We start from the raw sequence: 69148 nt of genomic DNA, 5'->3' as shown, positions 1-69148 counted from the left end.
ATACTAAACACTGTCCTACTAGTTTCAGACTGTACAAGCTCTACATTTCTGTAAGGGGGAACCCCAGGTCTCTGTGAGGCATTTAGCCTCTTGCCTAGAGTCTGTTTCAGTATCCTGGTTATACTGTTTGTCAGAAGGCTTTAATCTGAAAGGCTGTATCAGTCAGTTGCCCTGGTAGACCGTAAGGAAACCATCCATATATGTAAGAAAAGACCTGCCTAAGAAAGACTCGAACAATGCCTGGGAGTCCTGCTCTACCATGCAGGATCGCTTCACTACTGGGCTGAAACTTGCCGGCTCGACTCATGGCCCCCTTTTAAACCCAGCAGACAGTGTACTTTTCCAAACAACTCACCTTAAAACTGTTCCAACCACAATCTCAGGAATAATGTTCTGTGGGATGTGTTGTTACACCGAACACACATCTATATTCAAAGCTGTGAACCTGAAATGACCTTTCTCACCATTACAGGTTTCTTTAATAAATGTTTCATTTATAATAAATTGGCATCTCGTGTGAGAAATTGGGAGATTGGGTCCCTGGAGCGATCAAACTGCCTTTTAATTAGAAACTGAAGTTATTTCTGAATTGAAGTGCAAATCAAGGTAAGCTTTATTTATGGTCCAAATCCATACAACCATTTAAGCAAATTCTACAGTCCTATGTGAGAGTCCCAGGTGGTGCCCCTTTATTCTGGTCATAACTAATTGAACCAGCAGTAAATCAGTAATAAATTAATAAAATCAATTACTCAACCATCTTATAATTAATAAGGGATGCTTGGTTTGTTATAGTGCTCCCACTTCTCCCAAATACTCCCGCTACAACACAGTATTTAGTACACAGGGGATCAAGCAGGGCCTACAGTGCACAGGCTGTTTAGTAAGGAGAGGGTCAGTTAAAGTCTATAGTACACGGGTGTTTAATAAGGAGAGAGTCAGTTAGGGTCTATAGTACACAAGATATTTAGTAAGGAGAGGGTCAGTTAGGGTCTATAGTACATAGGATATTTAGTAAGGAGAGGGTCAGTTAGGATCTATAGTACACAGGGTATTTCATAAGGAGAGGGTCAGTTAAAGTCTATAGTACACGGGTGTTTAATAAGGAGAGGGTCAGTTAGGGTCTATAGTACACAGGATATTTAGTAAGGAGAGGGTCAGTTAGGGTCTATAGTACATAGGATATTTAGTAAGGAGAGGGTCAGTTAGGGTCTATAGTACAAAGGATATTTAGTAAGGAGAGTGTCAGTTAGGGTCTATAGTACACGGGGTGTTTAATAAGGAGAGGGTCAGTTCGGGTATATAGTACACAGGATATTTAGTAAGGAGAGGGTCATTTAGGGTCTATAGTACACAGGGTATTTAAAAAGGAAAGGGTCAGTTAGGGTCTATAGTACAAAGGATATTTAGTAAGTAGAGGGTCAGCTAGGGTATATAGTACACACCCTTCACCCTCTCTGCTCCCTGGGTGCTGCAGCAATGGCTGCCTACTGCTCTGGGCACGTGTGCTCAAATGGGCATGGCTGAATTGCTTTACTCACTAGCTTTGCCTGTTCACCAGTGTGTGTGTGTGTGTGTGTGTGTGTGTGTGTGTGTACTACCACAGATGGGTCAAATGCAGAGGACACATTTGGCTTTATGTAGTACAGTGACAAATACTCACACCTTTATAGAACGCAGGGTCGCAGTTTTTTCTGTTTGAGTTTTTGATTCAGTTTGGTTTGATTTGCTCCAAACAATCAGCAGAACCCAGATTTGTGTCTGTATGTCTCACAATGTCTGTGATCTGGATGGAAAAATTAAACACTAGCGCCTCCATCTGGGTGATTAAATGAAATTTCATGTGCCTGAATAACAGGACCCTAGACAGCTAGATTGTGGATTTAGTGAGAGGGCTAGAGAGCACTGGGTCATGACAGCACTTACACTGTTCCCTTACCAGCCTGAAGAAGGTGGTCCAAATTTGGAGAAGAGCAGCTGAGAGATGGACCTCATTCCACAAAAGCAGAACTCTCAATCACCTTTTAAGATGAAGTAGTTTTACATAGACTTTTACATCACACACATAAAAGAAACTGAACAGTTCACAGAAGAACAATGTGCCAAACTGCAGAGACTGAAAATACCAAACAGAGAGAGTAAAGATGAAGACCTGACTGTTCTCAGAGCTCACTTTAATTCTGAACATGTTAATAGTAGAATTATGATATTTCCACTCATTCAGCTACTTTAGATTGACATACATCCTAAAACAAGTAAATCATCTCAACACTTAATTCACAAGATAGTAGATCACATGGCTGGCTGTTTCACTGAGAACAATACAGGGACATTAAAATCAAGGGACAATATGATCACTTAGAAATGAAACTCAATCAAATTATTAAGAGTAAGTTCATCAAATAGCTTGAGATCTTTTGGGGAGCTCTCTTTGATTGTCATGTGAGTCACATTATGTGTGAAAACCATAAAAAATGGAGATACAAGGTGACAAAATGCTAAGGGTTACTCTGAACATTTATACAAATTAAAATAAATAAATGAAGACAGAATGGAAAAAAGAAAAGAGCTGTCAGACTTGTGAGCCTCCATTTTTTGACCCACGACTTTATTAAGATATTAGTAATATATATTTTTTACTTAGACGGGTGCTTTTGCTTCACAGACACGTTTAAATCTAAATTTCTCTACATTACAGGCTGCATCTGATAAAACATAATCATTAATGACGGAGTGCATCACACCACAGTCCTCTCCTTCAAGATATTATTTTTTCCCCCTCTCCAGTTATCAGGCTGCTTTTCTCCCCAGTATCTGAAGAACAAGAGAACAGAAATAATAGATTACTCTTCACACAGTGATCCGTTCTCAGAAACACATTAAAACACTGGAGTGAGATTTCTAGAACTTTATATTAACGTTCAGACTAAACTCTAAGAGCAGATCAGTGGTGTGTTTTCAGTGGTGTCTGAAACCTACATTGATGTTGTACTGAGTTCTGTTCCGTCTAACCAGCGCCAGTCTCCTTTCTTTACAGCGTCAGTCAGACCGACCCAGTAGTAATTTAGGTGACTAGGAGACGTTGACCTTTTTATGAAGTCCTGTAACAGAAATATCCTGCTACTTTAAGACTGTATTCACGGTATAGAACTAGCATGCATGAGAATTTATCAATAATAATAATAATAATAACTATCATGCCAGTAGCAGCTATAGTAGTAGTATTACATTATATCTGACCATCATACCTTTTCCTCTGGGGTGGTGATGATCACCAAGTGTGCTCCTACAGCCACACAAGCATCTCTACTAGCAGTCCAGGTCTCCTCATCAGTAGAAAAGTAGTAGCACTTCCCCATGAAGTATTTCCAGTCTTTAGCACAACAGACTTCATCCACATTCTGAGCTGCAATTTTACAATGATGGGATACTTGATGATGATGATGATGATATTTAATAAACACTTTCAAACATTTTCACTTTTTTTCCTTGAGTGAAGATCTTTGCTGTGCAAATGCTAAAAAATAAGTCTCTCTTTTTTGTTGGGTTTAATGTTTGAACTTTTTAAGAATGATCTTACCTGTAGGATCACAGCTCTGTTTTCCTGTTATTAGTTCTTCTTTATCTGACATGTCTGAAAACCACATCAGAATGTTAATGCAGAAGAAGATCAGTTTAATGACAGTAAAGACTGTGGACAGGTATGAACTGATCAACAAGAACACTGAGAAAACTGAGTTCATATGTACAGACAGTACTGGCTAACTCTTACTGCATTTAATTTAAGATAAGCATCTGAGACTGAAGGACACCTAATGAAGGTAACTGTATTCATTATTTGTTGCAGGGAGTTTTTAAACCAGTTATATATTACATCCTTATAAATGATGTACGCTCAAAATAGTATCTTCTGGTCAAATCTAGTTGATTAGTCATGTGTAGGATTAGTGTAGCTTTTTGATCTAAAGTCAGGGTTTAAGTTTAGAAAACAGAATTCAACTTAAGGTTCAGGTGCTTTTAGTAGAAATGTAGTTGCATCACCATGAACAAGTTATCTACAAATCATCTAAAGGGGATCTTTAAAAAAGAGGTACCAATAGGCTTTGTGGGACACTCTTATATTATTATATTTTTTCCTCAATTTAGATTGCCAACCCCGTACGTATGCACCCCCCCCCATCACATGCAACGCTTCCGACACTAGTGAGGGCGAGACAACACACGCCCCCTCCAACATGTGCTCAGCCAGCTACACTTCCTTTTTCTAACTGCCGCCGATGCGACATCACCAGACCTGACCAACACGCCTGATCTGCTGGGATTTGAATCTCTGAATGTGCTCCTAAAGTTTTACTTCTCTTGTAAGATTGTTTTATAGCTTTTCTCTGTCTCATGCAGTTAGTTTTTTTGATAAATTACACATTTCATTACTCCTTCAGTTAGTCTGTTGTTTTTGTGTTACATGTTTAATGTAGTAAAAGTAAAGTTGTGTCTCATCTTTGATTAGTTTATTCATTTCTTCTTAAAGTTTCGTATAGTTGTAATTTTTCTCTGAAAAGTCAAATCAACACGTTACTTCAAATGAAGATTAGACTCACGGGCGCTGTCAGGGCTTTTGTTCCCAATGAAAACATATCAGACTGAGCCCCACACCTCTACGAATTCTACCAGAATACCCAACTAAAACATTTAGAAAATTAGAAAATGAATTTCTCAGACTGTCAGACTGTATTTTTTTTCTACTTCATGCAAGTATAAATCTACAAATCACTCATTACACGTCCACTTTTGATAAAATAGTAAAGTTAAGTCTCACCTTTAAGGTCTGCCTGGAGCAGCTTGATTGTTTCATATTTTTCTGGAAAGTCAGAAAGTCACATCAACATCTTACTGAGAGTGAAGATCAGATCAGTCACAGTAAACTGTGAGAACAGTGTAAGAAGACTGAAAACATTGTTAACCTGAATAAGGTCACAGAACTGGACAAATTAAGACCCTCAGTTCATTAAATCAAAAAGTCAGAAGTTGTCAGAAGTAGAGCTGTACAGCTTTACTTTTATATACTCTCCATATATTATCTTTTCACATCAACAGAAATGGTAAACTCAATTAAATAAGCAGTTGCCTCTCTACTCACCAACAAAGTGACATCAGATCTGTGTAAACTGATACTCATATGCAGTGAACAAATGTTAGATTTCCTACCAAATGCTCCCTCTGCTTAATACAGATGTGACGCCCTCATTGGGACACCTTTTATGTAGAGCTAGGTTTTCAGTCTGGACTTGAAGACTGAGAGTGTGTCTGAGACCTGAACAGTAATAAAAGATTATTCCAGAGTTGGGGAGCTTTGCGATAGAAAGCTCTTCCTCCTGCATAGTTTTTTTCTAATTACACCAAGTGTAGCACCTCTGCAAAACCCTGCTAGTACATTGAAAATATAGATTTTGTGTAAATATATACATTTCTTTATATATCATTTAAAAACCGAAGTGTGAAGCCTGCCATGAATGAGCTTGAAAATAAATATACCATTTGTCAAATATTTTTGTAAGACAACTCTGGTACACCTCCTTGTCCATTTCATCTGCTCTGCTTATCATCTAGGAGAACTTTGTAGTCCTTCAGTTTCTTTGTATATTACATAAAGTGTCCTATATAATCAGTGGAGCTGAAAAACTGATAATGTGTAATTAATAACATCTAGTGGCTGGTGAGTGTACGTGTGTGTATAAACATATAAAGTATGTGTTCTTGAGGGTGTACTTTATCACACAGAAGACTCACATTGTAGAGTTTTTCCTCTTTAAACAACCATATCAACACAACTATGATCACACTACGCTGGAGTTAGCCATTAGCCTAGCATGTACCCACTAGCTGTGTCTCTGCCTCCTCTCACACTGCTTTCATGTCCCCTTTTTGAGCCAGCAGGCTGAGGCAATGCTGTGACCCAGCCTAGGGCAAGCTTTTAATATCAACCTTTAAACAATTCAAAAAGTCCCAGGAATGTTTCTGTAATTTCAGAACATAATCTCATCTAAGATTATTAGCAGATTCCCTTTCTCAATAAGATTCATCATTTGAGTTTACTGTACTGCAATTGTCTTTACAATATTTGTGATTAACAATCTAAAGAGAAACTTACCGGAGAGGATCCAGGAGTAATTCTTCAAATCATCATTGTGCTCAGGCAGGAGGCAGTCATGCTTTTCCAAAGTTCTGGATATGAGCTTTAGGTTAAATCATAGCAAGAAATGTAAGATATAATTGTGAATTCTGAGAAATGGTGCTTTTGAGAAGTGTTTTCAGACACTTTACAGCAGAGACTCATAATGTAAAAAATATTTTGAACAGCTGATAATGAAGCATGTCTAAGAAGCAGAATAAAACTTTGAATGTTTAATAAAGCCTCTGGTGAAAGCAATTTAACCTTGAACCGCTACATTACATGATACATAGATGTGGTGAAAAAGTTATTGATGTTTGGGGTAATTTATCTGTTGAAACTTTAGTCAAGCTTGGAGGTGTCAGTTTTGGAGCAGGGGCTTTTTTCTTTCACCTCTCAGTCCATGCTAATAGACACAGAGCGCATCGTGTCAATGGAAATCCATGCCTCTTGTGGGGGAAACATATCACAGAGTTTAAATAGGGGGGAATGTGGAGTTGCAGGTCAATGTGTCTTGAAACCGCTTTAATATGAAATGTCAACACCAGCCTACTCCGATACCCTTATGTCTAAATAAAGGGACAGATTACTAAATTAAACATGATTGAACTCCCTCAGTGTCCCTTTTCTGTGGACCCAGATGGCACTAGGATCTACGCTTCAGCGAGGTATATGAATAATAATAAATAATAATTAGAATTGCTTCAACAGGAAGTCCTCAACAGGAAGTATGAGCTCAGCCTTCACATGGCCCTCTGGCTATGGGGAGCCCTCCTGTCTGTTCATAGTCTACTTTGATGTCTGTTTGGCTCAGTTTTGCATCTCAAATTAGGGCTATTGTCATGCCTGGTCAGGCGTGGCAGTGAAAAACTAGAAAACCCCTGCAGGGAATGGACGATGCAAGACTTTAAGCAAACTATGGGACAATACTAACAAACAATACAAACTGGGCTGCAAAAAAAAAAAAAAAAACAGCACTGAAGGATATTCCTTGTGTATGAGGTTAAGGAGAGGAAAGTGGCTGCAGTGTGCATGCATGGCTGCTCTCTGGAATCTCTGGACCGGACCCCTGGACGGGACCCCCAGGGGACACCAGGCGCTGGAAAAGGGGCCGGCCTGAGTGCTGGCGAGGCAGCTCGGCGCGGGGACAGGCCTTACTGGGATGCCCACGGGGCCTGGGACCCAGCTTGTCAGGGAAACGGGCATGAAACTCCTGGACCAGGGCTGGATTTAGGACATGGCTGGCCGGGATGCAGGAGCGTTCCTCAGGGCCATACCCCTCCCAATCATGGCATTCTACCCCCTAGTCTTCTGGAAAACAGCACCTCCCTGACGGTGTATGCTGGGGACCCCATGACGTCCAAGGGAGCAGGAGGCGCGCCTGGAGGCAATGCCTCGTCCAGGGGACCTTCAAAGGCTTGAACAGAGAAACATAGAACGAGTTGTGCACATGTGAATAAGGGGGGAGCTTAAGCTTGTAACAAACATTGTTAATCTAATGTGTGATGTGATGAAACGTATGGGCCTGTGTTCTTAGCATGGAGCTTGTGAAGAGGATCCCCAGCCTTCATGTCCCATGTGGAAAGCCATACACGGTCCCCAGGCTCGTAGGTTGGGGTCTTCCCCCTCGGCCTGCCTTTTCATTGTATCACGCAGGAAGGTTTGGATGTGCTGGTGTGTGGAGAACCAGGCTGAGGCGCATCCAGGCGTCGACTGCTAGTACCGGGGTCTCTGTGGCGGTCCAAGGGGCCAGGGCTGGTTGGTAGCCCAAGATTACCTGGTAGGGCATGAGGCCAGTGGTGGCTCATCTTAGGGAATTTTGGGCCATCTCGGCCCAGGCGAGATACTTGGACCAGTCACTGGGGTACTTAAAGCAGTAAGCCACCATGGAGTGCACATCCATGCACATGCGCTCCCACCAGTATTTCGGGAGAGGATCTGGAACGTCCGATCATAGGTCCGATCCGTTGGACATGAGGCAGGTACCGCTGTACTGGTGAGGGCCTGGGCAATGTTGTTGTCTATGTCCCTTAGTGTTTCTGGAACCTGGCCTGTAGGTGATGGTGAAATGAAACCACCTGGCCTGGCGAGGGTTGAGTATCTTGGTCTGATGTAGTTACTCTAAGTTCTTGTGGTCCATGATTACCAAAAAGGGGAAAGTTACCCCTTCTAACCAGTGACGCCACTCACTTATGACCATCTTGACCGCTAGGAGTTCTCCTACCGCGTAGTTGTGTTCGGTCGCCGTCGTTTTTTGTCATTGTCGTTTTTAGTTTGTCATTATTCCTGTGTCTTTGGGAGAGGACAGCTCCCACCCCAGCGTCAGAGGCATCCACCTCCACCGTGAACATCTCACGGGGTCAGGGTGCTTCAACAATGGGGGCAGAGGTGAAGATGCGTTTAAGTGCCAAGAAGGACTCCTCCATCTGTGGAGTCCAAGACACCCTCTTTGGGGCCCCTTTTAGGAAGGACGTGTAGAGTACTAGATGGCTAGCGTACTGACATCTCGTTTGCAGCAGCGGTAAAAGTTGGCAAAGCCCAGAAAAAGGTGGATTTCTTTAACCATGGAAGGAGTGGGCCAATCAAGAACAGCCTGGACCTTGGCTTGGTCCATAAGCACACCTTGTTCGCTAATGATTTACCCTAGGAAGCTGACCCTGCACAGCTGGAAAGCGCAGGTTCACATACATATGGTTAGCCCTGAGTTTGGTCAGGACCCGGCGGGCATGCTGTATGTGAGTGGGCAGATCAGGAGAGTACACCAAAATGTCATCCAAAAAGGCCACCACAAAGTGCACAGGACGTCATTGGTGAGTGACTGGAAGATGGTGGGGGCGTTGGTCAGGCCATAGGGCATGGCCTGGTACTGATAATGCTCCCTGGTGGTGAGAAAGGCTGTCTTCCACTCATCCCCCTCTCTGATGCACACTAAATTAAGTAGGGTAGTCAATACATGGACTAAGACCCCCCCCCCTTTCTTCTTGATGGAAAAAGAAACATAAGGCCACAGGGGACTCCATCGCCCATTCCTCACCAACCCCCAGTGGAAACACTTACTGTGTTCCAGGGGGTTGTGTGTGGGCTCTCTGTGTATGGACTGAGCACTCCACAGTAGAAACGGCGCCCCTCCTGTGCCCTCCGATGATGTTCTTCTGGCGTGATTCCGAAGCAGAGGGGGCTGTCAACGGGGGGTGGTCTTTGTGAATGGTGGGAGTTGAAACTGGGTCTTGGCTGAGGTCTGAGACCTGGATGAAGTGGTTTGACTCAGGAGGTGTTCGAGTCGGATGGCTAGAGAGGCCAGTTGGTTAAGGTTGAGCTCATCACGACACGCCAACTCCCTCTGCATCCGTGGGTTTAACCCATCGCGAAACATGGTTGAAAGAGCTGCCTGATTCCACCTGCTACTGAGTGCGGAAGTCGAGGGCATAGCAAGCGACTGAACAATCACCCTGAGTCAACCGCAGAAGTAGATCGCCTTTTGAGAGCCCTTCCCTTGGGTGCTGAAACATCCCCTTGATGCAAGCTCCTTTTTTACGTCTCTTCCCATGTAGCTGGACCAGGTGGCTAACAGTCTCAGACATGCCCACCAACGTTTGAATGTCGTCATGCCTGGTCAGGCGTGGCAGTGAAAAACTAGGAAACACTTGCAGGGAATGGATGATGCAAGACTTTAATAAATAAAGGCTGGATAACACAAGATGGGATAAATCAAGGCAGCAGCAAACTAAGAGACAAAACTTAGGAACAATACAAACCTGGGACTGGGATGAGCAGCTTGAGTTTTAACAGCCACTTTTCACCTCGCACCTGGAAATACATGAGCTGCCGGGACGTCTGACCTAAACACAAACACAAGAAGTGACTTTGACACTCAATATATATATTGAACAGATCATTTGAATCTGTTCTTTATTTAAAGTTGAAACCCCAACTCCCCATCTCTCTAACAGAGATGTGTTGACTTTGAAAATATGAAATGTAGACAAAATATGACTGTACTTAGAATACAGGACTGGGGAATGTGATTTCTATTGGTAGCCTTTTTCACAATATTGATTAGGTGATTTAAATATGTAACAAATAAGTAACAAAATTTTAAATAAATAAAAATACATTTATGCTAAAAACTTCATAACTTTCCATTATTTTCCACCAATCCACCTTTGCTGCCATGCAAAAACCAATGTATCTCTAAAATGATATTTGAAATGATACTCCATTTTTTAGCTTTCAATGGAAGTCAATTTAAAAAGATTTTATTCCAAGTCATGTTGGAACTTTTTGTATTGGTCTATGCATCATGCATTTTTACACTTAGTAGGTAGGAAATGTCATGTTACCATGTAAGCATCAAAAAAACATTTTATATTCTGTTGAACAAGTTCTAAAAAATGATGTTTGGGAGGAGGAACATGCCTTAAGCCCCTCCTCCTCATATTCAAACCATATATGAAATTCTGTCTTGCCCTGCCATGTCCATGATGAGGTTTTGTGCCCCACCATCAGCCTGTCACCTCCATTTAACTTTAGCTACTTATCAGAGAGGAGATCTGACCTACTAGCACAAGCAGAAGCCAACTGAACTCCAGTTATCCCCCTTCTTACAGTCTCCTCCAACATTATCATATTTTGATGGCATGATCCAAACTCACAATCTAATACACCCCCCCTCCCAACACACCCCACATACCAACACCACAGTTTCTTTTAGAAAAAGGGTTGAGTATAACTGGTCTGAGAGATACATATATAAGGTTAACAAGTACAGATTTAGAAGACGAAAAGCACCGTTATAATGCCTTCATACCCAAATGACATCACCCTGTCAAGAGACTCTTTGTACAAGAACAGCACTCCAAAATGCTATGGAGTCTATGTTAGTCTGGCTGTAAAACGCTGCAGGTTACAGTAAACTTACCTTTGCTGTTGACTTGTTCTCTGTCTGCCATGGAGCTGATTTGAAGTGGGTCGAATGTTTTATATTAAGAGGAGAGAGAAAACTGCTGCAGTTGTGCCTCAGTAAGATGGCTGTGAGACTACAGTGCTACTTCCTCATGTAGACGATGATGATTGTGGCCTTTACTGCACACTCCTTTAGGCTGACCATTGCACTTAATGAAAAGACATTACAGCACAATTGTAACTAAAATGCAGTGACAACTACTACCCTATAAGTCTCACCTGATAGCAAAAATGTCTAATAATCCAAAATATCTGAAATAATAATAATAATGATAATTATAATAATAATAATTTTGTAATTATAAGCAAATGTAGCAATAATAAGCAAAAATGTAGCAACAATAAGCAAATGTCTTACAAAACTTCCCATATTTGAGTCTATATATATTTATATTATAATATTAGTTTCTCAGATTATTAACCTGCAAAACGTGTGAAGTCGAGTCACATCACACATTTAAAAGTGTGAAGTTGTTTCACACTAATGAATGCACAAAACAATCCTTCAAGTACAACACCACCCAGGACGCCTGTAAGTAAATGCCAATGAAGAAGCTTTATTAATGACAAAAGGGGAAAATTTCTCTCCTGGAGCTCACAGAGCCTAACATCAACCTTATTCTGAAAAAATGAGTTTTCTTATCTGCCCACAAAAGTCTCAGATTGTGTTCACCCTGTCTCACTCCAGAGTTCACAACACAGCTCCGTCCCCAGCTCCAGTCTTTTCCGCCATACTGAATCCTCTTTATTTCAAATCATCCGTCACTTCCTGTTTTCCAGTTCCACAGCTGATCATCATGAACTGACATCATCCCATCACAAGCCCTGCATCCCAGTTCTGCTGATTAGCCTCCACAAACAAAGACAACATAGACTGAGTACAGTTCTTCAACCAACCCATCAGTTTGAAGATGGTAGGGAGATTCATTACTAGTGGGAGTTTAATAGTCTGCACAAGTCTTCAAACAGATGGGATTAAAAGTTTTTCCCCTGATCATTATCTACACTGTGAGCTGCACATACCTACAATCACACTCTTCTGCTAACACCTCTGAAACAGTTTTGTCTTCTTGGTTGAGTAAAGAAAATGCCTCTATCTTGCCTCTATAGTATATCTATATTCTGTGGAGTTGACTGTAAAGGGCCCAGGATATCTAAAGGCTCTTGTTGCATAGGTTCTAATCATTGGAAAAAGAGGGTCACATGGGACTGGACAAAACCAAACTTCTGAACCCCCAAATGCCCCCCAGTAAGATAATTGTGCAGCATAGTGGAATCATACACTTCAGAAGAACTGTCTGAACCACTGCAGGCTAAATGGGTCTGATGGTCACACTGGCACCAAACTTGCTCATCCTGTATCTGCAGTTGGCCACACCTGGGCATATTACTGTAGCAAGGGATATTTGTAAAGAACTATGGATGACTAAGGTGCTAAATTAATGGGTTTGACTTCTATTAATCTCATAAAGTGTTGAATGAGGTGGATTTTGGGAGAGCTCATTTTTACTAAATTCAGCTTTGTCATTATACTAATACAGGCTTGTACAGTACAACCAGGCACTGTTAGGCTAAGTCTCCGATGCAGAAGAGGTAGGAAATACAATAGTGCAAGGTCAATAGACAAAACATGAGACCGGCTGCACAGACAATAACTACAAAGACCATAAGTACAATAAATACAAAAATACACAAATACAAACATGTGCATGTGCAAATGTGTAAACACCAACCGATTATCCCTCAACAAATCCCTTATTGCTGACATTTGAGTTGGAAGTAAAGTAACCCTCTTCTCATGCAGTTATAACTGTTTAACCAGATCATCTATGGCCCAGTGTGTTGGTGTTTACTCCCTGTATTGGCTCTCTGTTCACTCACATCACAATATTTATTTTAGTACAGAGAGGGATTAGAGGGTTTATAGTACACATGGTATTTTAGTACAGAGCGGGATTAGAGGGTTTATAGTACACATGGTATTTTAGTACAGGGAGGGATTAGAGGGTTTATAGTACACATGGTATTTTAGTACAGAGAGGGATTAGAGGGTTTATAGTGCACAATGTATTTTAGTACAGAGAGGGATTAGAGGGTTTATAGTACACATGGTATTTTAGTACAGGGAAGGATTAGAGGGTTTATAGTACACATGGTATTTTAGTACAGGGAAGGATTAGAGGGTTTATAGTACACATGGTATTTTAGTACAGGGAGGGATTAGAGGGTTTATAGTACGCAGGAAATTTTAGTACAGGGAGGTATTAGCAGGGTTTATAGTACACAGCCACAATCTACAGTGTGCTGCGCAAGCCGCAGACTTCAACAGATAACAGCGCTGAGAACTTTGAGAAACTGGACCACATGGAGGTGCTGGTTGTAATGTCTCCCTCTGCTGGCCTCAGTGGGGAGCTCAGGCACAGGCAAATGTGCAAGGCCTAAGCCCTTCACCTGGGGCTCATTTCCAGCACACAGGTGCTGTTCATGCTTGAACTGATTAGGACTCACTTTAAGCACCTTTAATCACTCCTCACCACCCGTCTATCCTTGCTTTTTATTTATGCGGACCGGAGCAGAGGTGAGTGCTCGAGTTATTTGTCCCACTTTTCTGAATCTGAATTTTCTTTATACCGCCCTCAGGCCAGGCCATTCTCTTCAGGTGTCCTCATGTGGGTTCCTTCCACTAGCCTTGGTAACCACCATGCACTAGCTTAAGCTATACTCTCATGGTAATTGCTTCAAAGAGGAACAGTGAGGTTCAGCCATATGCTCTAACTACTCAGGCAGGACCCTAGACAGTGAGATTGTTGATTTAGTGAGAGTGCTAGGGAGCATGGAGTCATAGCACTTACCCTGTAGGTGAGCCAAGGTCAGAGAAGAGCAGATGAGATGGACCTCGTTCCACAAAACCAGAACTTCCAATCACTTTTCAAGATGTACTAATGACTCCTCAAAGCAACTCTACCTAACACACACCTGCCTTTACAGAGAATCAATAGACTTAAACCACAAAATCCATGAAATAATGTCATGGATACTAGGAAGGATACTGAGAATGCAAAACAGAGAGGAAAAAGCCAGACTGTACACAATGCTCCCTTTATTTCTGAACATTTTATTAATACAATAAAGATAATTTCAGTCTTTCAGTTATTTTAAGTCAACAAATGTCAGACAAACAACCAAACAAGCATTTTCACACTTATAGAGGATGACTGATCATGACTTGCTTTGGTTTACAACAATATAGAGCCATCAATATCAAAGCATGACATGACCTCTTACACATTAAAATGAAATGAAATGATTGAGAGTAAGACCTTCAAATAAATTGATCTTTTTAGAAGGTGTCTCTGCTGGGTGATCATGTAATTTGCTACAATACAGGGATGTTTATATAAATTGATGCTGTCAAAAAACCCTTAGCTTTTAAATAGACATCAGTGTAAAAAGCTTTTATTCCAAGTCATTTTGAAGCTTTTCTATTGGTCCAGTCATCATGAAATTTTAACACAATGTAAAGAACAACCAGATTCACATTGTTAGTGAAAAAGTGAAAAAACAAAAATGGAGATGCAAGGTTTTTGCATGAGAGCATCAAAATGGTAAGGGCTACTCTGATAATTTTAACAAATATAAATAATGAAAGGAAAACCCTTGACCCTCTACCTTGCTGTCATATTAGTCATTCAATTTTTTCCCCTTAAATTGAAGCTTTTGCTTCACAGACACGTTTGAATTTTCTATAATTTACATTATTACATAATGTATTCCTTAAATAATAAGTGTCAGTGGTTAATTGCATCAGACCACAGTTCCCTCTTTTCCAGGTATAATACTGGTGTCTGAAGAACAAGAGAACAGAAATAATAGATTACTCTTCACACAGTGATCCATTCTCAGAAACCCATTAAAACACTGGAGTGAGATTTCTAGAACTTTATATTAACGTTCAGACTAAACTCTAAGATCAGATCAGTGGTGTGTTTTCAGTGCTGTCTGAAACCTACATTGATGTTGTACTGAGTTTTGTTCCGTCTAACCAGCGCCAGTCTCCTTCCTTCACAGCGTCAGTCAGACCGATCCAGTAGTATTCATCATTATTCAACTTTTTTATGAAATTCTGTAACAGAATCATCCTGCTACTTTAAGACTGTATTCACTGTACAGAACTAGCACACATGAGAATTTATCAATAATAATAATAATAATAATAATAATAACTATTATGCCAGTAGCAGCTATAGTAGTAGTATTACATTATATCTGACCATCATACCTCTTCCTCTGGGGTGTTGATGATCACCAAGTCTCCTCCTACAGCAAGACAAGCATCTCTACTAGCAGTCCAGGTCTTCTCATCAGTAGAAAAGTAGTAGCACTTCCCCATGAAGTACTTCCAGCCTTCAGCACAACAGACTTCATCCACATTCTGAGCTGCATATTCACAATGATGGGAAACTTGATGATGATGATGATGATATTTAATAAACACTTTCAAGAATTATCTTAAAAACAAAAATATTATGTAAAAACAATTGAAGGTTTTTAATCTTCTCTTTAAAGGCTCTCATGGTTAAGACATGTTTCCCTCACTATAACAGTCCTTCCAAGGCTGAATCATAATGATTTTTAAAAAGTTATTTTCTCAGTGAAAATAAAGTTTTCAAAGTTTTTTTTCCTTGAGTGAGGATCTTAATGCTGCTCAAATACTTAAAAAATCTAAAACATCTAATCTATTTTATTTTATTTTATTATTAAATAATCCAAGATGGCGCTTTGTTTGTTTTAGTTGTCACGTGTGAACCTAACACGGTCACATACAGCGCTGAGGATCTTCTCAGCATCAGGCACTCCATGCCTAACGGAATCACTCCCGATTTCTCTTTATCGGACTGTTTTCTGGACGTTGTAGTGAGCGGAGTAGCTGCGCTCCTCAGCCGCAGACGCAGGCGGACGCGCAGACGTGGGAAACGCAGCGGAGCGCTCGTCAAACTCCGCCAGCGCGGACTGCGCACAGCGCTTCCCAGCTTACACCTGGCCAACCTCCGCTCACTAGGCAACACAATGGACGAACTTTCACTTCTGAACCGGACCAGCAACGACTTTTCTCTCTCTGCGGCGCTGTGCTTCACTGAGACCTGGCTCACCGAGGCCGGCCCGGACAGCGCGCTCCAGCTCGCCGGCTTTCACCTCCACAGAGCGGACCGCGGCGCGGAGACTTCGGGGAAGCTTAGAGGCGGAGGAATCTGCTCCTACATCAACCGCGGCTGGTGTTCAGACCTCACTGTGTTCATGAAAACATGCAGTCCTGATCTGGAGTCTGTGTTTATACTCTGTAAACCCTTTTACTGCGCGCGGGAATTCTCCTCCGTGGTGCTCGTCGGAGTTTATATCCCACCAAGCGCGTTCATGCGCGGGGCACTGCGCGCCCTCACAGACCAGATCACCAGCGCGGAGCACCAACACACAGAGTCTGTTTTCCTCATTCTTGGGGACTTCAACAGAGCGGAACTTACCAGTGAGCTGCCCAAATACAGACAGCATGTTACCTGCCCCACCAGGGAGAGTAATATACTAGACCACTGCTATACTGTACTAAAGGGTGCATATAGCTCCGTTCCCCGAGCTGCTCTGGGCCTATCTGACCACTCTATGGTCCATCTTCTCCCAACCTACAGACAGAAGCTCAAGTGGGCCAAGCCTGAGGTTAGTACTGTGAAGAAGTGGACCAGTGAGGCTAAAGAGAGGCTTCAGGACTGTATGGAGTTAACAGACTGGTGTGTGTTTGAGGACTCTACAAGCGGCCTGGATGAATATACTGATACAGTGACGTCCTACATCAGCTTCTGTGAGGACATCTGTGTTCCGACCAGGACTCGCATTAGATACAATAATGACAAGCCCTGGTTTAACGCCAAACTGAAGCACCTGCGACAGTCCAAGGAGAACGCATTTAGGAGTGGAGACCGTGCGCTCTACAACAGGGCTAGGAACACACTGAACAGAGAGATCAGAGCTGCAAAGAAGAGCTACTCCACCAAGCTGAGCAGACTGATGTCCACTAACGAGCCTTCAGCCGTCTGGAAGTGTCTACACAACCTCTCAGGTTACAAACGACCACTCCAGAAGACACCTTCTACTGTAGGTTTGAAAAGCCCAACTCCACTCAACAACACACCAGTTCACACCCTTCTGACTCCCAGCCATCCATACAGCCCCCCCTGAAGATCTGTGAAGCAGACTTGCACCGACTCTTCAAAAAACAAAGAGTGAAGAAGGCACCAGGCCCAGACGGAGTGTCACCCTCCTGCCTGAGGAATTGTGCAGACCAGCTTGCTCCTGTCTTCACCAAGATCTTCAATAAATCACTGGAGCAGTGTGTCGTACCGGCGTGCTTCAAGCGCTCCACAATAATTCCCATTCCCAAAAAGCCAACCACCTCTGGACTGAATGACTACAGACCTGTCGCACTGACCTCTGTGGTCATGAAATCCTTTGAGAGGCTGGTTCTCACCCACCTGAAGGAGATCACCAACTCCCAACTAGACCCCCTGCAGTTCGTGTGTCGGGCCAACAGGTCTGTGGACGATGCAGTGAACATGGGACTTCACCACATCCTCCAGCACCTCGACCAGCCAAGTACATATGCAAGAGTTTTGTTCTTGGACTTCAGCTCCGCCTTCAACACAATCATCCCCGGACATCTACACACCAAACTGACCCACCTCAGTGTGCCAGCCTCCACCTGCCAGTGGATCACAAACTTCCTCACTGGCAGAGAGCAGCAGGTGAGGCTGGGAAAGATCACCTCAGGAACCAGGACCATCAGCACAGGAGCTCCACAAGGCTGTTTTCTCTCCCCGCTGCTCTTCTCACTCTACACAAATGAGTGCACCTCCACGGACCCCTCAGTCAAAATCCTGAAGTTTGCAGATGATTTGACAGTCATTGGTCTCATCCGGGACAGTGACGAGTCTGCCTACAGACGGGTTGTGGAGCAGGTGGTCCTCTGGAGCTATCAGAACAACCTGGAGATGAACACAGCCAAGACAGTGGAGATGAGAGTGGACTTCAGGAGAAGTCCTCCAACCCTTCCAGCACTCACCATCCTCAACAGTACTGTAACGGCTGTGGACGCCTAAAAGTTCCTGGGCACAATAATCTCCAAGGACTTGAAATGGGACTGCAACATCAGCACCATCGTCAAGAGAGCTCAGCAGAGGCTGTACTTCCTGCCTCAGCTGAGGAAGTTCAACCTGCCCAAGGAGCTGATGGTGCAGTTCTACACCGCCACCATAGAATCTGTCCTCACTGCATCCATCACAGTGTGGGGCAGCTTAGCCACCAAACACGACACCCACCAACTGCAGCGCCTCATCAGGTCTGCAGAGAGAACCATCGGTGTGAAGTTGCCCTCCCTACCGGACCTGCACACGGCCAGAACCAGGAAGTGTGCAGAGAACATCGTCCGTGATCCATCACACCTTGACATCACCTGTTCCAGTATCTTCCCTCAGGTCGGCGTTTCAGCCAGTTGAAGATCAAGACCTCCAGGCTACAGAGAAGCTTCTTCCCACACGCCATCACACTCATGAACAGCTGAACATTACAACAATACTTTCTGGATACAGTCTACTACATACATACATCCTATCCAGATGCTCTCTCACTCTCCTTTCTCTGTACTGCACTTTATTTATCTGATAGTGTCTCAGAACAACCTGTACTACCGTCTCAACCAGTGACTCCTCTGTTCTCCATATTTATATCTATTTAATCCAGTCTGCACTGTTCTTTACTGCTGCACTTAGCACTTTACTTTAAATATACAACTCTGCACATGTCAAGTTTACAGGTGTGTCTGTGCGTGTATGTCACTGTGTGTGTGTGTGTGTGTGTGTGTGAAGGTTGGGTGTGTGTGTGAAGGTTGGGTGTGTTTGTTACTTCTGTAATGTCAGTTATCGTGCACTGTGAGCTACTGTAACCAAAAACAAATTCCTTGTATGTGTAAGCATACTTGGCCAATAAAGTCAGATTCTGATTCTATATTATGAATTATTATTATTTATATTATATACATTATTACAATGTTTTTGGTTTAACATTTTTTTTAAGATCTTACCTGTAGGATTACAGCTCTGTTTTCCTTCTTTTTCCTTAAGCTGCCTAATTAGCTCTTCTTTATCTGAAGTGTCAGAAAAGTACATCAGAATGTTAATGCAGAAGAAGATCAGTTTAATGACCGTAAAGACTGTGGACAGGTATGAACTGATCAACAAGAACACTGAGAAAACTGAGTTCATATGTACAGACAGTACTGGCTAACTCTTACTGCATTTAATTCAAGATAAGCATCTGAGACTGAAGGACACCTAATGAGGGTAACTGTATTCATTATTTCTCACAGGGAGTTTTTAAACCAGTTATATATTACATCCTTATAAATGATGTATGCTCAACATAGTACCCAATAGGCTTTTTTGACACTCTTATTATGATGGTTCTCTATAGATTATATACAGATGCTCAGAACAGTAACATACTAGTAGAATTGAGTGGATTGCTAAGAGACATGTTTAGGATAAAGTGTAGTTTCTGAGCTGAAATTGGGGTTTAGGTTCAGTGCTAATTTCCTTTACTGACAATAGGGGGAGCTCAGAAAGCAAGAAAGAGCAATTTTGCATAGTTCTGCTTTTAAGTAGTTCATCTACAAATAATCTACAGTGACCCAGCAAAATAAAGAGTTATCAACAGTATAAACAGACTGTTTTCACTCCTCCAGTCTGCCAGATAATCCTTCTCCAGCAGTCTGATTTCTGCACCTAGCAGTTCTGAACTGTCTCCGGTCCAGAAACACTGATCATACAGCTATGTGTAAAATAAAGCAGTCTAACTTCACTAATGCGTTTAATTACAGATTTTGGAGGAGAAGATGATACAACACGGGGAAAGGTGTAGCCGAGTAATTGGCAACCAACATAATCAACTGTTAAGGCATGTACACACTTATTGGGTGCAATTGATTCATTTACTAAAATTAGTTCATTAGTGGCCAAGTAATAGCAGTGTTTAGTTCAATTGGTGAGGTCATTCATTCAGTGTAGTAACTGGCCCTTATTTATAAGAAGGAGGGCAGCAATGTTGGACCTGCTGGTTTGAGCCCTTTCTCAGTGAGAAAAATGGATTATTTCAGACACTGGATTAGAGAGGAGGAAACATATCAAGAAGGGCTGAAAATTATTGGTTGCTCAGCTAAAATGTCAGATGTTAATTGAGTTCAGGCCACATGAATATAAAGCACTTATCATAAAGATTCACTGCTGTTATTTTTGCACATAACTGTACATACACTCCCTTCTCCCTCCATGATCTTATGTATACTCTCCTAAAAGACCAATGCTGTCTGGCTGACGTTTGCTTAAGACAACATGTATAGGCCAGAATTCTACTGGAAGGATGTTCTGTGGACAGATGGATTCAAATTCAGAAGGATGTCAAGGCTTAATCATAAGTGTAGCAAGACAATGTTAGCACAGCATGTTATGTTAGCACAGCAGGCTAATAACTAAAAGCTTACAGATTAATACTGGAAAGCATGAAACCTCCTCTACTTTGGCTCTTTATCATTTAAACCTGCATCCTCTGAGCACTTTGCCAGTATCAGGCTTGTGATGTGCTTTTAGCTTTAGAAGCAACATCTGTAGTTGGCTTTATGTAAACCTTAAACATCTGCAGCTGCATTGTTGAAGGGCTGGTGTGGCTCAGCGGTTAGAGCTCTGAGCTGTTGATGACAGGGCTGTGGGTTCAATACTCGGGTTCGGCAAGCTACCACTCTTCACCCTTTCTGCTTCCTGTCAACTTCAAATTTCTTCTGATCTGCTGGTATTTATACCTTTGAATGTGTTCAGTTTGTTTTTTGATAAATTACACATTTCATTACACCTTCAGTTAGTCTGTTGTTTTTGTGTTACATGTTTAATGTAGTAAAAGTAAAGTTGTGTCTCACCTTTGATTAGTTTATCATTTTCCTCCTGAAGTTTCGTATTAGTGTAATTTTTCTCTGAAAAGTCAAATCAACACGTTACTTCAAATGAAGATTAGACTCACGGGCTCTGTCAGGGATTTTGGGCCTCATGAAAAGATATAACACTGAACACAGCTCTAAATCTAACAGAATACTCAGCTAAAACATTTAGAAAATTAGAAAAAAAATTTCTCAGACTGTATTTTTTCTACTTCATGCGAGTATAAATCTACACATCACTCATTACACGTCCACTTTTGATAAAACAGTAAAGTTAAGTCTCACCTTTAAGGTCTGTCTGGAACTGCTTGATTATTGCATCTTTTTCTGGAAAGTCAGAAAGTCACATCAAAATCTTACTGAGAGTGAAGATCAGATCAGTCACAGTAAACTGTGAGGACAGTGTAAGAAGACTGAAAACAACCTGAATAAGTTCACATAACTGGACAAATTAAGACCCTCTGTTCATTAAATCAAATTGGTTGGTTAAACACTTAATCATAGGTCTGCCTCCTCTAATTTGGCTCTTTATCATTTAGACCTGCATCTTCTGAGCCCTTTCCCAGTGTCAAGCTTGTGCTGAAATGTAAGAAGCTTTCAATTTTAGAAGCTACAGCTGTAGTTGACTTATCATTTTTTTTTTCTTGTTCCACCTTAAATGATGCAGCAGTTTAAAGAGCAGGTCTGCAAGTGCCAGGATGGACACAGGATAACCGTTTTAACAGCGCACCATATTTAAGGCCAAATGAAACAGTAATCTAATAAATACGGCTACTCTCTTCTGATCTGCTTGTCCTCAAAGTTTTATTTTCACAGATCATTAATCATTCTGTTTATAAAGTTTAATAAAGCAGAAATAAAATTATGACTCCTTTAAGAGAAATGCTCAAGTTTTTCTTTCATGTTTGGAGCTGCTTGATTATTTTATGTTTCTGAAAAATCAAGAAGTCCTATTAATATCTTAATCAAAAATACAAACATTCTCTTATTTAAAGTTAAATAATTAGTTAAATAGACAAAAGTAAATAAATTATAGAATTAAAAACAAACTACTCAAACAAAGTTATAAAACACAATAATATTTGATTGAATGTCCCTTAGCGAGCTGCACACTGACCAAATGCTTTTGCTGGACATCAAGTTTCTAGTTGGATATTTGACCTCTCTTCTAAGCAGATAGTTCAATTAAATTTAATCACAGGCCTAGCTTTTAAGCACAGTCTCCATATTTTTGGTAGAACTAAAGACAGAATGTTGGGAAGGTCATTCTGGAAGATTGTCAGCCTGCTGTATCCATTCCTCAATCACTTTTGATGTGATTTTGGGTGACTGTCCTGTTGGAACACCCAGTTGTGAAAAGGTTTAACCATTTAGCTCAGTGTTTCTCAACCCTGGTCCTGGGGGCACAGTGCCATACACATTTAATGGTTTTCCTGCTTTCACACACCCACTGCAACTCTTAAAGGACTTGGTAAATAACTGATTAGCTGAATCAGGTGTGTTGTGAGAAGGGGAAAGCAATAAATGTGCAAGGCAGGGTTCCTCCAGAACCAGGGTTGGGGAGCCTTGCTCTGGCTTATGGTTTATGGCCAGACTGAATATTTCTGACGGTCCTTCATTATTTCATGCACTTCATGCAAAGTATATCAGTTCCACTGGCAGCAAAACAACAGAGCCTGACTCTACCACGCTTAACAGTTGATACAGTGTTCTTGGTATTTATTGCCTAATCTTTACGCATTCAAAATAACTCAATCTGTTCCCATTGTACTGTGTATTAGTCAATCCATTATGTTTAATATCTTCTCTGTTCACATTTTAATGTTTAATTTGGACTGTGTTGATTTTAGAAAAACAAAAAATATTGTACACCAAATTCCTGTTTATTTCTATGAACAACTTAACAAATCAAGGCTTATTACTCACTAGTGTGTATTACTCAGGTACTACAGGGACTTCTGCACGAACTGGTGTGGTTATTTGGTAATAGAATTTTGTGAACACTTTCAGCCTGCCAGCAGGCTGATGGCCATTTAAGGGGTTAAACATATATGTGGTACTCTCAACCGGCACCAATAAACAAGAAAAGGAAAAACATGGTAATTTCTACATTAACCAGACATCTATTACCAAAGACCAGCTCCACCAGTTTATACAGACTGTAGTTACTGAGTAATACACCTTAGTGTGTAATAGGTCTTGGAGTGTAAAGGGTTTAAAGATGCTTGATGCTGTTTCCAAAATTGAACAAAACACTCTAAAGTAGGAAGCATGTTTGAGTTGCTAAGAGTGAAGTCATATTTTAGGGATGCACATTTAAAATGCTGCCTGTGCAAACGCTCACTTCCCCCTTCTCGCTCACTTCTGACAGAGAGTAGTTCAGGGTAAGATTGTTTTATAGCTTTTCTCTGTCTGATGCAGTTTTTCTTTTGATAAATTACACATTTCATTACACCTTCAGTTAGTCTGTTGTTTTTGTGTTACATGTTTAATGTAGTAAAAGTAAAGTTGTGTCTCACCTTTGATTAGTTTATCATTTTCTCCTTGAAGTTTTGTATTATTTTCATTTTTCTCTGAAAAGTCAAATCAACACGTTACTTCAAATGAAGATTAGACTCATGGGCGCTGTCAGGGATTTTGGGCCCCATGAAAAGATATTACACTGAGCCCCACAGCTCTACGAATTCTTCCAGAATAGTCAATACTTTTAGAAAATACATTTCTCAGGCTGTATTTTTTCCTACTTTATGCGAGTATAAATCTACACATCACTCATTACACGTCCACTTTTGATAAAACAGTAAAGTTAAGTCTCACCTTTAAGGTCTGTCTTGAGCTTCTTGATTGTTTCATTTTTTTCTGGAAAGTCAGAAAGTCACATCAACATCTTACTGAGAGTGAAGATCAGATCAGTCACAGTAAACTGTGAGGACAGTGTAAGAAGACTGAAAACATTGTTACCCTGAATAAGTTCACAGAACTGGACAAATTAAGACCCTCAGTTCATTAAATCAAAAAGTCAGAAGTTTGTAGAGCTGTACAGTTTTACTTTTATATACTGTACATATATAAACAATTTAAATGATTTACATGGTTAAAATAATAGAATTATTGAAAAATATTTTCAGTTAATGAAAATTACAAATTGACAGAATTTGCTTAACAGATTAACAATTGAAAGCATAGCTCTGCCTCCTCTAATTTGTCTCTATCATTTAAACCTGCAACTTCTGAGCCCTTTCCCAGTGTACAGCTTGTGCTGAACTCTAAGAAGCTTTGAGTCTTAGAAGCTATTGCTGCAGTTGACTTCTTCTTAGATTTGTTTGTTCCACCATGTTTTGGCCATTTAAGGGGTTAAACAGATGTTGTACTCTCAATCTGCACCAATGAACAAGAACAGGAAAACGTGGTCATGTCTACATTAACCAGACATGTCTATATTTAGCAGATAGAGCCTTTGGTAGGAAGTGATCTCACCATTGTTCAGTACAACTACATCTACACATTATTTTAAGTTACTCTAAAGTCACTTAGTTGGAGATTATTTAAAAGAGCTACAATTCTTAGTTTCTCTTATATTTACCAACTGTACTTTGCTATTGATATTAAATAAACACTAGTAGTAATGTAACGTGAAACAAATCTCTCCAGCATTTTCAATACGACTTCTGCCATTGCATGTTTCTGTCTTGTTGATTAACCCCTTGGCTGGTGGGCCAAAAGTGTTATTACAAACTATTACCAAAGACCAGCTCCACCAGTTTGTACAGACGTCTCTGTAGTTACTGAGTAATACACCTTAGTGTGTAATAGGTCTTGGAGTGTAAAGGGTTTAAAGATGCTTGATGCTGTTTCCAAAATTGAACAAAACACTCCAAAGTAGGAAGCATGTTTGAATTGCTAAGAGTGAAGTCATATTTTAGGGATGCACATTTAAAATGCTGCCTGTGCAAACGCTCACTTCCCCCTTCTCGCTCACTTCTGACAGAGAGTAGTTCAGGGTAAGATTGTTTTATAGCTTTTCTCTGTCTGATGCAGTTTTTCTTTTAATAAATTACACATTTCATTACACCTTCAGTTAGTCTGTTGTTTTTGTGTTACATGTTTAATGTAGTAAAAGTAAAGTTGTATTTCAACTTGAATTAGTTTATTCTTTTCTTCTCGAAGTTTCGTATTACTGTCATTTCTCTCTGAAAAGTCAAATCAACACGTTACTTTAAATGAAGATTTGACTCACGGGCGCCGTCAGGGAATTTGGGCCCCATGAAAAGATACAAAACTGAGGCCAACAGCCCTACGAATTCTACCAGAATACTCAGATAATACTTTTTTAGAAAATTAGAAAATAAATTTCTCAGACTGTCAGGCTGGATTTTGTTCTACTTCATGCAAGTATAAATCTACACATCACTCATTACACGTCCACTTTTGATAAAACAGTAGAGTTAAGTCTGACCTTTAAGGTCTGTCTTGAGCTTCTTGATTGTTCCATCTTTTTCTGGAAAGTCAGAAAGTCACATCAACATCTTACTGAGAGTGAAGATCAGATCAGTCACAGTAAACTGTGAGAACAGTGTAAGAAGACTGAAAACATTGTTAACCTGAATAAGTTCACAGAACTGGACAAATTAAGATTAAGACCCTCAGTTTATTAAATCAAAAAGTCAGAAGTTTGTAGAGCTGTACAGCTTTACTTTTATATACTGTACATTTATAAATAATTTAAATGATTGAGATGGTAATAGAATTATTGCCTGAAATTAGAGAAAGCACTTACTGACTTGCCTCTAAATGAGAAATATATACACTGATTAAGAATAAGTACCATTTACTGCCATTGCACTGCAACACATTGGAATTCAGCCAATGCATTTAACCCATCCGTGACTGTGAACACACATACACTCGTGTATTAGGGCAGTGAGGACACACACCTCAACACTCTGGGAGGAATTGGGGGTTAGATGCCTTGCTCAAGGTCACCACAGTTGTGGAAGTTCTCTAACATGTATTGGCCCAGAAGAGCTCTTGTATAAAAGCATATTTTGCAAAAAGCGGAAATGACTCATGAATTGGCAAACTAATGCCATATGTGATGCAAAACCTAAATATATGTTTTTAGAAGTTGCTACTGGGTTTACTGAATGATTTTTAGGCTTTGTCTGGCACAACGTTCACACACATTGCAAATTCTGACACCAACCTGTTTCTTTATGTGAAATGTTACCAAGATCTGGGGAACAGAAAGAGAAGATCCAGTCTTCATAACCAAAAGAACTTCATAATCAAGCGAAAAGCTTTACCTTCTGATGACGAAGACGAGCCTGGCTGTCCATATGATTTCAGCAAATACAGGTAATTGGTATTTAAAGATACAGTCATGTCCATTAATATACAAAAACATATGTATGGGTATATGAGCTAAGACTCACAGAGCACTGTAATGATGAGGCCCACAACAAACAAGATAGCGCACAGAGAACGCAGCAGCAGTCTCTCTTTAGCCCATCCAGGGGTCACTGTCTCAGGTGAGGAGTCAGCAGGGTCTTGTGGTCCAGGCAGGTTGGGATGACTAAGATCAGCTGCCAGGAGAGAAATGATTTCCAAGAGTTTCAAGAGTAATCTCAAGGTTCAGCATTTGAGAGAACTAAACCTGGCACAGGAAGTAAGGAAAATTGTGTTTGGTAGACTCTTTATTGTAACCATGTTTCTTGACAATTAATCTTATACCACTGGAAAGTGTTTTCATTTCCCTTTTAAATGCCACATTTGTAAGGAACATACATGCATGCATTTGTGGAATAAGCAGTAGAGCCAAGTATGTGGGTTGCGCCCATTAAAAATTTGCTGAATCTTCTCTGCCATTGCCAAACAGCTTACTTTGCTGTTGCTATTGACACTTGTTTTAAGCTTCTGGTACCCCCAGGTACCAAAGCAGGCATCCCAAGAAAATGACCCCAAAAAGATTGTTTCCTCATCCTGTTAGCAAGACAATATGGCCGACGTCTCTCTGCCCAGACAATCCGGAACAGACTGTACGCAGCCAATCTTCAGTGATAAGTCCAGATTCTGTCTACAGCAGTTGGATCATAGGGTCAAAGTGTGGAGAAGATGCGGAGAACACTATGCTGATTGCTGCACTGATAGAGAAACATCTTTTGGTGGAGGCAGTGTGATGGTGTGGGGCGACTTCTCCCTCACTGGAAAAATGAAGCTTGTCATCATTGGAGGCTCAATCTCAATGCAGAGAGATATCAAGATGATATTCTGCAAACATTGGCAATCCCATAAGTCTGGGACCAACAACGCTCCCCCCACAGAGCGGGGTTTATCAGAGACTACCTGCAGAATTTGAGAGTGGAGAGGATGGAATCAGCTTGGATGTGCTGTTCGTGCCAGAGTGACCAACACAACCATGTTGTCTGACTTGCGACCAATGCTGGCTGAAGAATGGGATGCCATCCCACAGCAGTGTATAGCTAGGCTGGTGACTAGCATGTTTGTTAAATGAAGGAATATGTTTTATTTTCCTAATCTTCAATCATCCAGTCCACCAAACACCAAATGAGTAAATGGCAGAATAATTGTTTGGCAATGGCAGAGAGGCTTTGGCCAAATATTCATGGATGCAACCCACATACTCTGCTCTGCTGCTCATCCTTCAAATGCATGTTTCTTACAAATGTGGAAGACTTTCCAACAGTATGATTAATTGTCAAGACGCATTGTTACAACAAAGAAATAATCTACCAAACACACATTTCCTTACTTTTAGTGCCGTATTTATGTCCATGTAGTACAATAAACCTACTTTACATTGGGTTTGATTTCATTTATGAAAGGTGAATTCAGGGTAGATGTGAATTTGTGCACATTTTATATAAATATTTTTCTTTTTATTAAAAGTCACTATAACTGATGTCAAATTAATGTAAATCCTTCATAAGATGAAATCTGAATGAAACAAACCCTCCAGTCCATTAACATTTAGATTTATTGGACACTGCTCACAGACCCTAAATAAATTCCTTTCAGTCCAAGCTTACAATTTGTTTCTGTGGTTATTTAGATTGACTTTAATTTCAATTTAGATTAAAGAATTTGAACTTACTGGATATTATTTGAGTGGTGAACCACTCTTAGCAACAACCTGACATGCTTGTCACATGGTGGTGTGCAGTGTTATGCTGATGTAAGTGTTCCAGGCATAGGGTTGCTGGGTATTGTTCCTGGGAACAATAATTAATACATTTGAGGTCAGGAAGACTTCTGTATTGTTGTTTATATGTGTGGTTTATGCTGTAGGGCTGGTCAGGATAATAAAGAGCAGTGAGCTTTCGAACTTTGTGATGACAGAAGCAGCAGCACTTCCAGTAAGTGAATAACAGTGTTCACACATCACACAGTAACACTGCTGACCATTTCACACACTAACCTGTGGTATTATTTGTGGTTTGCCCATGGGAGTTTAAAAACATCCCCTTATTCAATAACATACAGTGACCTGTAGAGTCAATTCATGTTTTTGGCTCCTGGCACTATCTATTTTCATATTAAGCTTGTCCTCACCATATCAATGTGTTGTCATTCCTCAGGCTACCTTGGGCGTACATTTATATATTTTTATTTATATTTTTGGACTGTGTAATGACTAAAAGAATGGGCTACAGTTGAAGTATCCAATAGTACACCTACCTGTGTCCGGTTTCTAGTAAAGTGGTCTTTGTCACTGTCACAGTAGTTAATACCTCTGCAGTGCACTGGGACGTGTACCTAATCAAACGACTGTTAATCTGTTAACCCTTCTTACACAGAAAGACTTCTTACACAGTAAAATGTATTAGTCAGTAACTGCAGGAACTTCTGTACAAACTGGTGGGGAATAAAAATGTGTAAAAACCCTTTAGGCCTGCTGGAGGTCCATATGCTGTTTAAGTATATGAGTTTGTTGTTAGAAATATTGTTTATTTGATATTTGAACTTATTGTTAGTGAGCATAAGAAGATACTACTGTTTTTTTTCAGTGGGGAAAAGAGTTTGATAAATATTTGTACTCACCATCAGGGGCTGTTTGTGTATTTGTCTGGTCTGACTGGACAATATGAACTTCAGAGTATATGATGTCATCGCTGATGGCTAAACTCCCTGGTGGTTTAAGACAACAAGAAAAAGTGCTATATTGAGGCCAATGATAGAGAGAGAGAGAGAGAGAGAGACTGACTGACTGACTGACTGACTGACTGACCGACCGACCGACCGACCGGTCGGATTTGTTCAGTCCCAACAGCAGCTCACCTGATTAAATAAACTAGATATTGCTTGGGAACTGGAGATACTGGTCTTCCCTGAGGAGAGGTTGGGCTTAGTTTAAACACACTCACACCTAACTTTACATATACTTATATGTTTATTTGAGTATTTGTCTTTATTCTAATATCAGTGCTTAAAGTCTCAAACAAAGCCTCACTTTCCAGATAAACAGCTTCATGCATCAATCTTAGTTAGATTAACTTTTTTTAGTCACTGCACACTTTATACCAATGATCTGAAAAGCTGTGAAGTTGGACCGACCCTTGAGTGATATTTCACACATCTACTGACGTCCAGAACAAAACACAATACGTTCACAAAGTCAGTCAGTCTTTCCCCGAGCCATTACTATAATAAAGTGTAGTTAGACAAAACTATAGGATTTCTACAGTGCTGTACAATATTTATACTATCTACATTCTTACTATAACAAACTGCGTATTAGATTAGATTTTTTTCTTCTGTAGAATTTCCCTGCAGTTGTGTGGTCTTTTAGAAAGCCAGGCATGCTCACCACATTACACCAAGAGTTTTTGGACAACACTCCTAACTCCACATTCAACTACCTTGATAAAAGCATCAGCCAAATGCCGTAAATGTAACTGTATGTATCTCAAACTGGAACCTACACAATAAAACCACACCAAACATGAATAGTGCATCTCCTGTTTGTAGGAGATACTTGGTAAATTGTTTTCAAACTACGTTTCAGGAATTCTTGTAGCCTTTATTGTTCAATCAACAACATTTTCCAATCACTTAACCAGACATTTCTCTTCCGTGCAGAATTCGTCCAGCTCAGAAGAAAAGCAAAGTAATCTTGACACTGCCCTTTAAACTTCAAAACATGAGACACTTTCCTAGTTTTGGCTGGAAGCAACATAATACAAAAACTGTGCACCAAAGGGATCTTAGGATTATCAATAAAACTCATAGTAGAACTCAAACAGTCGTAGACCGTGCCTAATCCTCCATGAAATGACTGATAGTATGCAATTAATACAACCCTGTTATTCCTTCACTGTACATATCATTAGTCATTAAAACTCACCTTTGGAAGGTTCATCCTCTTCTTTTTTCCCTCGATTTTTATATTTCACATTGGAGTAAATGGCTGCCATCAATGCTCTTCATGGGTGGGTTATCTGAGTGAGTCTTTGAAACCGATTCAGTGGAGTGTGGCACTTCCTTTTTTGTGTCATTCTAAATATAACACAACTCTCCCACAATGCATCCTCTACATGTGCACTAAAACAACATTAGTGGTGGAGGGTTTTTTTGTCGCCAGTTCCACACAAAAAAAATGTCCCGTTACTTCAGTTGTGTCAGTGTACCACAGCGTACCACAGCGCTCGCAAAATTAGCCTTTAGTGGCAGAGGAGGTCAACATTCTCCATCTATAACAAACCGAAAGCAAGCTTGGTATGATTCAGATATGACTAAGTGCACCTTCCTCCACCATCAGGTCAGCTTTTTTTTTTAAAGTTATCATTTCTGGTTCTGCTTTTACATCCTGACAAGAAAAAAACAAAAAAAACAGCAGTGCTGCATCTGACCTTCTGAGGTCCTGTATTAACACAGCAGAATGTATTTATACTCTGAAAGGAGACCTGCTCTTTGTTTACAATAGTCCAGTAACAAAAATAGTCAAAGTTCTCCAAAGTAGAAGTACTTCACTACTGTACTTGAATACTTAAATACTGTATCTGTATCTACTGGAGGTTTATTTGTTTTTACTTTTACTTCACTACATATTTTGGATGAGTTTAATATTTTTACTCTGTTACATTGTTTATGTGCTGCATCATTACTGGCTACAATTATAAAAACGTTCCGAACCATTTCAAACCCACATTATCACCACCAGAGCGCTAGAGGGGGGCCGTCACCGGGTTTGATGAAGCCGCCTCAACATTGAGCAGAACAGGCGATCGAGCCGTGAGCGATCATGCTGGTGTTCTTCCTCTCACTCCGCTGCTGCAGTGAGGACACTATAGCTGGAGCTCTGATAATTTATCTAAGGATGAAGAAGAAGAATCACCAGAAGAAACTCCTTCATCTTCACCTCCTGCAAATACTTGTATGTGTCCGAATGGCCTGAGATCTTTCAGCTGTAGTTGAGTTTACAGAAAGTGAAGCTCAGGGTTTACGCTGCTCTCCTCACTGGTTTTACAGATGAAACTCTTGTATGTGGCGGATTGAGTCAGGTCTGTTCAACTTTCTCTCTTTTGGGCGAGTTTGTTTAGAGAGTTAACTGAAGACTTGTGTTCATGAACTCTGTCTTCTACAGTCCTGTCCTTCTACTACAGCCAGAGGAACTGAGACAGTTATTAAGTCTGGGAACTAATATAAACAATGATGTGTACTAATCAACATGAACACTATACAATAAAAACTACATATGTCAATACTTGTACTTTTACTTCTGATACTTAAGTAGTACATTTTAGAATAAACTACTTGCAATACTTAAGTACAAACAATGTTGAATACTTAAGTCTGGAGCTTCAAGAACATTTCTACTTCTACTCAAGTCAATTTTGTGATAGAGCTCTTGTACTTTTACTTTTTTTTACTTGTACTTTTACATGTCTGTCCAGTATGAAACATTGACTAAATGGTTCTTTGTCTGGCTAAATGACTCTTCAGGCTCATTTTGACTCACCCTGGTACCTGCTACAGTGTGCTATTCAATATGATCTAAACCACAAGAGGCCTACATCCTGCCCTCAGAGTATATTTTTTTGTATATGAGTGTTGTACAGATGTGAAAGCCTGATATAAAATGGCCAAAACTTACTTTCTTCTACTATCAGGTCTAAAAGTATTTGAAGTGACGTCATTTTTAATGTTTTAACCAAATTCTTAACCAAAATAAGTGTTTAGGAATTCTAAACATTTTATATAGTCCCTCGTGTTCACAGGCTCAAAAGTTGACAAATAACTGATGAGCAGTTTCATGGCCAGGTGTGGTTTGAACCTATCGCTAATGTCTCCCTCTGCTGGCCTCAGTGGGGAGTTCATGCACAAGGGCTGGTCTCCGCCTCTCACCTGAGGATAAGCTCTAAGCACACAGGTGCAGTTGATCACTGGACTGATTAGGACTCCACTTAAGCTCATTTGGTTGGTGTGCTAGAGTGGAGTCTTGTTGTACTTACTTTTTTTTTTTTTTTTTTTTTTTTTTGGACACTCTTGTCTGTCTGTGTCTTGACCCCTGCATGTCCAGGCCATGAGTTTTTCCTTAGCCCTATTAAATCCCTTTTGCACATGCAGCCTTCCTCGACCTCGACCCACCATGCCTGATTAAAAAAAAAAAGACCCATCATGGGTTTCTAAAAACCTTAGTAAGTAACCAGATCAACACTTTGGTACTTTTTAAAAAATAAAGACTGCTTTAGTGAGCTCATCACTAACAGTCAGGAAGGCCACAAATTACATCTAAAGTTTTAAAGCAAAATTATTTAGACAGATAAGACCAAGATTAAACTGAATGTTGCTGCTGTCTGTAGAAAAATCTCTATTTTGTCTGTTTTTAGTTTTCTTTATGGTTTGAACCCTGTAGCTGCTCTGCACACTGTAAATAAGTCTGGCAATTAGACCAATAGAAATACTCTGAATGACTTGAAATAGACATTTTGGAGATACATGCCTTTCTTGGGACTGTGACGATATTGAGTATAGCTGCCAATAAAACTGTCTCTAGTGTTTATTAATTATGTGACCGCTGATACCAAGTAGCAGGATAAATGTCTAAAATAACAAACAAGCATAAACAATAAAAAAAGAACTATATACTCCTGAAAATAATAGAAATATAAATAGACAAAAGGGTATTAAACCAAAAGGAACTTCCCTGAAGATTTATGAGTTTAATAAAGCTAACACAGAGTTGGTTTGAACAAGTTGTGTCAAAGGAAAGGTGTTTCTGGTGTTGTCTTGCTATTGTCTTTTATACAGTAGATTCGAAGACCTCCATTGAGCCAATCACGGACCTCCTTGTACAGCAACACAGGTGCACAAAATGGAACACACAAACACACACACTGAGAGAACTAGTAAAAAAGGTTATTTCCCTCGATAACATTAATAAATAAGTATCCTTCTGGCTTACTTTCTCTTTCTTGAATCTTCCTCAGTTTTCCACATTTTCCTCTCACTCTTTTAAATAAGATGTTGGAAAGTTGTTTAAAGCTCATTTTGCAGATTAAAATACTTCATTATTTGATTTGCTGAAGTTATTTTATGTATTGTAAGCTCTGCTCTTATCTCTCTAAAAATCATGTAGTGTGGGTCCAGCATAAGTAAATAAAATTATATATAATTAGCATAACTTTTCATTGAATTGTAAATCTTTCAACAGGCTGAGCTCAGTAAATATGGGCTCCTCTGAAAAACTGAAAGAAGATCTGAATACAAAAGCAATTGATGCCCACAAGGCAGGAGAAGGCTAATTGTAAATAATAATTCAAGGGAACTGTGGAGGCCAAGACAAGACCTGGAAGACCTGCTCTATTGAACGCCTGGAGGCGAAAAATTAATTCCACAAAGTATCAGCAAATCCTGAATGTAAATGTTAAACAAGCTAAAAAGGCCAAAGAATGATTCTACAACAGGAGAATGTACCACAAAATATACCATAAACAACCATGGTCTATGTGAAGAGACCGCTTTTGGTATGTCCTTATGACCCAACAGCATAGAACATAGTTTGATAGACTTTATAGGAGCTGTGTATGCAAGAGGAACCAAGAATATCTCCAGAAATAGAGACCTTCTGCAAATGGAAAATCCCAAATACATGAACTGAAAGAGTTAGCTGTTTTACAGATGTACACAGTGACCTTTCTTATTTTGATCTATATATATATACATAGATCTTCTCTAAATTGGGGCATGAAACCAGAAAGATCTACAACTCCTCCAAATCAAGCCATTAGACATTTCTAATCTCTTAGACCCTCCATACACACTATGACCCCGTTTACACCTGGTCAAATCATTCATCTTGAGTATCAGAGTTAAATCTGGATGAAGCCAAACCACATGAAATTGCAAACGCGAATGGATCCAAGACGCTCAAACCACTTCAGGAGGAGCTCTGAGAAGCAAAATAATAATTTTCGTATTTTGTTTTAATAATATAATTTTATTCTAATAGTAATAATTGCTTTCATCCCGCACAGCAATCAGATTTCTGAAGATGCATTTGATCAAGTATACATGCATGTAGCTAAAATCTGATCTGGATATGACCCAGATACTAGGCACATGACGGGGTGTAAACAGGGTCTATGCTGTATCTTAGCTTTACCTGTGTTTTGTTTCGCCTCTAAATATACAGTGTCAGAATTTACATGGGTCTTCTCTAAAAGGTGGCATGAAATCCAAACTAGCTGCCAGAAAGATCTACTACTCATCCAAATCAATAAACAGAACATGCAAAGAATACAGAAATAAAGTGGATTTGGAAACTTGGAAAAATGTGGATGTAGGTTAGATCCCAAATGAACCTACAAAAGCTCTAAATGGCCATGGTATTGGCTGTTTTCCTAATTATTTTTTAATTAATGAATCACAAGAAATAAAAATGGATTGTGTACTGTGTTTTGTGAGTGTACAGTCAGCACTCAGCTACAGCTTCAACTTCCTCCTAGTTTCAAACTGTACAAGCTCTACATTTCTGTAAGGGGGAACCCCAGGTCTCTGTGAGGCATTTAGCCTCTTGCATAGAGTCTGTTTCAGTATCCTGGTTATACTGTTTATCAGACGGCTTTAATCTGAAAGGCTGTATCAGTCAGTTGCCCTGATAGACAGTAAGGAAACCATCCATATATGTAAGAAAAGACCTGCCTAAGAAAGACTCGAGCATCCATAGCAGCCATGCTGCTCCACTTGAACAAAGCCTGGGAGTCCTGCTCTACCATGCAGGATCGCTTCACTACTGGGCTGAAACTTGCCGGCTCGACTCATGGCCCCCTTTCAAACCCAGCAGACAGTGTACTTTTCCAAACAACTCACCTTAATACTGTTCCAACCACAATCTCAGGAATAATCTTCTGTGGGATGAGTGTTGTTACACCGAACACACATCTATATTCAAAGCTGTGAACCTGAAATGACCTTTCTCACCATTACAGGTTTCTTTAATAAATGTTTCATTTATAATAAATTGGTATCTCGTGTGAGAGATTGGGAGATTGGGTCCCTGGAGCGATCAAACTGCCTTTTAATTAGAGACTGAAGTTATTTCTGAATTTAAGTGCAAATCAAGGTAAGCTTTATTTATGGTCCAAATCTATACAACCATTTAAGCAAATTCTACAGTCCTATGTGAGAGTCCCAGGTGGTGCCCCTTTATTCTGGTCATAACTAATTGAACCAGCAGTAAATCAGTAATAAATTAATAAAATCAATTACTCAACCATCTTATAATTAATAAAGAATGCTTGGTTTGTTATAGTGCTCCCACTTCTCCCAAATACTCCCGCTACAACATAGTATTTAGTACACAGGGGATCGAGCAGGGCCTACAGTGCACAGGCTGTTTAGTAAGGAGAGGGTCAGTTAGGGTCTATAGTACACAGGATATTTAGTAAGGAGAGGGTCAGTTAGGGTCTATAGTACATAGGATATTTAGTAAGGAGAGGGTCAGTTAGGGTCTATAGTACACAGGATATTTAGTAAGGAGAGGGACAGTTAGGGTCTATAGTACATAGGGTATTTAGTAAGGAGAGGGTCAGTTTGGGTCTATAGTACACAGGGTATTTAGTAAGGAGAGGGTCAGTTAGGGTCTATAGTACATAGGATATTTAGTAAGGAGAGGGTCAGTTAGGGTCTATAGTACACAGGGTATTTAGTAAGGAGAGGGTCAGTTAGGGTCTATAGTACATAGGATATTTAGTAAGGAGAGGGTCAGTTAGGGTATATAGTACACACCCTTCACCTTCTCTGCTCCCTGGGTGCTGCAGCAATGGCTGCCTACTGCTCTGGGCACGTCTGAATGGGCATGGCTGAATTGCTTTATTCACTAGCTTTGCTTGTTCACCTGTGTGTGTGTGTGTGTGTGTGTGTGTGTGTGTGTGTGTTTTTGTGTGTGTATGTGTATGTGTGTGTACTATCACAGATGGGTCAAATGTGGAGGACACATTTGGCTTTATGTAGTACAGTGACAAATACTCACACCTTTATAGAACGCAGGGTCTTCAGCACACAGAGGGCCAAATAAGTTTTTTCTGTTTGAGTTTTTGATTCAGTTTGGTTTGATTTGCTCCAAACAATCAGCAGAACCCAGATTTGTGTCTGTATGTCTCACAATGTCTGAATCTGGATGGAAAAATTAAACACTAGCGCCTCCATCTGGGTGATGAAATGAATTTTCATGTGCCTAAATATCAGGGGTATTTTTTTCATTAACTGTCCAGACAGGACCCTAGACAGTAGGATTGTGGATTTAGTGAGAGGGCCAGAGAGCACTGGGTCATGACAGCCTGAAGAAGGTGGTCCAAATTTGAGAGTGAACTGAAGACTCGTGTTCATGAACTCTGTCTTCTATAGTCCTGTCCTCCTACTACAGCCAGACGAACTGAGACAGTCATTAAGTCTGAGAACTAATATAAACAATGATGTGTACTAATCAACATGAACACTATACAATAAAAACTACATATGTCAATACTTGTACTTTTACTTCTGATACTTAAGTAGTACATTTTAGAATAAACTACTTGCAATACTTAAGTACAAACAATGTTGAATACTTAAGTCTGGAGCTTCAAGAACATTTCTACTTCTACTCAAGTCAATTTTTTGATAGAGCTCTTGTACTTTTACTCAAGTTTGTGTCTCTAGTACTTTCTAAATGTCTGTCCAGTATGAAACATTGACTAAATGGTTCTTTGCCTGGCTTAATGACTCTTCAGGCTCATTTTGACTCTCCCTGGTACCTGCTACAGTGTGCTATTCAATATGATCTAAACCACAAGAGGCCTACATCCTGCCCTCAGAGTATATTTTTTGTATATGAGTGTTGTACAGATGTGAAAGCCTGATATAAAATGGCCAAAACTTACTTTCTTCTACTATCAGGTCAAAAAGTATTTGAAGTGACGTCATTTTTAATGTTTTAACCAAATTCTTAACCAAAATAAGTGTTTAGGAATTATAAACATTTTATATAGTCCCTCGTGTTCACAGGCTCAAAAGTTGACAAATAACTGATGAGCAGTTTCATGGCCAGGTGTGGTTTGAACCTATCTGTAATGTCTCCCTCTGCTGGCCTCAGTGGGGAGTTCATGCACAAGGGCTGGGCTATTCTAATAGTATTTTTGGGGGGTATTTTCAAAAAAATATCAAAAATAGATATATAAGTTTTTTGTGTGACAGTGACAAAATGCTAAGGGTTACTCTGAACATTTATGCAAATTAAATAAATAAATAAAGAGAGAATGGAAAAAAGAAAAGAAAGAAAGACAGCTGTCAAACTTTGTGAGCCTCCATTTTTTGACCCACCACTTTACTGAGATTTTAGTAATTGATTTTTACTTATATGAGTCTGTTTGCTTCACTGACACGTTTAAATATTAATTTATTTTCATTACATAATACATCTGATAAAACATAATCATTAATGATGGAGTGCATCACACCACAGTCCTCTCCTTCTGGATGCTCGTTGTTTCGACCTCTCCAGTTATCAGGCTGCTTTTCTCCCCAGTATCTGAAGAACAAGAAAACAGAAATAATAGATTACTCTTCACACAGTGATCCGTTCTCAGAAACACATTAAAACACTGGAGTGAGATTTCTAGAACTTTATATTAACATTCAGACTAAACTCTAAGAGCAGATCAGTGGTGTGTTTTCAGTGCTGTCTGAAACCTACTTTGGTGTCTTACTGAGTTCTGTTCCGTCTAACCAGCGCCAGTCTCCTTCCTTCACAGCGTCAGTTAGACCGACCCAGTAGTAATTTAGGTGACTAGGAGACGTTGATCTTTTTATGAAATTCTGTAACAGAAATATCCTGCTACTTTAAGACTGTATTCACTGTACAGAACTAGCACACATGATAATTTATCAATAATAATAATAATAATAATAATAATAATAACAACTATTATGCCAGTTGCAGCTATAGTAGTAGTATTACATTATATCTGACCATCATACCTCTTCCTCTGGGGTGGTGATGATCACCAAGTCTCCTCCTACAGCAAGACAAGCATCTCTACTAGCAGTCCAGGTCTCCTTATCAGTAGAAAAGTAGTAGCATTTCCCCATGAAGTACTTCCAGCCTTCAGCACAACAGACTTCATCCACATTCCGAGCTACAATTTTACCTGCAAGACCTACTTTAAAATATTATATAGAAATCTCTTAATGTTTTCCTGGTTAAGACATCTGTTTCCCACACAGTAACAGTTCTTCCACGGCTGTGAATCATCTCCCAAATAGTAATTCATCATAATGATTTATTTTCACAAATGTTATTAGTTTTCTTTTCTTTTCAAGAGTGAAGATCTTTGCTGTGCAAAAGTCTCTCTTAACTTTAACATTAACTTTTAAGAATGATCTTACCTGTAGGATCACAGCTCTGTTTTCCTGTTTTTCTCTCAAGCTGCTGAATTAGTTCTTCTTTATCTGAAATGTCAGAAAAGTACATCAGAATGTTAATGCAGAAGAAGATCGGTTTAATGACAGTAAAGACTGTGGACAGGTATAAACTGACCAACAAGAACACTGAGAAAACTGAGTTCACATGTACAGACAGTACTGGCTAACTCTTACTGCATTTAATTTAAGATAAGCATCTGAGACTGAAGGACACCTAATGAAGGTAACTGTATTCATTATTTCTCACAGGGAGTTTTTAAACCAGTTATATATTACATCCTTATAAATGATGTACGCTCAAAATAGTATCTTCTGGTCAAATCTAGTTGATTAGTCGTGTGTAGGATTAGTGTAGCTTTTGAGCTAAAGTCAGGGTTTAGGTTTAGAATAAACAGAGTCTGTCTTTCAACTTAAGGTTCAGGTGCTTTTAGTAGAAATGTAGTTGCATCACTGTGAACAAGTTATCTACAAATCATCTAAAGGGGACCTTTATCATAAGTTACCCAGCCCGTACGTAACCCCCCCCCCCCCCCCCCCCCATCACATGCAACGCTCCCGACACTAGTGAGGGCGAGACAACACACGCCCCCTCCGACATGTGCTCAGCCAGCTACACTTCCTTTTTCTAACTGCCGCCGATGCGACATCACCAGACCTGACCAACACGCCTGATCTGCTGGGATTTGAACCTCTGAATGTGCTCCTAAAGTTTTACTTCTCTTGTAAGATTGTTTTATAGCTTTTCTCTGTCTGATGCAGTTAGTTTTTTGATAAATTACACATTTCATTACACCTTCAGTTAGTCTGTTGTTTTTGTGTTACATGTTTAATGTAGTAAAAGTAAAGTTGTGTCTCACCTTTGATTAGTTTATCATTTTCCTCTTGAAGTTTCGTATTATTGTCATTTTTCTCTGAAAAGTCAAATCAACACGTTACTTTACTGTATTTTTTCTACTTCATGCAAGTATAAATCTACACATCACTCATTACACGTCCACTTTTGATAAAACAGTAAAGTTAAGTCTCACCTTTAAGGTCTGTCTGGAGCTGCTTGATTGTTTCATCTTTTTCTGGAAAGTCAGAAAGTCACATCAACATCTTACTGAGAGTGAAGATCAGATCAGTCACAGTAAACTGTGAGAACAGTGTTAGAAGACTGAAAACATGGTTAACCTGAATATGTTCCCAGAACTAGACAAATTAAGACCCTCAGTTCATTAAATCAAAAAGGCAGAAGTTGTCAGAAGTAGAGCTGTACAGCTGTATATGTATATATACAGTGGAGGAAATAAGTATTTGATCCCCCACTAATTTTGAAAGTTTGTACTCTGACAAATAATTAAACAGACTGTGATTTTTATGGTAGCTTAATTTTAACAGTGAGAGATGGAATATCAAAAAGAAAATCTAGAAAATGAAATAATATTTAAATAAAAAATTATTTGCATTTCATTGAGGGAATTAAGTATTTGATCCCCTGAAAACCATGACTAATGTTGGCTCCCACAGACCACTGACACCCTAATCTCAGTGAAGTCGTTACCTGCATGAGAGACACCTGTCCCAAATTGTCATCTGTGTAAAAAGCCACCTGCCTAAAGACTCAGTGGCACTTCAACAACAAAACAAAATTGTTGACCTACACAAGGCTGGAATGGGCTACAAAGCCATAAGTAAGAAGCTGGATGAGAAGGGGACAACTGTTGGTGCAATTACTCGGAAGTGGAAGAAGTACAACATTACTGTCAATCGACCTAGGCCTGGAGCTCCATGCAAGATATCACCTCGTGGAGTCTCATTGATCATGAGAAAGGTTAAAAATCAGCCAAGAACTACACAGGAAGAGCTGGTTAATGTTCTTAAGGCATCTAGAACCACAGTCTCCAAAAAAACATTGGTAATACACTGAGACGTAATGGTTGAAAATCCTGCAGTGCACGCAAGATTCCTCTGCTCAAGAAGGCTCATGTCCAGGCCCGCCTCAAGTTCACCAATGAACATATTAATGACTCTGGGACTGGGATTAATGAGACTGGGAGAAGGTGCTGTGGTCAGATGAGACCAAAATTGAGCTCTTAGGCCTCAACTCAACTTGACGTGTTTAGAGAAAGAAAAATACAGAATATGACCCTAAGAACACCATCCCCACCGTCAAGCATGGTGGTGGAAGTATTATGTTTTGGGGGTGTTTTTCTTTTAAGGGCACAGGCCAACTTCACCGCATCGACGGGAAGATGAACGGGGCCATGTATCGCAAAATCCTGGGTGACAACCTCCTTGCCTCTACCAGGCCACTGAAAATGGGTCGTGGATGGGTCTTCCAGCACGACAATAACCCAAAACATACAGCCAAGGAAACAAAGGAGTGGCTCCATAAGAAGCATATCAAGGTCATGGAATGGCCTAGCCAGTCTCCTGACCTCAATCCCATAGAACATCTATGGAGAGAGCTGAAGCTTCGCGTTTCCAAATGCATGCCTAAAAACCTTCAGGATTTGGAGATGATCTGCAGAGAGGAGTGGGCCAAAATTACTCCTGAAGTGTGTGCAAACCTTATAAAAAACTGCAAGAAACGTCTGACTGCTGTGGGGGTTTTACCACCAAGTATTAAATGATGTTTTACTAGGGGGTCAAATACTTATTTCCTTCAATGAAATTCAAGTTAATTTTTATTTCTCATTTGATGTCATTTTCTCAATTTTTATTTTGATATTCTATGTGTCACTGTTAAAATAAAGCTGGCATAAAATTATGAGATGTTTCATTTATTTTTTTGTATTAAAACTAAGTCAGTGGGGGGTCAAATACTTATTTCATTCACTGTATATATAAATATATATGGTTTTGGTTACTGTTTAGGGACTGTGGTGATTATATTTTGCATATTTTTGCATATTTAGACTAACAGGTAGAATGCTAATAGCTTAACACACCACAGGATGTTTCTGTGTTTCTGAGATTACCATGCATTGTATTCAGAAAGTATCTTGAGCTACTTTATAATGAAAGTAATACAAGACAGGGACACCTCTAACTGAAAGTGTGACACTACAGAAATACTGAGTTCACTTTCTAGGCTTTATTTGCTCTTTTCACATCAACAGAAATTGTGAACACAATTAAGTAAGCAGCAGTCTCTCCACTCACCAACTAAGTGACATCAGATCTGTGTAAACTGATGCTCATATGCAGTTGTACTGAACAAATGTTAGATTTCCTACCAAATGCTCTCTCTGCTTAATACAGATGTGACGCCCTCATTGGGACACCTTTCGTGTAGAGCTAGGTTTTTAATCTGGACTTAAAGACTGAGAGTGTGTCTGAGTCCTGAACAGTAAAACAGATTATTCCAGAGTTAGGGAGCTCTGTGAGAGAAAGCTCTTCCTCCTGCATAGTTTTTTCTAATGTGATACATTTACAGTAGGTCAGCATCCTGCGAGAAAAGTGCACATGACTGGTTGTAAGAAGGTTAAGAAGATACTGTGGAGCCAAACCATTAGAGAGCCACACCAGCAGCTTTCTCTGTGCTCCTTTAGGGTTCTGGAGGAAGTGCTGCTGGTTGTCATAATCAAGGATGAAGTCATTTTATGGAACAATGCAACCCAAACAGCATAATATTAGCTAAGTTAGCTACCATCATACAATGGCCAACAGTGACAGCAGTTAAGGTGACTTTTCTGCTCTTGGATCACGGCTCTGTTGCCATGTGTTTTTCAACATAATTTCATTCATAATTCATAATGCATTTTACAATTTTAGCTTACTGTTATGGGTGGGGCTTATAGGACTCAAGCCCCAGATGATTGTTATTTTGGATGGAAAAATAACAGTCATTTCTCCTCATCGTCTCTGACTAGGCTGGCAAAATAACTGCCCCAAACGATTTGAGAAATTATTGCCATCTAGAGGTCGGTTAAGAGAGTTGTGTTGCCAGGCATAGAGTCTGTCACCTCAGTGAGAAGGTTGGATGTAGCTACAGGTAGCTGAAGCAGAGCCGGTTCAAGTTAGGTAGCTAACTATTCAGAACATTCTTTTAAAGAAATGAACCACAGCCCTCATCTACAGAAAACGATGTGTCAGGTGAGTCAGCAGTGAGGGAGTAATCTGTTTAGCATAGGTAAACATTAGAGGTTCGCTCACTGGGACACTGGCTAATGTTAGAACCCCTCAGCAGCTCTGGTTAAAGTTAGTTGAAGTTTACTGTGAACGGAGTGGAGGTGAATATATACCACATCCTAATAAACTTTACAAAAGATAGCTGTAGTTACTGTGTTGAAACTAACTTAAGCAAACTAAACAAGATAACATTTATTTAACTTTATGTAATATTAAAACAACAAACATCTGTTGCCTAAATGTAAATAATTCTGTTTATACATTCCTGTTAAGTTGGTTAGACATTAAACTAATTGTCGCACCTCTGAAAAACCCTGCTAGAACATTAAAAATATAGATTTAGTGTAAATCTATACATTTCATTATATATAATTTAAAACCTGAATTTAAAGCCGGCCATGAATGAGCTTTAATATAAATATACCATTTGTCAAGTATTTTTGTAAGACAACTCTGGTACACCTCCTTGTCCATTTCATCAGCTCTGTTTATCATCTAGGAGAACTTTGTAGTCCTTTTGTTTCTCTGCATATTACATAAAGTGTCCTATATAATCAGTGGAGCTGAAAAACTGATAATGTGTAATTAATAACATCTAATGGCTGGTGAGTGTATGTGTGTGTATAAACTTATAAAGTGTGTGTTCTTGAGGGTGTACTTTATCACACAGAAGTCAGGGGATGTAAGGTTATGGACAGTTGGGCTAAGCCCTGAATGTTTAAAATGTCTGGCTCCTCCCCTGGACACCGGCTCTCCTGGACTGCTGTTACTGCTGCTTTATCTCAGTGTTTCCCAAACCTGGTCCTAGAGGCATACTGCCCTGCACGTTGTAGAGTGTTTCCTCTTTTAAACAGCCATATCAACACAACTATGATCACACTAAGCTGGAGTTAGCTTAATGAAAAGCCTAAGGCAAGCTTTTATAATCAACCTTTAAACAATTCAAAAAGTCCCAGGAATGTTTCTGTAATTTCAGAACATAATCTCATCTAAGATTATTAGCAAATTCCCTTTCTCAATAAGATTCATCATTTGAGTTTACTGTACTGCAATTGTCTTTACAATATTTGTGATTATCAATCTAAAGAGAAACTTACCGGAGAGGATCCAGGAGTAATTCTTCAAATCATCATTGTGCTCAGGCAGGAGACAGTCATGCTTTGCCCCAAAGTTCTGGAGCTTATGAGCTTTAGGTTAAATCATAGCAAGAAATGTAAGTTATAAGTTGTGAATTCTGAGAATTGGTGCTTTTGAGAAGTGTTTTCAGACACTTCACAGCAGAGACTCATGATGTAAACAATATTTTGAACAGCTGATAATGAAGCATGAATAAAACATTAAATGTTTAATAAAGCCTCTGGTGAAAGCAATTTAACCTTGAACCGCTACATTACATGATACATAGATGTGGTAAAAAAGTTATTGATGTTTGGGGTAATTTATCTGTTGAAACTTTAGTCAAGCTTGAAGGTGGCAGTTTTGGATCAGGGGCACTTGGGATTCCTGGTGGGAATGCTGCTACTGCACCATAGAACTTTAGTGATCTGCACAAGATCTTGCATCAGAACTGTGTAAAGCTGCATAACCCGAGTCATATTTGTGTAAAATCCTGTAGAAATACTTTTACTTTTAGTAATCTTCTTTTCTCATTCTTCTATCACTTCCAATCTCGGCTCTGTATCTCAGATCATCAACTAATACACATGTTCAGCTGTCCGTAAAGGGAAGAATAATTTGTATTTATGGTAGTGGTGAAAAACTGCACTCCACAACTGTCCCGTATTAAAAAAAAACACTGAGAATGAGTGTTTCCAATGACCAATGTTTCCAGTGTCAAAATGTACAGAACTAAAGATAAAGTTAAATACCAAACAAGGTACTTGTGAAAGTGCCCTGTGACTTCCTCTGTCTCCAACATATTTGTACAATTTAGCACAAAACTGCCAGAACCAGAGCCAGTATGGCAATGTGATGCTTTCATTGGGTTCCAATTCAGAAGTGACTTTACTGGTTTACTGGCAGAAGCACTCAAACATTACTCTATAAAAAGTAGAGGAAATAGAGAAGTAAACTCTAAAAAGTAAAAAAAAAAATACTTAAGAATAAATTAAAGTGATGTGGTTTAATTTAGCTCAAAAAGGTTCCATCAAAGAAACCAAGGACTCAAGTTCTGTGAAGAGAGGACATGCAGTTAGTTACTTTTCACCTCTAATAACCAACCAAACTATTTACTGTCTTTGCAGTGTGAAACTCTAACCTTGCACTTTAAACGCCACGAGGAAAGCTCCAAGGAAAACACAGAGAACAGCCAGAATGAGCAGCTTGCGTTTTAACAGCCACTTTTCACCTCGCACCTGGAAATACATGAGCTGCTGGGACGTCTGACCTAAACACAAACACAAGAAGTGACTTTAAAACTAAATGAAGAACAGATTCAAATGATCTATTTGAATCTATAATCTATTTTTTGCAAAGGGAAAGATTATAAAAATGGAGATACAAGGTTTTTGTGTGATAGATTTGCATATATTCTAAAATGGTATATACTATACAGTTATACACAACAGTTGAAACACCGCTGATTAGACTAACAGAGATGTGTTGACTTTGAAAATATGAAATGTAGACAACATATGACTGTACTTAGAATACAGGACTGGGGAATGTGATTTCTAATGGTAGCCCTTTTCAGAATATTGATTAGATGATTGTTGGAACTTTTTGTATTGGTCTATGTGAGCAGGCAGCATGTACCGCCAGCTGCCAGCAGGGGGCCCAGCCAGCAAAGTAGGAAAGCTGGTGGGGTTGGAGCAAAGAACTCCAAGCCCCAGAATTCCCAGCGATAATCAACGCTGACCAGACCCACCTGTGTGGCACAGTATAAATACACCTAGCCAAACACACTTCCCCGTCGCACCTTTGTAGAGGGGCGAACGGTAACAGTGTGTTTATGTTGTGAAGAGAAAAGTGAAGTTTAAGCTGTGAACAGAAAAGTGAAAAAGAGAAAAGAAAAAAGAGAAGTTTAAGCTGTGAACAGAAAAGAGAAACGTGAACAGCTGTGAACAAAAAAAAAAGTGAAAAAGAGAAAAATAAAAAGAGAAGTTTAAGCTGTGAACAGAAAAGAGAAAAGTGAACAGCTGTGAACAAAAAAAAAAGTGAAAAAGAGAAAAGAGAAAAGTGAACAGCTGTGAAGAGAAAAGTGAAAAATAGAAAAGAGACGTTTAAGTCGTCAACAGCGAAAAGAGAAAAGCATTTGAGTTGCCTTTAGTTTGAGTTAACGTCACAACTGGTTTTCCTTTGTTTGTTTTCCCGCCTTTTTGTGTTGCTTAAGATCAGTGCTTATACTGCCACCCCTCACAGCTGTGGTGGCACAGTGGAAATACACTGGGCTCCCATTACCAAGGTTGGGAGTTCAAGCCCAACAGTCACCAAGCACACACCACAAAAGGAGTTGTCTCATTTGACAATAATAAAACAAACTTTAACTGCACTTGAGTCCAAACCCCACACCACACCGTAACAGAAAGGTGCGACCAACAATGGACTCAGCAGAGTTGGCGCCAATTAAGGAAACCTTACAAAATCAAGGCACGGCCATCGGCCGCCATGAGCAGCTGCTATTGGTGATCACAGAGCGGTTGAACCAGCTGATTACAGTTCAGGCTGAGGCCACACAGCCGGTCCCACTCCCTCCTCCTGAGGTAGCCACGGTTGGACATGAGGCCCACTTGGTTACACCTGAGCGTTACACTGGAGAATCGGACAAATGCAGAGGATTCCTGCTGCAATGCAGTCTTGCGTTTGAGCAGCAACCTTCCCGGTTCCCCACAGAGCGCTCCAAAGTGGCCTACATGGTGTCACTGCTCACGGACCGGGCTTTAGCGTGGGCTACGGCCCTGTGGGAGCAGAACTCTCCTGACTGCCTCACTGCTCAGGTGTTCACTAAGGCATTACGTCAGACGTTTTACCAGCCATTAGAGGGCAGAGACACTGGCCAACGGCTGCTAGACCTCACCCAGGGAGCACGCACTGTAGCAGAATATGCTATAGACTTTCGCACTCTGGCAGTGGAGAGTGCTTGGGGTGAAGAGGCCTTAAGGCCAGTCTTTCTGCGAGGTCTTAACGGCAAGATGAAGGATGAACTGGCCACTCGTGACCTACCCTCTACACTCTGCGACCTCTATGACGTGTGCATCCGCCTGGACAACCGCATACGTCAGAGGGCAAGAGAAAGAGCACGTAACCCTCGTGCTACAGGTTTTTGGCACCAGCAGCCAGTCAATCCCACTTGGGAACCCCCACCACGGGAGACTCCTGAGCCCGTGCAACTGGGAGGTGCCCGGTTACCCGGTTATCTACCACCCCGACGCGTCCTGGGGGACAGGTCTAAGACAGTCCTTCGTAAGTCGGGGAAACGAGAGGGTCTAACCCGAGCGGGGGACTCGGCCTTAGACCATGTGGTATCCCCCATCTCAGGACTTCACCTCCCGGTTACTCTAGCCTGGACCTCCCAACATAAATCGCTGACAGCCTTTGTGGATTCTGGGGCTGTAGGCAATTTTGTGGACAGCTCACTGGCTGCTAGTCTCGGCCTTCCCGTGGACCCCCTGGAACGCCCACTACCCGTCCATGCCATAGCTGGGAGGATTGTGGGTTCTGGTCCTGTGACCCATCGCACCAAACCGATAACTCTGCGGATTGGGGCCCACACTGAGCAGGTGGAATTGTACCTGACTCAGGCACCTCATCTGCAGTTGGTGCTGGGCTACCCCTGGTTGGAACTTCACAACCCACGAATAGATTGGACAACCCACTCAGTCTATGCTTGGGGGCCACATTGTCAGGGGGCCTGTCTGGGTCACAAGGAAGGACCCTCTCAGAGACACCCTAAGCCAGAGGCAGTCATTCCTTATCTGGACAGGGTTCCTGAGGTGTACTGGGACCTCTGTGCTGTGTTCCGTAAGGAGGAATCGTAAATCCTACCCCCTCACAGGCCTTATGACTGTGCCATAGATCTCCTACCGGGGACTACTCCCCCGAGGGGGCGCCTGTTTGCAATTTCTCCTCCGGAACGTTCTGCCATGGACTCCTACATTAAGGAGGCACTGGAGTCCGGTTTCATACGTCCATCCTCTTCCTCCGCTGGGGCTGGTTTCTTCTTTGTGGGGAAGAATGATGGCGGACTCCACCCATGCATTGACTATCGAGGCCTAAACACGATCAATGTGAAAGACCGCTATTCCCTCCCCCTCATGTCGACGGCCTTTGAGGCACTGCAGCAGGCATCAGTCTTTACCAAACTGGACCTACGCAGTGCCTACAACCTGGTCCGCATACGACAGGGGGATGAGTGGAAAACCGCTTTCATCACCCCTACAGGGCATTATGAGTATCGCGTCGTGCCTTTCGGCCTTATGAATGCCCCAGCGGTTTTCCAGCGTCTTATCAACGACGTGTTACGGGAGGCGTTGGACCACTTCGTATATGTCTACCTCAATGACATATTAATTTACAGCCAGTCCCTGGAGGAACACGTGGGACACATCAGGCGAGTCCTCCAACTGCTCTTGGAGAACCGTCTCTTCATCAAGTTGGAGAAGTCTGTGTTCCACATAGAGACTGTGTCGTTCCTGGGGTTCATAATCTCCAAAGGCACCCTTCAAATGGATCCAACCAAGATTCAGGCCGTCAAGGACTGGCCTCGTCCTTCTCTCAGGCAAGTCCAGTCCTTCCTGGGGTTCGCTAACTTCTTTCGCCGTTTTGTGCGGAACTTCAGTACAGTGGCGGTCCCCCTCACTGCCCTGACTCGAAAGACCCCGGGCCCCTTTCGTTGGTCCATGGAGGCTCAAAGGGCCTTTGAAGAGATTAAAGTAAGGTTGACCTCACCCCCGGTTTTACAGCTACCGGACCCCAATGAACCGTTTGTCGTCGAGGTAGATGCCTCAGATGTAGGCGTAGGTGCGGTCCTGTCCCAATGCCTGGGGCCAGGTAAAAAGCTCCATCCCTGTGCGTTCTACTCCCACAGGCTAACCCCGGCGGAACGCAACTATCCCATTGGGGACAGGGAGCTCCTCGCGGTGAAGTTGGCTCTGGAGGAATGGAGGCACTGGCTTGAGGGGGCCAAACACCCATTTATTGTTTGGACGGACCACAAAAATTTGGCTTACATACAGCAGGCCAAACGACTGAACCCTCGGCAGGCCCGATGGGCGCTGTATTTTGGCAGTTTCCATTTTACACTGTCCTATAGGCCGGGTTCAAAAAACACCAAGCCAGATGCCTTATCCCGGCGGTGGGAACCCCGGAGATCCAATCCAGAGCCAGAACCAATCATCCCGGCCTCTCAAATAGTTGCTCCCCTCTGCTGGAACATTTGAGCAGGACATAGTGCAAGCTCTCAGACGGGAGCCTGACCCCGGGGGTGGTCCTCCTGGTTTGCAATATGTGCCCTCCGCAGTTCGCCAGGCGCTTCTGCAATGGGGATATGCCTCCCCATTTTCTGGTCACCCGGGGGTGGTCCGGACATTGGAGTTCCTCCGGAGACGCTTCTAGTGGCCAGGAATGGACAAGGACACACGTGCCTATGTTGCCTCATGTGAAGTGTGTATCAAAAACAAGGCACTCCGGTCCCGACCACCTGGCCTTTTACATCCATTGCCAACTCCGGCTCGTCCGTGGTCCCATGTGTCCCTGGACTTCATGACGGGTCTTCCACCATCCAAAGGCAACACGGTTATAATGGTGGTCGTGGATCGTTTCTCCAAGGCATGCAAGTTTGTTGCATTGCGCCTGCGTCTGTTTGTGTGTGGAGCCCCTGCGCCTCGGGCCCAGCCCCCTCCCCCACGCATGGTGGGGGGTGCCCCAGCTTACACTGTCCGGCGTTTGCTGGACATGCGTGCGGTCCAGGGTGGTACCCAGTATCTGGTTGACTGGGAGGGCTACGGGCCTGAGGAGCGCTCCTGGGTTCCAGCGCGCCAAATCCTGGATCCTACGCTGATCAGGGATTTCAGGCGTGATCGTGCAGCTGGTTTGGGGCCGTCGGGTGCCGTCCCTAGGTGGGGGGTACTGTGAGCAGGCAGCATGTACCGCCAGCTGCCAGCAGGGGGCCCAGCCAGCAAAGTAGGAAAGCTGGTGGGGTTGGAGCAAAGAACTCCAAGCCCCAGAATTCCCAGCGATAATCAACGCTGACCAGACCCACCTGTGTGGCACATAATAAATACACCTAGCCAAACACACTTCCCTGTCGCACCTTTGTAGAGGGGCGAACGGTAACAGTGGGTTTATGTTGTGAAGAGAAAAGTGAAGTTTAGGCTGTGAACAGAAAAGAGAAAAGTGAAAAAGAGAAAAGAGAAAAGTGAACAGCTGTGAAGAGAAAAGTGAAAAATAGAAAAGAAATACACTGGGCTCCCATTACCAAGGTTGGGAGTTCAAGCACACACCACAAAAGGAGTTGTCTCATTTGACAATAATAAAACAAACTTTAACTGCACTTGAGTCCAAACCCCACACCACACCGTAACAGTCTATGCATCATACATTTTTACACTTGGTAGAAAATGTCATGTTACCATGTAAGCATCAATAAACATTCTATATTCTGTTGATTGACATATATTCTGTTGAATATGAAGTTGAAGTTATTTAAAAAATGATATTTGGGAGGAGGAACATGCCTTAAGCCCCTCCAATCAAACTATCTGGCTTGACCTTCTGTGTCCATGGTGAGGTTTTGTGCCCCACCACCCTGTCACCTCCATTTAACTTAGTCTCCTCCAACATTATCATATTTTGATGGCATGGTCCAAACTCACAATCTAATATACTGACCCCCCCCCCCCACACACACACACACATCACACCTGACATACCAACACCACAGTTTGTTATAAAAAAAGGGTTGAGTATAACTGGTCTGAGAGAAACGTATATAAGGTTAACAAGTACAGATTTAAAAGAAGAAAAGCACCGTTTTAATGCCTTCATACCAAAACATCACCCTGTCAAGAGCTTGTAGACTTTCTGTACAAGAACAGCACTCCAAAATGCTATGGAGTCTATGTTAGTCTGGCTGTAAAACACTGCAGGTTACAGTAAACTTACCTTTGCTGTTGACTTGTTCTCTGTCTGCCATGGAGCTGATTTGGAGTGGGCCGAATGTTTTATGTTAAGAGGAGAGAGAAAACTGCTGCAGTGCCTCAGTTAGATGGCCGAGAGACTACAGTGCTACTTCCTCATGAAGACGATGCTGATGAAGATTGTGGCCTTCGCTGCACACTCCTTTAACCATTGCACTTAATGAACACACATTACAGCCCAATTGAAACTAAAATGTAGAGCAGTGACAACAACTACCCTATAAGTCTCACCTGATTGCAAAAATGTCAAATAATCTGAAGTATCTGAATTATGAATTATAATAAAATTCTGCTTCAACTGGATTACACTCCCTTTGGTGTATTTTATACAAAATAAACTTCCCATATATTAGATGGGAATATGAGATTAAATTATAATATTTGTTTCTCAGATCTGATGGTTTTGTTGTTTGTTGTTTTTTTAAACTGCTAAATGTGTGAAGTCGAGTCACGTCACACATTTAAAAGTGTGAAGTTGTTTCACACTAATGAATGCACAAAACAATCCTTCGAGTACAACACCACCCAGGACGCCTGTAAGTGAATGTCAATGAAGAAGCTTTATTAATGACAAAAGGGGAAAATGTCTCTCCTGAAGCTCACAGAGCCTAACATCAACCTTATCCTGAAAAAAATGAGTTTTGTAATCTGCTCTGAAAATCACAACTGCTCACAGAATCTCCCCAACACTTCACTCTATAATCTGCACTTGAACAATCAGTTCAAAACACTTTGTTTTAACTACAGTACTGTTATTTCTCCCACAGTGACTGAACACCATCATCCCAGAGAACACAGTTGCACAGCTCCTCAGCTGTCAGTTGATGAGTAGAGTTCACAAACTCCCAGCCAGCCGCCACAACACAGCTCTGTCCCCAGCTCCAGTCTATTCCTCCATACTGAATCCTCTCTTTCAAATCATCCATGACTACCCGTTTTCCAATTTCACAGCTGATCATCATGAACTGAAATCATCCCATCACAAGCCCTGCATCCCAATTCTGCTAATTAGCCTCCACAAACAAAGACAACATAGACCGAGTATAGTTCAAATGTTTAGTCAACCAATCAGATTAAATATAGTCCTATAAAGTGTTGAATGAACTCTCCAAAAATCCATTCAATTCAACTTTATTGTCATTATACTAATATTATACTAATACAGGCTTTAACTGTTTGACCAGATCATCTATGGCCCAGCTGTCAGTATCACCCTTGGGGTTTACTCCCTGTATTGCCTCCCTGTTCACTCGCATCACAATATTTAACTGCCCCCAACACTGGACATAACCATGCTCTGTGTTACAGAGAAGGATTAGCAGGGTATATAGTGCACAGGGTATTTTAGTATAGGGACGGGTTAGCAGAATCAGAATCAGAATCTCTTTATTTCACCAAGTATGTTACACATACAAGGAATTTGTCTTGGTGAGAGCAACACGTATGACAAGTAACAAAAAACACAGAACACAGTCTTAAACTAAAGGAATGACACAACAATAAATAGGGTAGGGGATAAATTAAAAAAGTAAAAAGTACTAAAGGTAATAAAGAGCTGATATTTACAGAAAGTAAAGAGCTGATATTTACAGAAAAGAACATCTGTACAGTGTGCAAATAAGCTGTTTGGTCCGGTTTGGTACAGTTCAGTTGTATGTTTTGAGGTTTATAGGGAGGGATTAGCAGGGTGCACAGGGTATTTTAGTATAGGGAGGGGTTAGCAGGGTATATAGTGCACAGGGTATTGTAAAGTTCCAAACAAGGTCAGACGCTTGCAGAGGTAAAATGTCAAGGAGGCTTTACTGGGATAATCACAGTCCAAGTTCGTAATCGATACACAGTCCAAGGTCAAGGCCAAAAGACAGATGAAAGGCAAGAGTACAAACATCACACAGAGCAATAAATCCAAAAAGGGTCAAGGCAAAAACTTAGTCCACAATACAGGTAAAAGGTCATAATCAGGAAACCAAAAAACATGCATAAAATCCAAAGGGCAAAGAGAATAGGCAACGTTGAAAAAGGGTCAATTCACGGAAAATACACACGGATCAGTAAACGCTCTGTAGATCTCCAGAATGGGATACAATATCTCACCACATGCCTAATCTAAAGCCTGGTCTGAAATACTAATCTAAAATAATCACATGATCAGATACACAGGTGCTAGTCCTTAGAAATCCAGAGAGTGAAAACGTGGATAGGAGCTTGAAGTCACATTAGGAGTTTTTTTTAATATTTTTTACTTAGACGGGTGCTTTTGCTTCACAGACACGTTTAAATCTAAAATTCTCTACATTACAGGCTGCATCTGATAAAACATAATCATCAGTGACTAAATGCATCACACCACAGTCCTCTCCTTCAAGATATTCTTTGTTTTCCCCTCTCCAGTCATCAGGCTGCTTTTCTCCCCAGTATCTGAAGAACAAGAGAACAGAAATAATAGATTACTCTTCACACAGTGATCCGTTCTCAGAAACACATTAAAACACTGGAATAAGATTTCTATAACTTTATATTAACGTTCAGACTAAACTCTAAGAGCAGATCAGTGGTGTGTTTTCAGTGCTGTCTGAAACCTACTTTGATGTTGTACTGAGTTCTGTTCCGTCTAACCAGCGCCAGTCTCCTTCCTTCACAGCATCAGTCAGGCCGATCCAGTAGTAATTTAGGGGACTAGGAGACGTTGACCTTTTTATGAAATTCTGTAACAGAAATATCCTGCTACTTTAAGACTGTATTCACTGTACAGAACTAGCACACATGAGAATTTATTATTAATAATAATAATAATAATAATAATAATAATAATAATAACTATTATGCCAGTAGCAGCTATAGTAGTAGTATTACATTATATCTGACCATCATACCTTTTCCTCTGGGGTGGTGATGATCACCAAGTGTCCTCCCACAGCCACACAAGCATCTCTACTAGCAGTCCAGGTCTCCTTATCAGTAGAAAAGTAGTAGCACTTCCCCATGAAGTACTTCCAGCCTTCAGCACAACAGACTTCATCCACATTCCAAGCTGCAATTTTACAATGATGGGATACTTAATGATGATGATATTTAATAAACACTTTCAACAGTTGCTTATTATTTTAGACCTACTGTAAAATATTATGTAAAAACAATAAAAGCTTTTCAGTTTCATCTTTCAGTTTTCATCTTTCTCATGGTTTAATCTTTTCTTCTCAAGATTTAAGATCTTTGCCATGCAAATGCTGAAAAATAAGAATCTCTTTTTTTGTTTTAATGTTTTAACTTTTAAGAATGATCTTACCTGTAGGATCACAGCTATGTTTTCCTTCTTTTTCCTTAAGCTGATTAATTATATCTTCTTTCTCTGAAATGTCAGAAAAGCACATCAGAATGTTAATGCAGAAGATCAGTTTAATGACAGTAAAGACTGTGGACAGGTATGAACTGATCAACAAGAACACTGAGAAAACTGAGTCTGTATGTACGGACAGTACTGGCTAACTCTTACTGCATTTAATTTACATTACATTTACAGCATTTAGCAGACGCTCTTACAGACGCGACTTACAAAGTGCTTTGCTATTTACCCAAGAAAAACCTCAGCTAGTTAGAATAGACTAATAGTTCAAAGATACCTCTAAGCTTTAGACATTACTAAGCACAATTCAGAAGGAGACCACTATACTATTCGTCCAAGTACTCTCAGAAGAGGTGGGTCTTCAGTCTGGGCTTGAAGACAGTGAGCGTTGGACTTTGAGGGATGGCGGGTCGAGCCGAGCCGTACTTGAAGCTCAAAGGGCTCTAGGTGCGGATCGGCTTTTGACCATTGCCATCAAGTATGGAGGGGCTGGTCCAGTCTTGGCTTTGTAGGCCAGAGTCAGGGTTTTGAATCTGATGCGGGCAGCAGCTACAGAAAGCAAGTGAAAAGAACGCAGCAGTGGAGTGACATGGCTAAATTTAGGAACATTGAAGCATTTAATTTAAGATAAGCATCTGAGACTGAAGGACACCTAATGAAGGTAACTGTATTCATTATTTCTCACAGGGAATTTTTAAAGTCAAGTCAAATTTATTTGTATAGTGCTTTTTACAACTGTTGTAGTCACAAAGCAGCTTTACATAATTAGTACTTAATAAAGGACAGAGACAGAGAAGAAAGAAGAAATAACATGAAGGATCAAAGACCCCTGTGAGCAAGCCAACAGCAACAGTGGCAAGGAAAAACTCCCTCAGAGCTGGAGGAAGAAACCTTGGGAGGAACCAAGACTCACAAGGGGGAACCATCCTCCTCTGGCCAGACTATTTAAACATTAATGATAAAAATTACCAAAGCAGATACAACAGAAAGTTAATAGTGGTGATATTAATAGTGTCAGACAGACACGAGTCCATCTAGGTTTCAGCACGGCCACCAAACAGGCAGCAGCGGCAGGCGGGTGAGCCATGGGTGGTGGCGGGTTGGGGGGACCCGCTGGCCGGACTGGTAGGTGGCAGCTGAACCAGTTATATATTACATTCTTATAAATGATGTATGCTCAAAATAGTACTTTCTGGTAAAACCTAGTTGATTAACCAGAGTTGTGTTTGGATTAGTGTAGATTTTCAGCTAAAGTCAGGGTTTAGGTTTAGAATAAACAGACTCTGTAATTCAACTTAAGATTCAGTTGATTTTAGTAGAAATATAGTTGCATCACTGTAACCAAGTTATCTACAAATCATCTAAAGGGGACCTTTATTGCAAATTACCCAACCAGTACACACCCCCGCCCTCCCCCCCCAATGCAACATTACAAGGCAACCGACGCGCCTGATCTGGTGGGATTTGAACTTCTGAATGTGCTCCTAAAGTTTTACTTCTCTTGTAAGATTGTTTTTGTATTACATGTTTAATGTAGTAAAAGTAAAGTTGTGTCTCACCTTTGATTAGTTTCGCATTTTTTTTTCTTGAAGCTTCATATTGTTGTAATTTCTCTCTTAAAAATTAAATCAACATGTTACTTTAAATGAAGATTAGACTCACGAGCGCTGCCAGGGATTTGGGGCTCCATGAAAACATATTACACTGAGCCCCACAGTGATACGAATTCTGCCAGCACCTACCAGCAGAGGGCGGCAATGGCGAGGCCCAAGGGAACTCCAATCCCCGGAAATCCTAGAGGTAATCAGTGCAAACCAGGTGCACCTGGTGGTCACAGCATTTAAGGATGTGACAAACGGCACTTCTCTGTCACACCTTTGTAGAGGGGTGACCGGTACGGTACAAAGAAGTGAAAGAATGCAAGCTGAAAAGGAAATAGTTTGAAAAAAGGAAGGAGAAAAGTCATGGAAGAAAACAAGACAAGATAATGGATAAAAAAAAGAAGCTGTAGAGCACAGCTAAAGAGTTTAAGTGTTCAAGCAGTGATCCTCAGTTAATTTGTTTTTCTGAGCTATGCCATCTTGGTGTCTCCTGCTGTTTTCCTGCTTTTTTTAAATTTCATTATTTTAAGGGGTGCAACTACACCAATTGCCTGGGCTTGCTGGTGGTGCAGCGGTAAGGTGTTGCTGGGAGCAATTGTTCTCCCACAAGTACACAAAAGCACCCACAGTCACCTTAAACACATGCACTCTTTGCACTTCGGTCCGCTTCCTAACCGTCCCGTAACAAATTCTAATATTTTTAGAAAATAAATTCTCAGACTGTATTTTTCTACACTGCTCAAAAAAATAAAGGGAACAGTAAAAATAACACATCCTAGATCTGAATGAATTAAATATTCTCACTGAATACTTGTTCTGTTCAGTTAAATGTGCACACAAAAATCAATGGAAATCAAATTTATTAACCAGTGGAGGCCTGGATTTGGAGTCACACACAAAATTAAAGTGGAAAACCACACTACAGGCTGATCCAACTTTCATCTTGCAACTGCTGACACACTCCAGTCACATGAGGTCTACCCCTGTCCTGCATTAGGAGGAACCCAGGGCCAACCGCACCAGCATATGGTCTCAAGGGGTCTGAGGATCTCATCTCGGTACCTAATGGCAGTCAGGCTACTTCTGGCGAGCACATGGAGGGCTGTGCGGCCCTCCAAAGAAATGCCACCCCACACCATTACTGACCCACTGCCAAACCGGTCATGCTGAAGGATGTTGCAAGCAGCAGATCACTCTCCACAGCGCCTCCAGACTCGGTCACGTCTGTCACATGCTCATGCTCAGTGTAAACCTGCTTTCATCTGTGAAGAGCGTAGGGCACCAGTGGCGAATTTGCCAATCCTGGTGTTCTCTGGCAAATGCCAAGCGGCCAGCACGGTGTTGGGCTGTAAGCACAACCCCCTTCTGTGGACGTCAGGCCCTCATGGACCTCATGGAGTCGGTTTCTAACTGTTTGTGCAGACAATTGCACATTTGTGGCCTGCTGGAGGTCATTTTGCGGGGCTCTGGCAGTGCTCCTCCTGTTCCTCCTTGCACAAAGGCAGAGGTAGCGGTCCTGCTGCTGGGTTGTTGCCCTCCTACGGCCTCCTTCACATCTCCTGGTGTACTGGCCTGTCTCCTGGTAGCGCCTCCAGCCTCCGCATTGATGTGTCATCCTGGATGAGCTGCACTACCTGACCACTTGTGTGGGTTGTGGTTTGTGTGGCGCAACAGATAACACCACCACCTACCATTGCGTTACAACAACACCAAGTGGGAGACCAGGGTTCGATTCCCGGTCTGGGTGACTATGCTGCGCTACACCAATAAGAGTCCCTGGGCAAGACTCCTAACACTACATTGGCCCTCCTCTGTAATATGAGTAACCTTGTAAGTCGCTCTGGATAAGAGCGTCTGCTAAATGCCATAAAATGTAATGTAAATGTAAACGGTCTCATGCTACCATGAGCACCACCAACATTCAAAAGTGATTAAAACATCAGACAGAAAGCATTCTGAGAAGTGGTCTGTAGTCCCCACCTGCAGAACCACTCCTTATTGAGTGTGTCTTGCTAATTGCCAATAATTTCCACCTGTTGTCTATTCCATTTGCACAACAGCATGTGAAATTGATTGTCAATCAGTGTTGCTTCCTAAGTGAACAGTTTGATTTCACAGAAGTTTGATTTACTTGTTATATTGTGTTCCCTTTATTTTTTTGAGCAGTGTACTTCATGCAAGTATAAATCTACACATCACTCATTACACGTCCACTTTTGATAAAACAGTAAAGTTAAGTCTCACCTTTAAGGTCTGCCTGGAGCTTCTTGATTGTTTCATCTTTTTCTGGAAAGTCAGAGTCACATCAACATCTTACTGAGAGTGAAGATCAGATCAGTCACAGTAAACTGTGAGAACAGTGTAAGAAAACTGAAAACATTGTTAACCTGAATAAGATCACAGAACTGGACAAGTTTAGACCATCAGTTAATTAAATCAGATAGTCAGAAGTTGAAAATGTGTGTGTGTGTGTGTGTGTGTGTGTGTGTGTGTGTGTGTGTGTGTATATGTATATATATCAATTAAAAAAATTTACTCTTTTTGAATAGATTGAGCAGAAAAATAAGCGCCCTGTACCATGTAATAAACTATCAGGATTTACAATGAATCAGTTAATAGATGCTAAACACACATTTAATACCAACTTCTGAATCCCGAACAGTGCTAAGGAGAGAGCAATGGTGCTGTTTATGGATGCATTTTATAGGTCCAGTCCATCATAATGGTCTAATCATATAATTCTAACTTACCCTCCACCCTGCTCTTACTTTCTGGAACTGTGACCAACTGCTCAGCCACACTGCACCCACAAAGACTTCTCCCCTCTCACACTACACTGTATTCACATCATATCCAGAGTCTTTATGTAAATAATAATGTAAACATTTTAGATCATATATTTAACCTGTACATTTTAGTGTGTTTTTTTTTTTATTTTTTTATTTTTATTATTTTATTTTCTTATTTTGCGCATGTGCTTATATAGGTAAAAAAGTATGAGTATGAATCATGATCCACAGTATTTTTTACTCGTGTTACCCTGCATCTTCTGAGCACTTTTACAGTGTCAAGCTTATAATGCACTGTAAGAAGCTTCCAGCTTTAGGAGCTACAGCTGGCTTCTTAACATTAACTAAAACATTGTCAACCTGAATAAGTTCACAGAACTGGACAAATTACGACCCTCAGTTCAGGAAATAAAAAAGCCAGAGGTTTGTAGAAATGTACAGCTTTATTTGTTTTACACTGTACATATATAAAAAAAAAAATCAAATGATTGAGAATTATTGACAATTTCAGTTAATGAGAATTTAAAAGTTCTGCCTCCTCTAATTTGGCTCTTTATCATTTAAACCTTCTGAGTGCCACCTCAAATGATGCTGCAATTTAAAGAGCAGGTCTACAAGTGCCAGGATGGAACAGAAAATCTGAATAAGAATCCGATTCAGCCTCAGTACTCAGGCAGTGAATCTAGTCAGAATGTTAGCTAACGGTTTTAACAGTGGACCAATTTTGAGGCCAAACAGTTCTCAGGAACTACTGAGGAAACAGTAATCTAATAAATAAGGCTGATCCCTTCTGATCTGCTTGGACTTTAAGCATTAGGTGTATCCTCAAAGTTTTACTGTTATTGTGTTGTAGCTTTTCTCTGTATGATGCAGTTTGTTTTTGGACAGATCACTCATTATACAGATCATTAATCATTCTGTTAGTCTGTTGTTTTTGTATGAAATGTTTAATAAAGCAGAAGTAAAATTGACTCCTTTAAGAGAAATGTCCAGGTTTTTCTTTTCTGTTTGTTAAAAACAATAACTACTCAAAAACAAAGAATATAACTCAATAATGTTTGATTGAATATCCCTTAGCGAGCTGCACACTGACCAAATGCTTTTGACCTTTTTGACCTTTTAGACATCATCAAGCTCCTAGTTGGATATTTGACCTCTGTTCTAAGCAGATAGTTCAATTAAATTTAATTAAATTTAGCTTTTAAGCACAGTCGGCATATTTTTGGTAGAACTAAAGACAGAATGTTGGGAAGGCCATTCTGGAAGATTGTCAGCCTGCTATATCCATTCCTCAATCACTTTTGATGTGATTTTGGGTGACTGTCCTGTTGGAACACCCAGTTGTGAAATGATTTAACCGTTTAGCTCAGTGTTTCTCAACCCTGATCCTGGGGGCAGAGTGCCATACACATTTTGCGGTTTTCCTGCTTTCACACACCCACTGCAACTCTTAAAGAACTTGGTTAATAACTGATTAGCTGAATCAGGTGTGTTGTGAGAAGGGAAAGCAATAAATGCACAAGGCAAGGTTCTTATGGTTTATGGCTATGCTATAATTATTTTCATGCAAAATATAGTTAACAGAGCATGTTTCTACCACCCCCACACATAATGGCTGATAGTGTTCTTGGGATTTATTGCCTACTCTTTATGCATTCAAAATAACTCATCTTTTCCCATTGTACTGTGTATTAGTCAACCTATTATGTTTAATACCTTCTCTGTTTACATTTTTATTTGGTAAATTTATTTCACCATTATATCACCATTTTCGGTACAACTTCAGATAAGCTTCGTCTTAAATTACAAAGATGTCACTAATGTAGCTGGTGATTATTTATAAGAGCTAAACTTCTGTACACACTAATAATAACATTTTACAGAATACCCTGGAAAAAAAAGCCTCACCAGCATCTTGAATAAAACTTTTTAGAAAGGTTGTTCTGCCATTGAATGTTTCTGTCTTATCAATGAACGATGCTTAATGCTCTAATCAAAATTGGACAAGACAGCACTTCAAAGTAGGAAGCATATTTGTGTTGCTGAGAATTAAGTCCTATTTCAGGGATGCAAATTTGACTGAAAATGACACTCACTTCCCCCTTCTCACTCATTTCTGACAAAGAGTAGTCTAGGGTAAGTTGCAGCAAGTCCTCTCCAACTCCCCACAATATTATGCTCTAAGAATGAAGTAAACTTACCTGAAATATTATTCCTCAAGATGTCACTGCGTTTTTCTAAAACACAAATACATTTTCAAAAGATTTAGGTTTATGCACATGCTCCTGCCTGATAATCAGCTTTTTGGTTTATTATAGATTCCCTGACTGAGCACTCTGTGTAGGGGGCAGGGCCTACTTTTACTTTCAAAACAAACCCAATTATTCCTAAAAACCAGAGATTCTGGTCCGCACTGACATGATTGCATTGCACAATTCCTTTAGATGTTTCAGGAGCACTTTCCTGCTGCCTTATCCCATTCTACCACACAAGGTGTTCTATTGGGTTCAGAATTGGCGACTGGTAAGGCCATGAAGGAACACTAAACTCTTTGTCATGTTCATAAAACCAGTTTAAGATGATTTTTGCTTTGACTTTGCTGTTGGTGCATAAACATACTGAAAGTAGCTGTGAGAAGATGGGGAAATTGTGGTTATAATTGTGGTTATAAGGGGATGCACATGGTTGGCAACAATATGCTGTGGCGATGATTGATTGGTATTAATGGGCCCAAAATGTGCCCATAAATGTTCCCCTCACCACTATTCTACTGCCTGAAGAAAGAGGTACATTATTAAAGTGTTCAGAGAGTGTATATTAGATCATATCAGTATGTATATGCACTGATTAGGAATAAGCACAATTGCACTGCAACACAATGGAATTCAGCCATTTAACCCATACGTGGCAGTAAACACACACACACACACACCCAGAGTGGAGGAAGGCCACCTCAACGTTGGGGGTTAGATGCCTTCCTCAAGGGCACTTAAGCTGTGGATGCCAGTCCTGGCAATTAAAGCAGCGATCTACAAGTCCCAAGCCCACTTTTCTTAATATGTATTGGCCCAGAAGAGTGCTTGTATGTAAGCATATTTTGAAGAAATACCATATGTGTGATGGAAAACATAAAAACTCATATAAATATATGTTTGTATATGAGGTTGTCTGGCACAACATTCACACTCATTGCAAATTCTGACACCAACCTGTTTCTTTATGTGAAATGTTACCAAGGACATCTGGGGAACAGAAAGAGAAGATCCAGTCTTCATAACCAAAAGAACTTCATAATCAAGACAAAATATTTACCTTCTGATGCATAGACGAGATTTGCTGTCCGTATGATTTCAGCAAATACAGGTTATTAGTATTTGTACAATGGATATGATAGTCATGTCCATTAATATACAAAAACATATGCATAGGTATATGAGTTAAGACTCACAAAGCACTGTAATGATGAGGCCCACAACAAACAAGATAGCACACAGAGAATGCAGCAGCAGTCTCTCTTTAGCCCATCCAGGGGTCACTGTCTCAGCAGGGTCTTGTGATCCAGGCAGGTTGGGATGACTAGGATCAGCTGCCAGGAAAGAAATGATTACAAAGTAATGAATTTATTCTTAAAGGTAGGTTATAAAAGCAACAAAAGTGAACAATGATCATTTTACTGCATTTTGTCACCCATGTTCTTCCATCAGTGGAATGGAACCAGCATAAGACCACTACTTACTGGATATTTTTTGAGTGGTGGACCACTTTTAGCAACAACCTGACATGATTGTTGCATGGTGGTGCATAGTTGTTTAAGTTTACCAGGCATGGCAGTGTTGCTGGGTACTTTACATACACCACTGTCTCTGCTGGGATTATAGTGAACCACCACCCAAAATTATACAGAAACCAGTGAACAGGTCACTGTGGACATTTTAGACTTCCTCCTATATACCGCCTTCTCAATGCCTATATACATACATAGTGTCATTATGCATATATGATATTTAGCCACTCCTTAATCTATTAAATATGTTTACAACATACAGTGGGGAAAAAGTATTTAGACAGTCACCAATTGTGCAAGTTTTCCCACTTATAAAAATGAGAGAGGCCTGTAATTGACATCATAGTGAGACCAACTATGAGAGACAAAATTTGAAAAGAAATTCTGAAAATCACATTGTCTGATTTTTAAAGAATTGATTTGCAAATAATGGTGGAAAATAAGTATTTGGTCACCTACAAACAAGCAAGATTTCTGGCTGTCACAGACCTGAACTTCTTCTTTAAGAGGCTTCTCTGTCCTCCACTCATTACCTGTATTAATGGCACCTGCTTGAACTCGTTAACAGTATAAAATACACCTGCCCACAACCTCAAACAGTCACACTCCAAACTCCACTGTGGTGAGGACCAAAGAGCTGTCGAAGGACACCAGAAACAAAATTGTAGACCTGCAGCAGGCTGGGAAGACTGAATCTGCAATAGGCAAGCAGCTTGGTGTGAAGAAATCTACTGTGGAAGCAATAATCAGAAAATGGGAGACCTGCAAGACCACTGCTAACTACTACTCGATCAGGGGCTTGTATTGTGTATGTGAATGTATTGTGAGATTTTGAGTGCAAACCTCCTTCCATCAGCAAGGGCATTGAAGATGAAACATGGCTGGGTCTTTCAGCATGACAATGATCCCAAGCACACTGCCAGGACAAGAAAGGAGAGGCTTCGTAAGAAGCATTTCAAGGTCCTGGAGTGGCCTAGCCAGTCACCAGATCGCAACCCCATATAAAACCTTTGGAGGGAGTTGAAAGTCTGTGTTGCCCGCTGACAGCCCCAAACGGTGTGTGCCAACCTTGTGAAAACATTCGACCTCTGTCATTGCCAACAAAGGATATATAAGTATTGAGATGAACTTTTGTTATTGACCAAATACTTATTTTCCACCATTATTTGCAAATAAATTCTTTAAAAATCAGACAATGTGATTTTCAGATTTTTTTCTTATTTTGTCTCTCATAGTTGATGTCTACCTATGATGTCAATTACAGGCCTCTCATCTTTTTAAGTGGGAGAACTTGCACAATTGGTGACTGACTAAATACTTTTTCCCCACTGTAATGACACAATTACCAGACATTCTACTAATGATTACCTATAAATTAGCAATAATGAATACATATAAGTCATGAAGGCTTCTGTATTGCTGGTTTTATATGTGTGGTTTAGGCTGTAGGTCTGGTCAGGAGAAGAACGAGCAGTGAACTTTTGTATTTTGTGATGACCGAAGCAGCAGCACTTCCAGTAATTGAATAACAGTGTTCACACATCACACACAGCACACGAACACTGCTGACCATTTAACAGCTACTGGTTTGCCCATGCAAGTTAAAAAATATAAAAAGAAAAGAATTTAGACTGATGTTAAATTTGAATATTTTCTCTCACATTAAAGTTTCTTAAGTACCGCTGGTTCAATAAAGTAGGATTAACCTGATGTTTGTGCAATGCAAGGTCACTTTTTTTTGTAATCTTTTTGGCTTCTGGCACTGGTCTATTTGCCCCTCATTCATCACCAAAACATGTGATCCAGTTAAAATCTCTAACAGTACACCATGTTTAGTTTCCAGTTTCTAGTGCAGTTTTTCTCAGTTGATTTGGTTTCTTTCTAAGATCAGAATGGAAATTCTCAAACATGTTCACTTTCTGCACATTTCCTTGTCAGTTGTACAAAACAATCATTTCTTATTGTGTTTCACAATTTGGCATTATTTGTACATTTCTATGAAACTTTTTTGGTATATTATCCTAAATTGATTAAAATGTTGTCAGGTGAATCTTGGCTTGCAGTTAAGAAGGCAGATTTGTGAAGGTTTAGATCAACCAATGGTCAAACATGTCTCAACCATAGGTCAGAATAGGTCATGAACAGCTGAATATTGGGAAAACAACTGTTTTCACTCGTTTAAACGATTTGTAGAGAAAACACACAAATATTTGCACACTGCTGTAATGCTGCACAAATTCTGAAATGTTATTCATTTTTATGTTTTGCATTTTTGCATTCTTATACCATATAGGTCTGCAAGACTAGCTCATAGGGGTGGCAGAGGTCCCATTTTCACATCTAAACAAGAGGAAGCTATATGTGCTATGGTCATAGCAAATAATGCTATAAGTCTGAGGGAGCTCCAGCAAGCCATCAAACAGGACAATAATGTATTTCAAAATATTCAATCTGTAAGCATCTCCACCATTGACCCAGTTCTGAAACGACACCAGATGAGCATGAAAAAGCTGTACAACACTTCATTTTAAATTTCAAAAGTCAAATTTCTTAATTGCTTTGGTGCATTTCTCAGAACTGTTGGTTTAACCTCCACAAGATGTAATCATTTGTGCAGATCCTAGTAGCAGTTTCTCATTCTTTCCAACAAATTGCAAATGCTTTTGGACATTTATCAATTGCTTCCATTTAATTCTCTGCTGTTTTATAACATTGACTTGACATAAGCAATTGATAGTCAAATGAACTATACTTAAAAATGCTGAATAGTTATTCCCTATGAAACTAATTGTTCTTATTTCATTGCGTGAATTACATACAAACATGTTGAACTAGTTGTCAAAATCAATCAAAGAAAATCGTATGTGTTTTACATTTAGACTTACAGCTTTATTGCAGCACAGATGTAATATATTGTAGTGTAATGTTACAGTAAAGATTTGCCATATTTACAGTATGATACTGTACTGCAGTATTTTAGAGGGAAGAGGGAAGAACTGTTACTGTACACTTCAGTAATATGGGTTAAATGCCCAAAGATTGTGAGGGATACAAAGCGCTGTTATAGAGGATGACAATATCTTTGGGAATATTGAATCTGTTTCAATTGCTACAGTTGACAGAGTGCTCAGGAGAAATGAAATGCGCATGAAACTATTGTACAATGTGCCTTTTAAATGGAACAGCGACAGAGTGAAGGAGATCAGTCACCAGTATGTACAGGTGTAGTATGTACAGTTCTATGCATACTCTAATGCACTGTTGTAAACTGGTTACGGTACACTTACATGGCCAATCATACTGTACAATATATTGTCCAAAATGCATTATGTTACACAGGAAAAGTTCTTCTGCTATAAAGCATGTACTGGAGCTGGAGGCTAGGAAACCACTGCACACATTCATATACAGTGTAGTATTTAGCCCCCTTAAACTTTTCAACCTTTTGCTACATTTCAGGCTTCAAACAAAGATATGAAATTGTAATTCTTTGTAAAGAATCAACAAGTGGGACACAATCGTGAAGTGGAACGAAATTTCTTGGATATTTGAAACTTTTCTTAGAAATAAAAAACTGAAAAGTTGGGCGTGCAATATTATTCGCCCCCCTTGCGTTAATACTTTGTAGCGCCACCTTTTGCTGCGATTACAGCTGCAAGTCGCTTGGGTTTGTCTATCAGTTTTGCACATCGAGAGACTGAGAATTTTGCCCATTCTTCCTTGGAAAACAGCTTAAGCTCAGTGAGGTTGGATGGAGAGCGTTGAACAGCAGTTTTCAGCTCTTTCCACAGATTCTCGATTGGATTTAGGTCTGGACTTTGACTTGGCCATTCTAACACCTGGATACGTTTATTTGTAAACCATTCCATTGTAGATTTTGCTTTATGTTTTGGATCATTGTCTTGTTGGAAGATCTCTGTCCCAGTCTCAGGTCTTTTGCAGACTCCAACAGGTTTTCTTCCAGAATGGTTCTGTATTTGGCTCCATCTATCTTCCCATCAATTGTAACCATCTTCCCTGTCCCTGCTGAAGAAAAGCAGGCCCAAACCATGATGCTGCCACCACCATGTTTGACAGTGGGGATGGTGTGTTCAGGGTGATGAGCTGTGTTGCTTTTATGCCAAACATAATGTTTTGCATCGTGGCTAAAAAGTTCAGTTGCTCAGATGATTTTGGTTTCATCTGACCAGAGCACCTTTTCCTACATATTTGGTGTGTCTCCCAGGTGGCTTGTGGCAAACTTTAAATGAGACTTTTTATGGATATTGTTACAGTGTGGGGACTCAAGTGTAGTCAGAATTCATTTTATTATGATGAAATGATAATCTTATGGCGTGTGCTTAGTGACTGTTGGGCTGGAACTACCAACCCTGGTAATGGGAGCCCAGTGTATTTCCACTGTGCCACCACAGCTGTGAGAGGTGGCAGTATAAACACTGATCATAAGCAACACAAAAAGGCGGGAAAACAAACAAAGGAAAACCAGGAGTGATGTTAACTCAAACTAAAAACAACTCAAATGCTTTTCTCTTTTCGCTGTTAACAAACTCTTTTCTTTTCTGTTCACAACTTGAACTTCTCTTTTCACTTTTCGTTTCTCTTTTCTCTTCACAACATAAACCCACTGTTACCGTTCGCCCCTCTACAAAGGTGCGATGGGGAAGTGTGTTTGGCTGGGTGTATTTATACCATGCCACACAGGTGGGCCTGGTCAGCGTTGATTATTGCTGGGAATTCTGGGGCTTGGAGTTCTTTGCTCCAACCCCACCAGCTTTCCTACTTTGCTGGCCGGGCCCCCTGCTGGTGGCTGGCGGTACATGCTGCCTGCTCACAGTACCCCCCCCTAGGGACGGCACCCGACGGCCCCAAACCAGCTGCATGATCATGCCTGAAATCCCTGATCAGCGTAGAATCCAGGATTTGGCGTGCCGGAACCCAGGACCGCCTGTAGCCCTCCCAGTCAACCAGATACTAAGTACCACCCCGGACCGTACGCATGTTCAGCAAACACCGGACAGTGTACTCTAACTAAAGTGGGGGAGGGGGCCGGGCCCGAGGCGCAGGGGCCCCACACACAAACGGACGCAGGCAGGACACATGGAGAGTGGGATGAACCTTCATACTTGCGGGCAGTTGCAGCTGGAAGGATACTGGGTTCACTCGCCGAAGTATCTTGAAGGGCCCCATGTACCTAGGGGACAGTTTGTGCAAGACACCCCGCAGAGGGAGGTCTCGGGTGGACAGCCACACCCTTTGACCCACACGGAAAGACTGAGCACAACGCCTCCTGCGATCCGCAGTCTGCTTTCTGGCCCTCTAGGTCGCCAGTAGGGTGGCCCGAGCCTTCTGCCAGGTCCTACGACACCGATGGACAAGCAGCACAGCAGAGGGAACCCCCACCTCCATCTCTTGTTCTGCAAACAATGGAGGAGAGTAGCCAAATTGGCACTCAAAGGGAGACATACCCAGGGACGAGTGCCAAAGCATGTTGTGAGCGTACTCCGCCCAGGGCAATTGGTCCACCCAAGAGGCCGGGTTCCCTGTGGTCAAGCAGCAGAGCAGCTGGCCAAGGTCTTGGTTCGTTCGTTTAGCCTGTCCATTCGATTCCGGGTGGAAACCTGAAGTAAGGCTGACTGTGGCTCCTATCAACTGGCAGAAAGCTCTCCAAAACCGGCTGGCGAATTGGGGTCCCCGATCCGACACTAGGTCGCAAGGCATTCCATGCACCCTCACCACGTGCTGCAACAGCAGTTCTGCTGTCTCTTGGGCCGAGGTGGGGTTGTGGCAATGCCACAAACTTGCATGCCTTGGAGAAACGGTCCACGACCACCATTATAACAGTGTTGCTTTCGGATGGTGGAAGACCAGTCACGAAGTCCAGGGACACATGTGACCACGGATGAGCCAGAGTCGGCAAAGGGTGTAAAAGGCCAGGTGGTCGGGACTGAAGTGCCTTGTTCTTGGTACACACTTCACAAGAGGCAACATAAGCATGTGTGTTCTTGTCCATTCCTGGCCACCAGAAGCGTCTCCGGAGGAACTCCAATGTCCAGACCGCACCTGGGTGGCCAGAAAATGGGGAGGAATGTCCCCATTGCAGAAGCGCCTGGCGAACTGCGGAGGGCACATATTGCCGACCAGGAGGACCACCCCCGGGGTCAGGCTCCTACACCTACATCAGAGGCGTCTGCCTCGAAGACAAATGGTTCATTGGGGTCCGGTAGCTGTAAAACCGGGGGTGAGGTCAACCTCAGTTTAATCTCTTCAAAGGCCCTTTGAGCCTCCATGGACCAATGAAAGGGG

The 69148-nt window shown here is 40.9% G+C and overlaps 2 protein-coding genes and 1 long non-coding RNA gene across 3 annotated transcripts; 1 reads left to right on the top strand and 2 right to left on the bottom strand.

Moving 5' to 3' along the window:
• Positions 1–14216: 14216 nt before the first annotated feature.
• On the bottom strand, positions 14217–30858 carry LOC140561990 (uncharacterized). The gene is made up of 13 exons (XM_072687336.1): positions 30520–30858; positions 29217–29303; positions 26591–26740; positions 26362–26391; positions 25615–25656; positions 23976–24017; positions 23678–23731; positions 21444–21485; positions 21141–21194; positions 19257–19319; positions 15411–15568; positions 15142–15254; positions 14217–14976 (listed from the first exon to the last, which is right to left on the bottom strand). Exons 1-13 carry the CDS (start codon positions 30587–30589, stop codon positions 14835–14837), a joined length of 1047 nt encoding a protein of 348 aa, XP_072543437.1. The 5' UTR covers positions 30590–30858; the 3' UTR covers positions 14217–14834.
• On the top strand, positions 26359–31858 carry LOC140561994 (uncharacterized). The gene is made up of 3 exons (XR_011980116.1): positions 26359–26513; positions 28464–28531; positions 31336–31858. It is a non-coding gene; the product is annotated as an uncharacterized lncRNA (long non-coding RNA).
• A 21385-nt stretch (positions 31859–53243) lies between these two features.
• On the bottom strand, positions 53244–58543 carry LOC140562870 (asialoglycoprotein receptor 1-like). The gene is made up of 5 exons (XM_072688740.1): positions 58517–58543; positions 54615–54677; positions 54202–54359; positions 53912–54033; positions 53244–53746 (listed from the first exon to the last, which is right to left on the bottom strand). The coding sequence occupies exons 3-5, from the start codon at positions 54310–54312 to the stop codon at positions 53572–53574; spliced, it is 408 nt and encodes a 135-aa protein (XP_072544841.1). The 5' UTR covers positions 54313–54359; positions 54615–54677; positions 58517–58543; the 3' UTR covers positions 53244–53571.
• Positions 58544–69148: the final 10605 nt, after the last annotated feature.

This window comes from Salminus brasiliensis, chromosome 9 (assembly GCF_030463535.1).
Source record: "Salminus brasiliensis chromosome 9, fSalBra1.hap2, whole genome shotgun sequence".
NCBI lineage: Eukaryota > Metazoa > Chordata > Actinopteri > Characiformes > Bryconidae > Salminus > Salminus brasiliensis.
The sequence above is the reverse complement of the archived record's forward strand: the minus strand, read 5'-3'. Positions and strand labels throughout refer to the sequence as shown.

What these genes read in the sequence shown, in the direction of transcription:
- LOC140562870 (XM_072688740.1), bottom strand. Translation starts at nt 54,312, where the DNA reads ATGGGGAAGTGCTACTACTTTTCTACTGATAAGGAGACCTGGACTGCT. An exon ending in TCACCACCCCAGAGGAAAAG is followed by an intron (nt 54,034 to 54,201) that starts GTATGATGGTCA and finishes TTTCTGTTACAG; the next exon opens with AATTTCATAAAAAGGTCAAC. An exon ending in GAACTCAGTACAACATCAAA is followed by an intron (nt 53,747 to 53,911) that starts GTAGGTTTCAGA and finishes CTTGTTCTTCAG; the next exon opens with ATACTGGGGAGAAAAGCAGC.
- LOC140561990 (XM_072687336.1), bottom strand. Translation starts at nt 30,589, where the DNA reads ATGGCAGCCATTTACTCCAATGTGAAATATAAAAATCGAGGGAAAAAA. An exon ending in GCTCAAGACAGACCTTAAAG is followed by an intron (nt 24,018 to 25,614) that starts GTCAGACTTAAC and finishes CTGACTTTCCAG; the next exon opens with AAAAAAATGAAACAATCAAG. An exon ending in TCAACACCCCAGAGGAAGAG is followed by an intron (nt 15,255 to 15,410) that starts GTATGATGGTCA and finishes ATTCTGTTACAG; the next exon opens with AATTTCATAAAAAAGTTGAA.